Source organism: Psittacula echo (assembly GCF_963264785.1).
Source record: "Psittacula echo genome assembly, chromosome: 3".
In the NCBI taxonomy this organism is placed as follows: Eukaryota; Metazoa; Chordata; class Aves; order Psittaciformes; family Psittacidae; genus Psittacula; species Psittacula echo.
The window spans coordinates 29597909-29663871 of NC_137736.1; the positions used below are offsets into that span (position 1 = coordinate 29597909).

At 40.8% G+C, this 65963-nt stretch overlaps 1 protein-coding gene across 1 annotated transcript; it reads right to left on the reverse strand.

The window, feature by feature from the left end:
* Positions 1 to 1346: 1346 nt before the first annotated feature.
* URB1 (URB1 ribosome biogenesis homolog) lies at positions 1347 to 55157 on the reverse strand (the record flags this gene model as incomplete). Its single annotated transcript, XM_080613084.1, has 39 exons — positions 1347 to 2486; positions 3259 to 3861; positions 5541 to 5782; positions 6786 to 6962; positions 8146 to 8255; positions 9089 to 9232; positions 9766 to 9872; positions 10817 to 10928; positions 11298 to 11458; positions 16340 to 16442; positions 17003 to 17174; positions 19086 to 19149; positions 19240 to 19350; positions 20548 to 20741; positions 21505 to 21563; positions 22739 to 22916; positions 23139 to 23340; positions 24549 to 25404; positions 26433 to 26612; positions 27160 to 27384; positions 27944 to 28140; positions 29399 to 29569; positions 30669 to 30807; positions 31448 to 31564; positions 34519 to 34638; positions 36147 to 36259; positions 38440 to 38562; positions 41067 to 41217; positions 41837 to 42010; positions 42409 to 42546; positions 43831 to 44026; positions 45090 to 45220; positions 46080 to 46205; positions 48139 to 48224; positions 49667 to 49763; positions 52244 to 52376; positions 53184 to 53335; positions 54558 to 54697; positions 55028 to 55157. The coding sequence occupies 39 exons, from the start codon at positions 55155 to 55157 to the stop codon at positions 2281 to 2283; spliced, it is 6840 nt and encodes a 2279-aa protein (XP_080469210.1). The 3' UTR covers positions 1347 to 2280.
* Between the last annotated feature and the right edge of the window lie 10806 nt (positions 55158 to 65963).

A 65963-nucleotide genomic window follows, 5' to 3' on the forward strand; every position in this document is an offset into this window, starting at 1 on the left:
ATGCTCTCCACGATTTATTTTCATCAAGCTTAATTTCTTAAAATAATGACTCTCCATCTATGATTATTTGATAATCATAGATTATGATAATATGATTTATTATTCATAATATCATTATGATAATATGATTTATTCAAATGCATTTTGAATATGTTGGCAGTAATTCAGGCACACGAGTCATTACATGCTAACCATCTATGGCTTTTAAAGATACTCGGCCATTGTTTCTAGGAGGACTTAATAATAAACTTTTAATTGCCACATTGCTGAACTATATTGAAGCTCAGAGGTGCTGAGAGATCAAGCTTTGTTTTTAAAAGTTCCCACATGCACAGCTACATTCTCTTTACGGGCAAGCACATATGAGCTGTATATATTTTACGTGACAGGCTAGTAGCTTTAAACTGTCAGCTCATTTGAATTCATTTTGTGTTTCCAAAACTACCATTTAAAAAGAAAGAAATGTGTATGAACAATCCTCTCCTCCAACCTTGAGTATTTTGGTAACAGCAGTATTAGAAATGTGAACAAAACATTACAAGCTAGGGAGAAAGTACTCACTGATGTGCCTTTCTGGATACTTATGCCATAAGATCATAATTTGTGTTTGAACACTTAGGGTGGATTCATGTGCAGTTGGGCAAGATTAAGATACACTACCCTAAGGAATGCACACCAACATGCAAGATGGGCCCTGGACGTAGTCATGGTCTACCCAAGATTTGGGTAGAGAAAGTACATTTCTGCATTACTGTCCTCTGGTTGAATGGTCTTACCTTGTTTAATTCTCTCAAGCAAATCATGATATAAATCACTGGTACATGTGCTCAGTCCCTCAAGAAAGCTCAAAAACTCCTCCCCTATGTGTTATGAGTATTTTTTTTTTCCAGTTAGGTGAGATGGAAACACATCTTTTGCCAGAGGAACTCCTCTGGTTTCATTCCGATTAGTATTTTTGTTTTAATTAAATAAAATAAGGGGTTTGAGGTTTTTTTCACTGCAAAGAAGATTTCCTGATATCAGAGGCTGAGGAGGATTTTACATGACACAGCATTTATCCTCTAATGGGCTTGCAGCGTTTTCAAGAAACACTTGCTACTTTTACATCAAGTCTTCATACAGATATCGTGGCTTCTTTAGGACAAGAATATTTATGTGCAGAAACAACCCTCATTATTTGAGTCTCACTTTTTTATTAAAAAACCCAAACAACCAAAATTAAATAACCATCACAATAAGTGTGCATTTCTGCTTGTTTCCCTGTACAGAATTTGTACAAAGTATGTAGGCACAACACATTCATGAATCAATTTAATAAATTCTGGTTTTACATTTCAAAGGCTCGAGCTCAGGCTGTGCATGTTTGCATATCTGGAATGGGAAGTTAAACTGCCCTCCAGGCCCCATTAAAGAAACCTCTATCAGACTTCACAGAGAATCAATAAGCAGCAAGTCACCTGGGTTTTAGTTCTATCTCTCTTCTTTTCAGAGTGGAGAGAAGATGGGCTTTTATTGCAAGTCCCATCAGTGCTTGGACTTGATCTTAGAGGTCTTTTCCAACATCGCTGATTCTATGATTCTGTGACTCTATGATCAGGACTTTTTCTTTTCTTTCTTTTTTTCTTTCTTTTTTTAATAAAAAACAAAACACAGGAGAATAAAAACAACCAGCTCCAATATAAATGCTTTCAAAAGCCATTTAACTTAAAAACAAGTAGAATCCCAGACCATCATGATTCCAGGTTTCAGTCTTCTATTCATACTGGCTTAGATAGATATAGATAGATATATGTGTGTGTGTATATATATATATGTATGTATAATGAAAGAAACCAGGTTCTTCAAGAACAGTGAATCATCATGCCTAAGACTCTGACAACCCATTCTTTGCAGTTATACCACATTGTGGTGAAGCTCTGCAGTCTTTTTTCCCCATATTATACTGGAGAAAGGACAGATTTTGACTAAATGGGCACTGAAATACAGTCCAGAGGCAATGCACTTTTTTCGTTCTTCATAAAAGTTAAAAATGCCTGTAATAAAAATGATATAAATAACATTCAGTGTCCCATACTGTTCAAGAAAAGGAAAATTATAGCTGTAATGTTCCACTGACAGATGATGAACACAATTTTCCCCCTCTGAGTTTGTACACAGTAATAAAATATTGATCTTTATGACAAGTTAGATTTGTACAGAGAACAGTTCAGAAGGGTTTCCCGGCTCACAGCAATGATGACAGAGCATATAACATTCAAGATTAAGTGTCAGTTCACTGAATTAATGCCCCAATGTAGCCAAGTAAAGGGTTTTGCAAAGAGCCATAATAGTTTCTTCTCCCTGTTTATGAGTGTCCAAGTCATCATCATTTAATTTATCATCTGTACTACTGCAGATCAATTTGACATGGGTTATTAACATATCTGGCTCCTGTGCTCCAAGCCACACGTCCCCAATGTACACAGAAGTTAGGAACACACAAACAGCTGTGGAAGAAAAATCAGAAAAAAATGAGCACAGATATTCTATTTCCAAGTGCAATACAAACCCAAACCATTTTACCTCCAGACCTATGTTTTAAGACAATTTCCTAACTCTTCTCCCTAGATGTAAAATCTGTGGGGTGTTTGCCCATGCAAAGCCAATGATTCCTCCTCACACTAAGGGAGGAAAACAGGTTTGTTTTTTTTTTTCAGCACAACCTTCTGATCTCTTTAAACAAAACAGTTTGAATACTGACCTGTGGCTTTTGCTGTCAAATGATAATATTGAACAGCATACGGATTAGAGCCCATGCCCCCATGGACTCATTTGTTGCAGACTTTTTTCCCCTTGCAATTACATTTTTTATACCTCACTGAACTCCATTTTAGTCTCAGAAAGGAAAGTTTCTTTGAAGGAGTGTGACTGTAGAAGCCCCTACAGCATGACCCTGTTCTGTGCTATCAATCCCTACGCCCATCCCATCAAAGGCATAGTTTTTCCTTTGTGAAGCTATGAGCACCAATGGACATGGGCAAACTTCAAACTGTTCTGATGAATTTAAAAAAGACATGGAACTACTTACTTGTGGCTGCCCCATCCCTGGCAGTGTTCAAGGCCAGGCTGGATGGGGCTTTGAGCGACCTGGTCTAGTGGAAGGCGTCCCTGCCCATGGCAGAGGGATGGAACTAGATGAGTTTTAAGGTCCCTTCCAACCCAACCCCTTATATAATTCTATGATTACTGCCTTGTTACATGAGTGAAAAGACGAGTTACCTTTCTTGTTCATGTCCTCTTCCGTCTCTGCTGACAAGCACAACATTTTCACAAGTTCATGATAGCTGTTGTTGGTCAGGCCCTGAGCATCCATTAGGTGAAGCATGATTGAACTGAACAAATAGAGCTCTTTAAAGTGTCCAGCTGTCCCACTGCTGGCCTCACAGACCTGGGTGTAAAACCTGAAGATGTTGTTTCTCAGCATCTCATCCCTGAGCATCTCCTGCACTGCCACTGGATGTGGCAAGATGCAATTCTGTAGCCAACGCAGAATTAATGACACATTTTGCATATTGAGGCTGTGCTCAACCATGGACTTCACCAGCCATTTAGTTACTACATAAGTGGATGCACACGTAAGATCGACTGCTTCATCTGCAAGCTCAGCAGATTTGAGAGGCTCCCCTTGATGTTTCATAGGTGGCACTGGGAAAACAGGCTCCCAATGGGCAAGTATGGAATTCAGATGATCTCTGCATTTCTCCAGCTCAGAAGCTTTCAGGTCTGCAGCAGTGTCGTCTTCTCTTTCTATGTCATTCTTTTTCTGAATGTGATGATATGCACGAGATGAGGCTTGAGATTTGTTCTTTTCTTTAATATTTTCTGTAAGAAGAAAACCATCACCAAAACAAACATCAGATACTCCACAGGATTTTCTTGGTACAAAATTATACAAGACAGACAGTATTATGTGTTGATTCAGTTGCTAAAAGGATAAGCACTAGCCTCATTTAGCAGCCTAATTGAGCCTGTGCAATTCAGAGCAAATTGGCTACAGGCAGCTCCCAGTGACTCATAGGCTGAAACAGTTGTCTGAACTGGATTGCCTAACTTTAAGGTGAGCGATAATGCCACCCAGGCCCTGGCCCACAGCCTAGCAAAACCAAGGCAGTATTTGAGGTCCACAAGACACACTTTTGCCAGAAAGGCTACATGATCTTAAAGGTTTTTTCCAACCTAACTGATTCTATGATTCACAACACCTCATGGGAAATGCTCAAGCTGCTATCCTGTGGGCTGGCAAAGGTATAGCACATGCCTGCCTATGGAAGGTATCAACACAGCCACGCTGCTGCTGTGGAGTGGCACAGGCTAAAGCAGCAAAGCCTGCCTTCCTCCAGCACACCTGTGTCCTGGATGAGTGTCTGTCTGGTGATGTGCTGTCAGCCAAGGCAGGTGAATTTTTCACTCTAAGGAAAGAGACAGGCAGCCAAACTTTGTGGTGCGGGGATGTCCTCTGTTAGACGCTGCCCGTGCCATGGGGAGCAGCAAAGCTTTCAAACAGTAACAGCCCTTTGCCACCACCGTACCACACAGAGTGTTTTATGGCTATCTGCTTTCTAGAGTCAGTGAGAAAATCATCAGAAATGCCAACTACGTGCATTTCAGCATTCTTCCTGGAGGCTGTGGGGAATGGGGACGACTCTTGAAATGTTACCTCAGAAACATAATTTCAGATAAGAGTCCACTTTTTGTAAGTGCTTTATAAGCTCTTGAGGCTTGGAGCAACAGATTTAAAATAAATAAATAAATCCGTGAGTTACAGATGTCACTGTAATAATTCTCTGAAAAATCCTCAGAAAGACACTGAAGTTTAGTTTAGAAAAACTAAAACTTTGGTAGCATCCCTTAAATACAGTGACACCTTAATAATTAGTTCAACTGATACAGAACAGTAAAAAAAGACTGAGAAGTTCTAATGTGCACCATGAGCAGTTGTTGTATCTGCAGGAAACCAGTGTTGTTTAACACCTCCCACTACAAAGATCCTTGTACATTTTATTAACAGAGATAATAAGAGAAGTCATACAATTCCAATTGTGGTTTTGCTTTCTTCCAACTCTGACGGCAATAAGAAAACTTAACATTTGCTTGCTTTACTGGTAGTTTTTACCCATATTTCAACTTTCAGGTCCCTCATCCACACTTAGAATGATTCAAATCTTCGAGCACAAAGCCTCTGGGTACTGGAGGGTTTTTAAGATTTCATTTAAGAATACAATTTTTCAAAGCCTGACGCTATATTTGCAACTAAGCTTTGTTTTAAAACTCCCTCCTTTTTTAAAACTGTGTTTCTCCAAAGTTTCCAGAATTGAGTTCAAGTTAGAAATCACTACAACAAAGACCTGAAAAATTGACTTTCCATTTCTGTTCCTCCTCCCCCAACCTGTATCAGACTGCCCAACAAAAGAAATTAACTCCCCACAAAGTTTCCCTCGCTTGCCTGGTTCGCTCATAACAGCCTCAACAATCTTTATTTCCTGAAATATTTTAGTACTTACTAAGCAACTCTTTGATTTGGTATTTCTGAGCAAGAGTCTGCACATCCTCTTGCAATTGCAGGTCTTTTTTGATGACACTCCACTTATGCAGCAGCAGCAGGATCTCTTTGTTTGAGAGGACGCTGTCATTCACAGTGAACCTGCTCATTTCTTTGAAGGCCTCAACAACTATAGCACGATACTCCAGCACAGAATTGAGTGTACTGAAAAACTGAGTCAGTCTGGCTACATCCAAATTAGTCCTATGGAAAGAAAACAAAAGTGCCATGTATTTTTCTGCATTCTAATCCATAAAACAAAACATGATGTACACAAAATACACAAAACAAAATTCAGGGGTTTTCTCCTTACAGTTTCTTCCTACAGTTTTCTCCTGCAGTTCTCTGCACATACACCTGTTTCTCAGGATGCCAGTAGTAATTAAGTTTCATTCCCACTGAATCCCTAGTGCTTTGCTCCATTAGCATTTGGCAGAACAGACCATAAAACACAGTCTTTGCCCTCCTGCATGTAAATAACAAAGGCAGATGGCACACAAGGAAAAGGCAGAGGTCTGGAGCTTTACCTGCACTTCTTTATTTTGCGTGAGTTTTCAAAAATTTGGAGAAATAAAGATAGTTTCTGCAGGCTGTGGCAATACTTTGCATGAAGAGCTGCAGGTGCTGTTATGAACCCAAACATAACTGGTTACCCATCTACTCTCTGCTATTCCTGCTGCAACAGCTGTGCTTAGACAGGTTACGTACTCTAGATCTGGAGAGAGGAGACTGACCCTTTCTCAACACTCTGGTGTTGAGAAAAGCTTCTCCTTCTACAATTTGCACATGTGGTGCAGACACAGAAAGTCTGAAACTTTCAGAGTATGAAAGATCCTTGTAGCAAATAGCATTGCTAACCGCGGGCTCTAATCCAGCAGGAAAAATGTGAAACACAGCAGCTTAAAAAATGGCCAGTAACTAAGGATGTAGAACTTGACAGTAACTGCATCAGCTGTTATCTTATTCCCCACATATTTAAACAGCTAAACCTTCCTGTCAAAGAAATCCCATCAAAATTCACTCAAGATTCAAACTGAAGGGGAATAAAAAGCATTACACTACCAGTGACCAAGAAATTCCTCTGGCCTTAGTAAATTTCACACTGGGTAGAGGATGAGATGCAAATTGTTCAATAATAAAAAACCAAAACAAATAAATAATAAAAAAACCCAACAAAACAAAAACCCTCAAACCCAAAAGATCTTACCGAATGTGTTTGATTAATGTGATCAAAACATACAGAAATTCATTTACAAGCTGAATGGGAAGAAACTTCCTATTCTCCTGGGGTTGATTCTTCATTTCTCTCTTGTCTCCTAAATTTGTTAGCCATAGAGTGTGGAGTAAGGAAATAATTTTATTTAGTATCTTGTTCTCCAGAAACCTGAAAAACAAGAAAAAGGAAGCAATCATCCATTTGCAAGGCCGATGCTAACCAGGAACCAGTCCATCACCTAGAGGGGATCATATTCCAGTGGACTTTTCAAGCCATGAATGGCAATAGGTGCCTGTCAGCTAGGACCCCATCAGGGCATGAGAACATGGCACCCCTTTGAAGCCCAGCCACATGGAGGCCCTGGTTACTGTCCTCTTCTTGCCTTGCTGCAGCTGGGGAAACACAGTAGTATCACAGCCCTGGCATGAGAATGGTGATTCCTGACTTGCATCTTTCATTATACAGCTCTGCCAAGTATTCCACTACATTGCAACCATTGACATAATTTTTCTAGAGCAGTTACTGTTCAAGACAGCACGGGTCCTTATGTTCCTAAGACTTTAAGTAGTAACAGTATTGCTTACAGCACAATATCAGAGTAACAAAGTAAATATGGCTTCTAAGGGGGGAGGGAGAAATCTCATTTCATATGGAAGATGCAATACTACTTCTCAAAAGTACAGTCACAAAATACGTATTGGGTGCCAGAAGCCAAATTCAGGCTTTTTCACTTCCAAATGTGCCAAATTGTACCAAAGAGAGGTAGGTGTACAACAGGGGAGAAACACTGGGAACCTGTCCAGGCAAATCACACTGCAGATGATCCTAAAACCTTGCTTGAACCTGCCAGGGTTCAACGTACACAAAAGAGATTTTGCGTGTGGGCGCACATGTATGTGTCTGTGCCCACATGTCTGCATGTATGTGAGGGAGAGGCAAGGGGAAGATGAAGGAGTGGGAGGAGAAATGTTATAGACAGCTCAAATTCATTACTGTGCTAGTTACTGTGTAAGAGGTCCTATGAAAGGATGTGAATTGTGGGTATCTGAAATTAAAGAGTCACATACGCTAAAACAAGGTGCCATTTTGTTTTCTAGATTTTTCAAGGAAGCACTATCAAAAACATGAAATCCTCCTACTACAATGTGAAAGCATCTTGATTTTCTTTTTAGAAATACAGGGGAACACTTCAGAGTTCGGCAAGTTCTGCCGGTATGGTCCTAGGTGCCGAACGTCACAACCGGTGACAGGCCATGTCTGTATCTGTCACCCTTGTTTTCATACTCAGCTGCATTATTATTCTTACTGGATAGTAAAATTATGCCCATTTCACTACTATTTCCCTAATTACCTTTTTTCTAAGATGTGCACTATCCAGGTTAGGAGGCTGTGATCTTGTATGAGCTCATAGGCAGCTCTTGTGACATAGGCCGCATTTTGTAGTATCTCCAGAATACGACTCTGAAACAGAAAACATGATCTGTTCTTTTACAGGATTAGAATACAGTCAAGATATAACTATTATCAGTCTTTCAGAAGGTTATAATTAGCAATCTCTCCTGTATCTGATCAACTTAAAATGTGTTACCAAACATCACATGTTCTTAGCAACCTCAGGGAAGAAAACACATTCTCTGTTCAATGCTGCATGCACACAGATGCTACTCTCAAAAAAGAAGTCTTAAGGTAGCAAGACAATTTACTTTTTTTGTCCAAGATTCTGATACCTGAGATAATGTTAACAGACTGGATTTCTTGGGGTGGATGCTTATGAAAATGAGAGCTTCTGGCATATGAGTTTTCTCACACGCTGAGAAAACATTAAAAAAAAAAAAAAAATTTAAAAAAAAAAACATTTACTTGTACATTACTGTACAAGTAAAGTGCTGGTTAGAGAACAAAACCACCTAAAAAAGCCAAGGCCCTGACCATATAAGCAAAACTGAAGTATCTGCAATATTTTCCACAAAGCAGTAGAAATACAACTACAGCCAGTTGAAGAAACTGAGGGAGGTTCCACAACAGCAGGGACATGATCCAATTTCAGGGGACAAGGGTGTGACTCTGTTTTAGAAATAAGCAGTTATTTCCCCTTTCACACATTCACAAAATCAACAAGAAAAATATTTTCAAGAGAGCAAGTGCTGAGTCAGCTTCTCCCTTCTGCTTTGTATTTGTTTAAGACCTGCAAGCCATGCAAACGTTTGTGATTTTACGGGGGCTTATGGCTTGTTTGTGGGGTTTTGTTTGTTTGTTGGTGTTTTGTTGTTTTGGTTTGCTTTTTTAATTCTTACCTGGGAGCCCTCATCACACAAAGGGCTGTTGAAGAAGGAAAGAATGACCTGGAAAATCCTCTGGTAGTCATAAAGCTCATAGCAATGTTTATCACGCAGCCCTTCTTCAAGAAATCTGAGAATCCACTCACGTTCTGTTTTGTACTAGAATCCATGAGGAAAATAGCATCAGACATTTCAAAATAATGCCTGCTCATAGACGCACAAAACCCCTGGCTCCCTAGGAGTGCCACCACAGTGCGCAACAGCTACTTCTGGACTGCTCAGTTTTCATCTCTATCAAATTTAATCAATAATATCCATCAGGAACAGTTACTCTTGCAGCCAAAATATGCACTGATAATGGAACTTTAAAAGCTGCTGTTTCTAGAACACCTCAGTTGAACTCAACATCAATATTCTAAACTCAAATACAAATGTAAGCTAGCTAGGGCACAACATTCTGTTAGTTGGGCTTACAGAGCACACACAGCACAACTCATGAGTTCATTATGTGCTACTATTAAGAAAACAACAAAGAAACCCAGAAATAATACTTCTCATTCCAATATAAAACAAAACAAAGACACCTCTAGTTAATTACCTATGGAAGAATAAGATTTCATTGAATTTTTATGGCTTTTTTCTATTATTTTCTGAAGAACGAGTGGATACCCAAGATGAGACTCTTACATTACCTCGAAATCAAAACTGTAGAAAAGCTGGAAAAACCCTGGTACTTTCCTCAGGTCCAAATACTGGTGTGACAGAAGGAATCTGTTTATCTTTATATACATGTGCTCCTCTGTGAAGAGAAACAATGGTTATTGTGGAGGAGGACCATGTTCACAAAACACAACCACGCAATATAAATGGAACACAAGCTTTCCAGCATTTCAGGCAGTTGTCAGAACAGTACGCTAATTATAGTGAGGAGGCCTTCTGCTCTAAGGCTAATTATACTGTGGGCCATCCCTCCTCTTCTCCAAAATGAAAAGCTCATTCAGAATGGGCACAAAGCAGGTGAGAAGATAAACGTTCAACATGGCTCTGATTTCAGCAAACACGTTACTTCATTGACAAAACAGAAATCTGCAGCAAAGAGGCAAATCTCTCCACATTTCAAGCCTAACACTTCCTAATTTTTAACCCACAGACCAGATACGTCACCCATGAGCAGTGGAACAAATTGCCCAGTGGGACTATTTCTATGATCAGTGTAGAGGGCTAAAGTTCTAAAGTTTTTATAGGATAAAACCTTGTGCAAAGTGGTCTACCCTCATAGCTGGCCCTGCTTTGGGCAGAGAGCTTAGCTAGAAACCTCGTAAAGTCCCTTCCAAATTGAACTACTCCCCAGCACCATGGTTCGCCTTTGCAACAATGACTTACATTGATTCACCACCTTTGCAACAATGACTTACATTGATTCAGTGTCTAAGGCCTACTGAACTTGGGCCAATCTTTTGAACAGGACTCACACCCCCATCTCATCCTCTGCCCACCTCCACCCCAAAATGATGAGGAGGTAGTGGCACCATCCCTGATAGATCAGACTGATTTTGTACACAAATCAAAATGGCACTTCCCACTTCTCCAGTAAGGCAGACTATACAAGAACTGAAAGCTTTACTTCGGAACACAGGAAAGCATGCTTCAGGGCTCCCATCTATCTCATCTTCCAGTATTGGTTAAGGACATTATTCCAGTGATTCACCCAATGAGTTCAATACACACAGTAGGTTACCATACCTGGCTTTAGAATCTGCTGTGCCACACGAGCAATGTAGAGGGTCAAAGAGAAGGTAAATCTGAGGTTTGGCTGCCTGATTCCATTTTGCACAGCATCCAAGAGATACAGCAACTGCAGCACAAGAGCCCAAGGGAGAAAAGTTTGAACCATAACCCAACAATGGGATAGCGTGAATACATAAATGAGCTTTTAGGATATTTCACAGGCCATAAATCAAATACCAATCCCATCAGGATTTCCATTCCTACAAATAAAATTTCTATGCATTCATAGAACACATTTTTACCCCTTTTTCTGCCCACTGATTGTAAAGGAAGAAACACAAAGCAATAGGTGAGAAACAATGGAATAGAGGATAAAAAGCTTCTTTTAGCTCTCACCACATGCACGTGGGTGGATACGTAAAGCAGCAACCCTCCCATAAATGTCCATGACCAAAAATTTCTAACCTGGCAAACTACCAGTTGAGCTCAGTCTTACCTGACTCTGCTCTCGAAAGCGAGCTCCTTCCAGATGAGAACGAAAGGAAGCCAGGACAAAATATGCAGCTGCTCTCATGTTGGAATCATAGCTGCTAAGGGCAGCTACTGTTAGACCCAGGGCATTGACTTCAACAAACTTGTGACATGCCACTACACACTCTGTGTGGGAAGAGGGGGAAATTAAAGAGAAACACCCAGTGCATTATATTGACATGTCATAGAGTATATAATAACACTGTAATCCTTAAAAAACTTCTATTCATAAACACCAATTTCTAGATCTACCCCTACAAACTATTACTTCACTGCTAGGTGAAGGCTCCTTTAAATAACAAAGGTATTTTGCAAATCACTCTGAACAGGAATTCTTTACCTATGCTGCAATTAATGTGTTTAGTCTCATTTACATGAGACAAGATGATTCTGTCTGCCAGACCATGCAAAGTTAGGAGAAAATTCTGTAAACGAATCACATATCTCACTGTTTCAGGAAAGTTAAGTGCAAAGAAGGTCAAGAGGGAAAATTCTCCACCTCAGAACATTTTATGAGTGCTTGTTAAGTCTGTGCCTGAAAGAAAAATCAGCACAGTCAATGAAAAGCCTATCTGTGCTAAAGAGCTGTAATAGAACAGACAGAAGAATAATACATAAATAAGCTATTAGCCACACCAGTTGTTACTGTGCACACATAAGAGATTCCGCGGGTAAGGCATGTTCCAAGCAAAGTACTAAGCTGTACCCCATGCCCTTCTGGACAAACAAAATACAGCAATGCACAGTATATGGCAAAAAAACCAAAATCATACCCTTGAATCTAACCTTTCTCTTCTACAGCATTTTGCCATCAGGATTTAGACCTCATTTCAGGGCTGTGTGTTTTACCCACTGATGGCTAGAAATGACTTGATGTAAAATGCCCAGAATTACCTCCATCGCTATTTCTATTCCATTCACCAGTAATGGAATACAATGGCATCTCAGTTCTATTTTACCAGCTGAAGTGCAGATGTACGGCAGGTCTGAGCTTGGCAAAAATATTCACATATTTTCTTGTTAATTCCCACTGAAGGTCAAGAGGAAGTTTCTGAGAAACAAATACTTCTATTTAAGAAGGGGTTGTAGTCTTACTGACTAGTACCTATATTTGGTCCACTGATTTCCTCCCCTACCACCACCCTCACACGACTAATATATATATATATAAAAATATATATTTATGTAAAAATCACAGATTATTTATGTCCCTGCAAAAGCAGGTAGGCTGTTTCTCCCATCTTTTCCTCAACTGCCAGAACTCCTACTTCAACTTCATGCCTGGCAGTTTCATACCCAGCACTGCTAATTATGGGCCAGACAACATCAGGGTCTCCACCTCCCAGCACTGCCTCCCAATCAACCCACTGCTGCATGACCAATACAAAGGCATTACTGAATTGCAATGCAGATCTTTGCAGTGAGTGGTTTTACAAGTTATTTCAATACTACCAATTACTATACACTTCCCTACACCACTCCATCAAAACACATCAAGTTTAACTGGCACAATGCAAAACACCTCAGTCATTCCCCTAGTAAGCAAAAAGATCCTAATTTGTTGACATCAATAGATGCTACCAAATGTCCTCCCATATCACCAGAGCTCATGCAGATAGAACTCTACCTCCCTCTACTTCCAGGCACTGGGCAAGGCTACTTACTGTCAAAGTAAAAATGGTGAGAGGAGTAGCAACAAGAGGGCAGCAGAAACAGAGCACAGAGAGACACCTAATCCTTTTGCTACCTTCTGTCTGGCAAAGTAACTCCACACTTCCCAGTCTTCATGCAAGATGAAAGGGTGCAAGGTAAGTACTGGGAAACAGATGCTTTCTGTAGAATCCCAAGTGAACATGCAAAGAAAACTCGTGTGTCTGCATAGGATTCTCCATCACTTATAGACATCTCATGCAGCCCTGGCCTATACAACAACCCCTCTTCAGTAGAGGATCAAATATGTGTTGTATGCTCCTTCACTGAAAGCCACCACTTGGCTCTCCTTCAGACTGCACCTCCTGAGAGTACTAACATACAAAAACTAGACGGACAAAGTGGATAATTTTATGCGGTGGTACCACAGAGTGAAATCCAAGGTCCTCACTTCAGCAGTAAAGTTCACGTTGGTCACAGAAAGATTTATTTGGAAAACTTTCTTTCACTGCAAATATGCAGTGGAAATATTTTCCACTCAGCTGACCTTGCAGCATGTGTTCAACAACAAACATAAAATAAGAAGCTATTAAATAAAAAAAAAAAAAAAAAAAGGCAAATTCTATGTGTCCGACATACAGTTTGTTTAAAGTACCTTGAGAACCATGATGGAAAAGCTTTCCACAAGATGGTTATCAGAGCTAAAGTTAGACAGAACTTGCTATCTGCCTAACTCCAGACTTACTTTTTACTCAGTAAGCATTAAATACTGTGCAATAAGTCTGTGTTTATAAATACAACAGTTATATGACATCTGTGCACAGGGCACTGTGTAGCCAGTACAAAGAGCAAATAAATAAAGAGGAATCGGGAATTCCAAGGGCAGCTGACGTGGTTTAGGAGCACCATGGGACTTGAACTCATGAATCACTTGGGCCCTTTAAAAAATACCCTGCTTAGGACACAGACACTCACTCAGCACAGAGCAGTTAAAGGAACTATTTTTCCCCTCTCCAGGTTTACAGTCAGTCTATGTTGGGACAGCCACTGCCTCCAGAGCTCCGCAAGAACATGATGTGCAAGAGCTCCCACAGAAGCGGCTGTCCTCGCTGGCTGACTGTAGTGCTGCCAAGGACGACCAACAGCTACCAAATCCCTCCCATCAGTTAAGGTGGTGGCCAATGATGATGAGTGCATGACAGTGCTTTTTCCAACTATTACACCCAGGTTCAAAAGACACTGTCTGTCCATGCTCTTCATCAATAACAATCTCCTAGCATGAACTGAATTGTCTACAATCCCTCCTATTGGCAAAATAGTTATGGTACCTTTTTTCCTCAGTAGCCTAAAAGACAGCTCTTTTTACTGCTGTCAAAATTATATAGAGCTGTTTACAACTATAGCTAAGTCTAGGCTAAGATCATACTAAACAAGTATCATATTGTGAAGGCATAAGTGAACAAAGAAGGACTGTAACTACGATTTCACTGAATGACAGTTACCAGCCTGCCAATTGCTTCTGATATTATTGTTGTGGAAAGCCAAATCCAGCTGTAACTACACAATGGTTAACCATAATCAACACAGGGAGAGAACTGCTTAGGGAATTCCTTATGATATTTGTCTCTCACTGATCTTTAAGGGCTCTCTAAATAGACTGTGTCTGTGAAGTACAGCAGCGATATGCATATGCAAAGCAGGGTAATGTCAAACAAGGGAAGTGAGGCTAAGCAACTAGTTTTCAAGCACCATGTAGATCTCATCAAACTTTCCAACAATTCTGAGCACAAGCCTATTCATGACATACAATGGCCCCATGCATCTTTGTCTGATGGAAAATGCGTCGGCTGAAGTTTCCCTGTACTATCACGACAGCTTGTAATAAGCCAGATCTCCAGGCAATTCAGCCACGGTGTCCCCCACAGAAAGCAATACTCCTGCAGAGATTCACTGTGGCTTCTGGTTTATGCCCAGAGAACTCCTCCAACACTGCAGGGCACATTCTCCAACCTGCCCTACCTCTGCCCAGCTCTCACTGAGAGCATAGCTGAAAGCTCCGATTACTGCTCCCAAAAACTCAGTCACAAAGCAGCCCCAGATCAGAGCATTCCCGTCAGCTACACGTGGGGTGCTGCATGGAACGCAGAAGTGTCGTGGTTTAAGCCCAGGCCGTAAATTAAAACCACGCAGTTTCTACTCCCCCCACCCACCTTTCTTCCCTCCGCTCCTGGAGGGACAGGGAGGAGAATCGAAAGAATGCAGCCCCCATGGGTTGAGATAAGAACAGTTTAGTAACTAAGGTATAACACAAATCACTACTGCTACCACCAATAATAATGATAAAGGAAATAACAAGGGAAGAGAATACAACCGCTCACCAACCAGTACCTCGCCCCCACCCCGCAGCGTTCCAGCCCTTCCGGGCACTCTCATTTCTACATCCTGGGCATGACGTGCTGTGGTATGGAATACCTCTTTGGCTAGTTTGGGTCAGGTGTCCTGTCTCTGCTTCCTCCCGGCTTCTCCTCCTCCCTGGCAGAGCATGAGACTCACAAAGTCCTTGGTCAGGATAAACATTCTGACCAGCAACCAAAAGCATCGGCTTTATCAGTATTATTCCCAGGCCGAAAGTCAAAACCACAGAGCTGCACCAGCTACTAAGAAGGAGGAAAAACTGACTGCTGCTGCTGAACCCAGGACAAGAAGGTACCATCCCTCCCACACCTCTTTTGATCACTGTATTGCTGTGACACCATAAAAAAAAACAAACAACCTTCCAATGGAGAATATTCTCTACTGATTGTTCTTATGCTATTTTATAATTACATTGTGCTGGATTTTCATGGTATACAGATTGCTGTTTGATAGAGAACATAAAGCTTTGTCCACTTTTTGTCTCTTTCAAGTTATTTCCAGTTCCAGTTTAAAAACCTCTCCTCATCTTCAGATCAGTTCCTCTACACAGGGTTAACCCACCACATTTAAAAGAACTACAAGGAAGGACCTCTTCATCTGGACATGAGCAGCTCAGCAGGAACGCCTGTCTGCTGCTACGTTGCTCTATTTCTGAGTAGCCAAATCTCATTAGATATATTGCACTATTTTGAAAAGTACTTAAAAAAAAAACCCTAAAACTTTAATGCCAATTATACCTTATCACCCTTTTAAGTCATTCTGAAAATTACAATATAATGTAGTAGATGGGTTAAATGATATTTCTTCTCTCTAAAGCCAGGAACAAATTTCTCTGTAGTATTAGCTCTTACACTGCGACTAACAGAGCTATAGATGGGAGTCCTGCAGCTCTCACAGCAGAGTAAAATGACGCTAAGTACCAAAGAGAAACATTCACTTTACCTGGTCTGGTCAGTTCACTAAACAGCTGAAGTAGAAAACAGGGATCATAGAAGTCACCAAGATTCTTGACACTTTCATCTCTATATAGTGACTCTTGCACCTCCTGAAACCAAATCCAAACCAGTATTTGTAAGGAACACTACCAATGTGCAGCTTGGTTTCAAGCTTCCCCAACCTCACTCCATTATGAAGCAGGAGATATTAAACCTTACAAAGTATAATGCAGCACAGGATAAGATGCGCTTGTGTTTAAATCAGGCTTTCACTATCAGCATTTCAAAACTACTCCCCTTGAGCAGCACAAACAAGTACAGAAGCATCTTAGCAAACTGTACAAAAGACTGAAGAGCCCACTGTCACTGGATCCTCAGACAGTCAAATTTAACAATTATTTAAAAGTCAAATTCTGGTCTCACATATATGGCAATGCTGCACAATCACACCTGCCAACAAGATGTGGTTCATATATTGTCATTCATCTGAAAAGTGCACCTAAATAATTAATTCCAGCCCTCCTATGAATTTAAATTACTCTCCTGATGTAAGCAAATTGCAATGTATTATATGAATGCTAGAAAGAATTTACTAAAGTGAAAGGCTCTTTTTCTACATTTCTTTCTCATTCGAAAGAAGGATAATATTCAGCAGTCTGAACCAAGGCACCTGTGATGACAGAAGGCGGCGATGCTGAGGGAAAGACAGAATTGTCTTCATCATCTTTTCTCGATCTAGCAGACACAGAATCTCCTCCATGCTTGGCTGCTGCCACAGTGACTTTCCTAGACTCTTGCAAGTCTTGTGATGCTCCACAGCAGCTGGACCCCACAGCAGGATTCTTAAACATTGTTAAAAGTAAAGGCATTAGTCAACAGACTGCTAGTACTGAGCAAAAAGCAATTACAGAGGATATAAATTAGTATTTAAATTTTCCCTTCACTTGTACTTACTATCCTGTATGAATTTGAAACTAGGACTTGTTTCCTTGGTAACACCTTTCTCATCCATCCAAAAGCTTTTCAATTTCAATCTGAGGGTGTCTCGTAACTATTTCCTACTCTGTTAATCCAAGTCAGAACTTATCTTCTCAGTAAAAATGTTTTTCTTACTTAAGCTATAAATGCAGGCAAGTATAATAGCAGCTGCATGAAGAGACAGTGATCAAGACCTGATCAGACAAGGTTGTCTCAAATGCAATTGGTGTTTCAAACCAGCATCACATCAGTTGAGTAAAGCATAAATCCTTACTTTTCTCCTCCAAGTTGTTCCTTAGATCCCACTTACTTTGCCATTGTGCTTAAAGTGCTATTGATATTGTTATTATGTGGGTAGTGCCAGCAGCATGCCTCATGGTGTTACACTTCTTATCACCCAGCCCCTGAAGGCTCCCATTCGTAACACAAGTTGGGCTTTTCTGGGTTGCCTGTGGAGTACTCATCTTGAATGTCCTCTATATTCACTCAACACCTCAGTTGACCCCAACTTGATCAACACTTGATCCCATCAAGTCTAACCAAGTGTCTGGCTACCAATTCACTTCAGGGCACAGTATATGATTGTTTCTCCTTTAAAAAGGCTACAAAAGTTTTGGGACATAACTACCCCTGAAATCAGTCTCCTCCTCATGTAACACCCTCCCACTTGCAAACACTTTTGGTGAAGATTTATGCAAGATGTGGTTAGTGCCAGAGCCCTGGCTTCTGGAAGCCACTTCAGTTCCCTGCTAATAAGAACCTTTATATCCTGTCCCCTTTCACAGGCTGCAAGGATATCTATATCCTCAGGAAAAGCTAATGAAGGTTCTTAACTCTATGTCCAGTCCTGCTCCAACTGCCTGAGACAGTGCTCTTACACTGCTGTTAATATTTATGCCCATACCTCAAAACCAGAAAAGTGCATTTGAGCAAGGCAGGCCAGAACCATCATTGTATGTAAGAACTGTTAGCAACAGACTTTACTGTGGACTGCTTGGGCACAGGCCTGAAAAGAAACTGATTATTTTACAAAATACTTAGTTCTCTCTTACGAAGCATGTTGATGTATTGCAAGGTTGCATTATAAGGACAGCTATAGTCAGAATTGGTGAAAGATGAGAAAGGCACTGATCACCATCCCTGGAGTCATTTAAAAGACATACAGATGTAGTGCTTAGGATGCAGTTTAGTAGTGAACTTGGCAGTGTCTGGTTTGTGGTTGGACTCAATGACCTTAAAGGTCTTTTCCAACTTAAGTGATTCTATGACACAATGTTAGTACCCCAAAACTAACAATATATGTGTTAATGCAAGAGAGTATACATCCCTCCTGTGCTGGCATATTCCTCTACTCTCCAGCAAAGCACCAGATCTGAATACCATGCATACAGAGGTAAGATCATTGAAAAGGGCAAGGGCTGTGCTGAATGGTGAATCCTGTATCAACAGAAGAGAGAATGGGAAGGAGTCCTACGCTAGCAACTTGAGCTGTCGCCTTCACCTGTGAAGACATCCCTATAGTGGAGAGTGAGGGACTACTGAAATGAGACAGTCCCTCACCCAACCCAGAGACACCCAAAAGTTTGGGCAACACAAAAGAATTATGTTAAGGATAAGAATTACATAGGGAAAATGTTTCCAAGAGCAACATTCATCTCTAGGTTTGACCTTGCTCACTGTTTATCTCAGTTAAAAATAAGACCTTGGAAAAATGCCAGTTGTGAGACTGCTTATTTGCATGTAGTTAGTCAAACCAAGGAAGGTGGTCAGCTTACCTGGAATTTATGAGACTTTGTTCATTCTTCTCATATAACTGAAGCAGTAGAAGTACCTTCTGATCTGAAACCCAAGATGAAACCCAAGTCAGTCTTCTATGAAGATGAAAATCAGATCTAGTAGGAAGTACCTTTCCTAGGCTAACACACTCACCTACAGTGCTCAGAGAAGCTCCATAGGAACCCAGCAACACTGGAAGGTGACTGCTCTCACAGAGAGACGGGCTGAGTTTCACAACTGTCAGCAGTATATCCACTAAGGCCTCTGAAATAAACACAAAGATATAGCTTTTATGCTGTCTCAGTTAGACAGTGCATTTATAAATACCCCTCACACATATACTCTCTCTAAATAGGTGAGAGACAGATCAAATAAGTGATCAGGTTACTCAAAGGCAAATAGGGCATCTGTGGCAGATTCAAGACCTGAATCCAGATTTCTTTACTGCCAGTATCTGAAAACGTACAGGCTTTCCCCCAGTATCTACAGGAATATAAAATGTATGTCAAAACAAAAAAGATCATAAAGACAACAGCCTGAATGAATGCACTCCTGACCCCAGCTTTCTGAATTACCAAGGTTAGTAGCCTCAAAATATCCATCTTGCTGCTCTACAAGAATACATTTAAAAGGTAGAACACATACAGTAAACAGCAAAATCTATGACTTGTTTTAAATTTCACTGAAATTTGTGACCTTACAAGAGCTTTTTGGTCTTTTCAGGTGATACAAATTTTAAAGTTTGTTTACATGTTGCTCACTAATTTACACAAAATTTGTTATCATCCTCCCCTTTTACTGTATGGCTCCTTCAATCACTGAATCTCAAAACCCTCTACAGTGGGGAGAAGCTGAGGTGTGTTTAAGATTACATGACTGGTTCAAGGTTAGGTTATTTTGCAGTTGGCAGAGACAAAGAAACAAAGCCAATCTTACCCATTAATTAGCATTCAATATATATTACTAATGGAAAGATATTCCTCATGACAGGTTGCAATAGAAAGTACACATCAATTAAATTAACATTTTTGACACAACTTGCAAAATCAACTTAAAATCTTCTGCATCAACCTATTTTAAAACAGGTTTAAGTGTTGCACACATTTCTAATAGAACCTATATGCACTTCAGTGATTGTAGACTAACAGCCTCACAGAAAACAAAAGAATCAATTCAAGATTTCAACACGGTTATAAAAAAAACAAAAGCAACCAACCAAACCAACCCCAAACCCATCTTTCCAGTAGTTTTAGAAATATAAGCATTTAAAACCAGCAGTGATAAAATGAATGCAACATTTGGATCCAAGCAGAGGTAAAACTTAAAACCAAATGCTAATATTCTGGAATTGTTTAATAACTCTGCAAGTGTACGTAGGTGGATAGGTGGATGGATAGAATATAATGTGAGAAAGACAAGATTACTAAATATAGTTAAAGGGAAGAAGAAGACAAAAAATACCTCTTGTCTGGATGTTAGTGCTGTCTTCTTCTCTTGACCTCAGTATGGCTGACAAAAATAGAGAGTGCTGCGTGACCATCATGTGAAGTTTGGAGAGCTTGACTAAGCTCTGACGAAGAGAGGATTCTTTCTTGTATAATAACTGAATAGCAATGTTCAGGACTTTCAAAAATGCTTCATCTCTGTAGCGGTACCTTTAGAAGCAAGGATCATAGAAAAGTCAAAAACCTGCCTGGAAAAAAATCTGTTTAAGAAATGAAAACTTTGCAAAGAAAGCAAACTTAGTAAAACAAAAACAAATTTAAAACAATGAAAACACATGCACCACATCTCGCTGAGCTATTTTAATTCTTTTTAAGCTATACTGGTATCCAATCATAAAAAATAAAGGGAGTTGCTGATATGCTATATAAAGGATTGTGTTGATACAAAGTCACACTTGTAGCTGCACCGATCTTAATAAGGATTAAACTTTGCCTACTAACCCTTCAGACAGCAACTCTTCATATTAATACTCCTACCTCCACAGAAGATCATCCTCTAGTATTTTTTATTTCTTTTATTTAAATGGTTTACATTTAAAGGTGGAACATCTGATTCTGTTTTCATATGAATTGTATTTAATAAGTATATTAACTAAAAAGAAAATAAGTTTCTTCTTCATATGAGCATAAAGCTTCTTTATGCCTCTTGAAAAGAAGCTAGCCCTGCTTTCCAATTAGCTATGCTGGTAAAGTTAATTGGAGCACAAAATTCAAATCTGCCTGCAGTCATGCAGGTTCAGGCTCCAATGTAGCCAGTGGTTCAACACAAACTGCATCCTATGAAACAAAGAACATCTACAAATCTGACTGAATTCAAGGGAGATAAGGTGTTTCCAGTATAACGCAGGACAAGGCCAAGTGAACAGAACTATACCTCCCTACAGCCCTTCTGGTGCATCTCAAAATTACTTACTTGAGTCCTGTCTTCACAAGGTTGTACCAGTCATCTGGGTCCACTTCTTCAACTAAGTGCTGTGCATGTAGGAAGTAAAACCAGGTGTTTACATTTAGCACACAGAGCTTCTACAGGTCATTAAGATCAGCAATTTTTGTTCAACAGACATACTAACAACATGCAAGCCAAACACTCAGGATAACAGGAAAGAAAGCTCTTAGATACAACAATCTTACCCCCAGTTTAAATGAAACTGCAAGTCTTGTTTTGTCAGTCCTGGGAGCAAGGGAGCATACGAATGGTATGCAATTAAAAAGCAAGTTGGTCTGTAGGTACCAAAACCCCAGAATCCTGAAACCCTTCATACTCGTGAAGTGTGAAAGGAATAAGAAAGTCAGCAAGTCACAGCAGGAGACTCAGGTATTAGGTTTTTGTGTTCCTACAACGTGTTTAAGCTAACCAACCTTTGCATGTGGCAAACAAGGGTGGCTGGATGTACATGTTCTTTACAAAAACTGATCATCCCTGAAATGCTATAAACCATTCAATAATAAATTCAATAATAATTTTTACGGCTGACAGCTGCACATGTCAACAGCCCCCGTAACGGTAGGTGCTAACCTCAGCAGACCTGTGAACACTAAAAGGTGGCTCCTCAGGTCCTGTAAGACCTGTCCTGCACAATCAGTCATGTCCTAAAAGGGAGTCTTACCAGAAGTCAGCAAGAGGTCAAAGGCATTTGCTGCCTGCAGAGACCTTCATTTTTATGTCTTACACAGATCTGCCTACCTTACTGAACTACAAAAAACCCAGTAGTACAGAGAGAATGATCAAGTAGTGTTCTTCATGATCAAAGTCCAGATTTCTATCTATGATCAACTGGATCTCTGTCACAGACTTCAGAGGGCATGGGAATTGCATCTTGTCAGAAGTGCCTTTATCACTTTGGGGGGTTTTTGTTTGGTTAAATAAAAACATTCATTGGCAACCTCCAATTTTTAACTCCTGAATACCCCAAACTCTGAATTTCAAAGGGGACTGTTAGTAGAAAGCCATCAAGAACAACTCAAAACTGCTTCTTATCAACGATTAGCAGGGCTAAGTTAACTCTGCAACAGCCATTGAAAGCACATAGAAGCCATAATTTATAAAATAGAAAACAAAGTTCAATCTGTATTTACCCCAGATACAAGAGCACAACAGCACATGTCTGCAGTTACATTCTGCCAATGCAGCTAAAAAGAAGCCTCACCAATAATTCTTCTAGCCTCAGCAGCATGGGCCTCTCAATCTTTTGCTTGCTTTCATCTTTACTGCTGTTGTACATGACAATTAACCCTTTCATGCAGGCTGATAACAGGCATCTCCTCCAGGAATGCAGCTCTTCAGAGTTTTCAAGCACTCTAGATATGGCATCTGCCACTGTCCAACTGCAGAAAGATATTTATTTCTTAAGCTTGTGACATGCTTTTTGTATATTTTTAGAAATATATATATTGTTAAAGATGTATTGTAATTGCTGCCAAAGTGTAAAGTGACAGATTCTCTGAGGAGCGAATGCTATTACTGTTCACAAGTATTTGCCTTCATGCATATCTATCACAACACTTTATGGGACAGAGTCCTGAAACAGGGCAGCTGGATTTGCCTACCTCTCGTTATTTTCTGCTTTCTCAAGAGCAGCAGGAAGCTGGTCAATAAGGCTTCTCAGCCCTTTGCTTCCTGAAGATGGCAACAACTTTGAAAGAACTTGCAGTTTCACGGTAGTCTCATGTGATGTTTCTGTGTCTTGAAGTACAACGCACAGCTCCTTCCACAGAACTTTCCTCAAGACAGGTGTAACAGCTGAGACAACTGTTGAGAGAGAACAGGGGCACAAGCTCCACCATCTAAGTGTGTTCAGCAACAACAGGCTTAAAACTACAAAAATCCTAAATCATGTTTCCAATCAAAGCCCAAATTACTTAGTTCCTCGGAATTGATACTGCAATAGCTCTTGATCTGCTACAGCGAAGTGCACTCCGTACTACTCCATAGCACTACTAGGAAGTATTCAACTTATGTACTAGACAACTGCTTGCTACACAGCTGACATGGGCAACCAGAGCTTTCCTGATAAGAAGCCATGTCCTTGCACGTCAGGAAGGATGAAACTTTGCCAGTTCTCTGACCATAGCCTCAAAGGAAATTTTCTCTCACATCAACAGACAGCTAACAGAGACCTTATAAATCAAGTCAGCCAGACAGCAGTTTGCCCTTCTAGTGTTCGAGCATGAAACCAGTGGTGTGCATTAGGTGCTAGAGAAATGCTTTGTTCTTTAACCATCTTCTACTTCCCTGTGTGCTGACAAGTTCTTTTGCCTACATTAACTTCTCCTAGATAAAGCTAGCCTTCTCCACCAACAGCTACAGTCAGCTTGTTTCTGTTGCTATTTACACTTCTATGCAATGAGAGAAATGAAATCAAAGTGATTCTGTTCTGTTGAGTTGAATCCTAATCCATCATTTCACTGCTAGAAAATTAAACAGTCTTGTTCGTTTAATGCTGCTGATTTGCAAAGTTTCGGACTGCCAGCTTGGGAAGGCACTACTGTAGGAAGCTATATTTGGGGATTTATTTTAGAAGAAAGTTTTGGATTCTTACACTTGTAGAAGTCAAAGCTTACATTCTACAAAACCATATGGCTACAGCATTCCACTCACCAGACAGTGTTCTATCTACGCCTGAGAAAAAAAGTTTCTACCTCCCATCTAAACCAAGATGAGTATGAAGACAGATTTTCACATGCACAAAGTATTAAATAATAATAAGTGCTTCAAAAGAGAAAACTGGACAAAGCAACTGTAAGAGCAGTTTGCATCAGTCTAACAGCCAACCTTCACTACACTGCTTTAGCTTTTATGCTCCAGAGGTACCTGTAAGAGAATCATTAGAAGTTAGACACATGAATTTTATCACTAGTGGTGATATTGTGCAGAGGATCCAAGACTTCAAGGCCAGTAGAGCCTGCACTGGGAATTTGGTCTCCCAAATCACAAACAGGGATCAGCTGTGGCTTTACCTGCAGCAGGTCGAGTTAAATCATACTGGTCTCTGCACTGCAAATACACATCAATGAGTGGAAGAAATCTTTCCATGTTTTTCTTGAGGTACTTTCCAGTGGCATTGCTCAGACACCACATCTCAAACTGCAGCAGGTGAGTCCTACAGTATTTTATCAGCATGCACACAATGGCAAGGGAAGTTTCTGACCTCTGGTTAAGGCAATGAACATGCACCTCTACACTGACTGCGTGTGCAAGGACTGGCTCTCTATGGAGTGCCTGAAGAAAAACTTTCTCCAGATCTTTGCTGGCTGATGCTGACATCAGTATTCCCAAAGCTTTAATGTGCTCTGTGGATAACAGTAGTTCTCCTTGTTGGGGCTGTCTTTGGTAGCTCTCTGTGAGGAGCTGCACCAAAATCTGTCCATAGAAGCTCAATTTTTTCCCTTTTTTAGGGGATTTTTCAGATTCCCAAGTAGTTAAGCTCATCTCAGGAAGTCGCAGCATGGTTAAAGTGATCTCCTTCAGCTGAGCTGCAGCCATGTATATGTGCAATTCCTCCAGAGACTCCAGCTGGTGAGACTTCTTGGCAGACACCTGGCTTCTGTCCTTCCCCTCTACCTGTAGCTCTTTCAGGACACTTTTTGTGATAGCTTCAAAATACTTGGATAACACATGTTTGTGATCCATGCTCTGCAGCATCGGGGCACCTGTTTTCAACAGCTGGAGCACACCAGAATTGAGGTGAGCTGACAGGAGCTTCACAGCAACAGGGTTTAAACCAGACTGAGGAAGAGAACGTTGTTCTAAAGCCAGAAACCAACTCTCCAGCGTAGGATGTCTGAAAATCGACGTGAGTGCATCTTCTAGTGTCTGTAACAAATGGTTGTAACAGTATCACTGAATGGATAATTATAGTTCAGAGGAAAAAATAAATTAAAAAATCATCCATCTGCCTATTTTCCAGAACTTGTTAATTACAGTTGCAGAACATGAAATTGTCTATTAACTGGTTGGAGGATAAAAATATTAACAAATTACAAGCACAGAAATACCATTCTTTCAACATTTATGATGTCATTTATGAGTCATGCCTCCACTGAACATTCTCTGCATATCTAAGCACATTTCCAGTAGAAAACAGAATTGTATTGACAAGCTCCAGAACATACAATTCTAATCCCCACAAATCCACGGAACACATGAAAGGGGGCAAAATTCACTACTCCAAGTACATAATTTTCATAACCAGGCCTTACACAGGGCTTGGGGAATTGAATTCTGCAAAGGTGAGTGATCTCTGTCAGGAGCAATCTTGATTGTATTCCAGGTCAGGGGTGAGTCTATGGATGATGCAGCTTAGTCAAATCTCCAGACACAGTAGTGTTGTAACTGCTGCACCACGTGCTCAAAGTTCTGAAGTCCTCCTCCTAGACCTTAACAGCATCTTTCTGCATCAACCTGTTTCCATTCAATACAACTCTGTGAAATACACAGTGTATGATATTCTGTTCACTCCCTGCCCTTCCAAGGACCTGGCAAAAGCAGCAGTAACGCTTCAATAGAGCAGTAAAATCCAATTCAAGACATTATATAGCAAGCATTTGACAGACACACTTTAACTGAAATCTTAGAAATCCCCATGACTGTTATTAAGTCACAGAACACACAAAGCCTGATCCTTGTTACATCCCCTGTTCTCTATCAAGTTTAGCCAGTTCCATGTTTTGGTGATTGGTGAAAATATAGCAACTTAATTTGTGCTCAAAATTGCTTGTGTTTAAGATCATTTGCTTTAGTTAATGGCTCAGCAAAACTTAGGACTATTTCCGTAAAGAATAAATCAAATCAAAGTTTACTGACAGGTGAGATTCTAGCCTGTGCATCAAGGGATTTGGTACCTTGTCGTTTGAAGACTCCTCTGTAATCAGAGATTCCTCATCCATAAAGAGACCAGATTCAGTCCGTTGCTCTTCTTGTTTCTGCTGATTATTTAACTCTATCTGATTTCCCCGGCATAAGCAGCTGTTCAGCAGGTCCACATAGAGGTCAATAAGGTGAGGACCAAAAGTTTTACTAAGCTGTGAAAATACAGACACCTCAGAAGTCGAGAAAAAAGAAGGATGGGAACAGAAGGATAATTATCCAACATGAACAGAAATCAACTAAGAACTTCCCAGATTACAGCCTTTTTCGGGGGAAGGAAATCACTCCTCCCTGTAAAAACATGATTCTAAGAAAAGTCTCAGGTTGTCAAATAAATATTTAATAGACTTTCATCTATACTTTGACTTCAGCTCTAACACAGACTAGTGAATTTCACCCTCTGGAAAGGCTTCTAATGGAGCTCCAGGACCTGAATTAAATCTGGAGTATACATGTACTTTGCACAGATCAGTAAGGTAACCCATGCAAAGCAAATCCAAAACTCCTCAACAATTAGAAGGACAGATATTTGTTTACAAATTACATACAAGTTTGTCTGGTGCTGTACAGCCTCAGTGAGGGCTGAATACACAAAAAAGCTGTAGAACTGAGTCCTTAAGTTTTAATAGCCAAGTAAAATTTGTACTTTCTGCATTAATGTAAAACAAATTAACCCAAATATCATCACAATACTGCTCTTACATTGCCAAAGTTCTCCACTGTGGATTTCAGGTATAGCAACACATGCTTTACTCCTAACAAAAGCTGTTCAGGCGGGAGCTGGGAAGCCAAGTCTCTCAATTTTGTTTGGATATCATCTTCCAGTAAGGTATTGCTTCCTCTCTCATAGGCTTCTCTTAGCAAAGTTGTAAATACAGAATCCAGGGCCACAGCGGGTTCTTTGCATACCCCTTTGGGTTTTTTAAACTATTTGAAATTGAAAAAAATTAAGAGAAAAACAAAAATGAAAATTAATCAAAAGTTTCTCCAGTTCCCTTGGTTTTGAAATGAGCTCTGTGCTGAAACTGGGACTGAAGATTCAGAAGCACATGTGTACAGTCCTGCTATCACAGAGCTATTCAAAAGTGTTCCATAGGGAATCTGCACATTGTTACTGCTGGGTTAACATAAATACAGCACCTAGCACAGCTGGTCCATACATTCCCAACCCACACCTAGGTGAACTCCAGCCACCATAAACTGGCTTCTTGGGCCACATCACACATTATGCTACACTGTGCCTGATGAGGAGCTGTAGTCTGGGTGACTGGGTACATTCTTTTAAGCCCTGGCTTCACTTCCCAACCACAACAAAGACCTTTTGCATTGTTAGAGAAAAGCCCTTGAGCAAATTTGTGTCTCAGTGTGATTAAGAAGCAATACAGAATTTGCTTAATGTAAATGCACTTTCTGATAGAAATGTAGCCTTTATACACTGTGAGGTAATACTGGCTCAAGCATTCAAATGACTTCAGGTATTCCGTACCACAGGTTCCTGAGATTGCTGGGGTATCCAGAGTTTATAATATTGGTTAAATCGGTAGAGCTGAGGATACTTAGAAACTTTCAGGGACTGCAGATCTTTATCATAGAGCTGGAACATCAAGCAGAGGGCAAGGGGTTCTCTCTGAGAGTGCAGGAGGTCAGTAAAAACAGCAACAAGATACTCTACGATGTGTGCTCCTAAAAAGCAAAATAAAAAATTAAACTTCTGTTGACAGAGGTAATCTCCATGAGCACAGACACTAGGGCAACCCTCTTTCCTTAAGACCTGGGCAACAGGCTAAATAGCACCATTTAGAAAAGCACTGAATAGGATTAAAAGGTGATTGTGATAAACTAGACAAGTGTTTCTGATCCTGAGGTATCTTGAAAAAATCCCCCATACAGTACTCCTTGTTGAATTAAATAATAACTCACTTCAAGATAACTGCTCAGGTTGGCCTGTTTCCTTCCAGACAAGCATAAAACTAACTCCGTCTTCACTGTGTTGTGCTAAACTTGTCTGTATTTTGATGGATAAGGATCCCAGCCAAGCACCACCTAAGAGAATTGATTTGTAGGGGGGTGGGGTGAGGGGGTGGGGGTGGGAAACAGCCAGGTTTAGCACACACTGGTTAAATATGGAGGATATTCTTCCAGAACTGTGACTTTCAGTTTCATCCCATGTGCTACACAACAGCCAAGTATACACAGGACTTAGGGAGGCGCTGTGGGGTTGACAAATCCTGCTGAGGTCAATTGGTGCCCCTGTGACTCCTCACTCCATCAATCCTTTTGTCGAGGAGGTGGTAGAACTCTTCAACATTCACCCCTGGAGCTCCGTCTCCGAAGAAATTTTCTTTGGAAAAAAGCATCCTTTCATTCAACAGTCCAGTCCCCTCTCCCCTGCTGACTGATCTCAGTGGAAGAGCTGCCTACAGCCATTGAAACTACCTTCCTCTTGTGATCTGCATACTCTGTGCTTAAAATACTCTGTTATTAAAGCACAGCTGTTTCCAGGCCAAGACTGTCAATGCAGGAACAGTGCCGGCATTGCTCCTCAGTCCCCTCTATACTACACTCAGAGCTGGGGCTCATTTCCCTCCTCCACTTCCCTGCATCTCACAAGAGAAACGTGGTCTCTCTTTTTCTAACCTGGGCAAGTTTGTTTTCCCACAGTAGGGGCTCCCTAGAGTCAAACAACAGTTTATGGAATGCCTGCATTTCCAGTGATTTTCCCTACTCAAGAAGCCAAAAGCAAGCTTCTTTAGGGTCAGGGAAAAAAGGCTAGAAGCATCTCATAAGCTTTAATGCTTTTCTTGAGCAGGGAACACCATCTATCTGCACCTCCTTCTGCTTGCAATGAAGGTAAAATGTCCTGAGGAGATCATTGGGTAAAAATGATCCCAATTCCATTCCACCATCATAGACAATACATAGGGAAAAAAAAAGTCTGTACCTGTTCCATTTTCAGTCTGAAGCAACAACATATTCCTGGCTTCTAATGCTGCAGGGACAACAGCACTGAATGGAAATGTTTGGATAATCATATCTTCATTTAAAGTGAACCCAATTTCTTCATCTAAGTCATCATTGCCCTCAACAAGGACATCCACCATATCCAGAACATCTATTAAGTGAAGAAAAAAAAATGTAAGCAGAAGATTCAGACTAAATAGGAAACAACAGAGGCAGAATAAAGCACTAAAGAAATAAAAGGCAGCTTCTGAATTCCCAAAGCAGAAAAAAGGGTAAGAGACACATTTGTCTAGCAATGCCATGGTAAATGCAATTGTAAAAATCACTGTCTCTTATTATGTGCTTAACTTTACTTTTTGCCTTTCAACACTGCTGTCCAGCTGACAGAAGTAAGGGAAGGGAAGAAGTGCATCACCTACTGCTATCATGACTGTATTAGGTAAGGACTATCAGAGCATAACAGCAACAGGAAATGTGTATGGGGGGGGAATGTATGAAGGAAGCAGCCACTTCCCTATTAAAAGAACATCCTGAGCAGTCCTTGAAGAGTTTCTCAGCTCTACATGGCCAGGGAACCAAATCTTGGTCATGAAAGAGTCAGACATCTTTAACATATGAAGAAGATGAAATTTATTCTGTGGCTGGCATTATATCTCTGCAATACAGTCAACTCAAGGGAACTGATCCACCTGGTACTTAAACTGCCCAATTATCTTACATTTATGTACTGTAAAATCCTACATATTGACTGTTTAGCAGAAGAGCTATGGTAAGTTAGCGCATAGTAAGTTGTCCAAGTGTCCACACCTGCATAATTTTTGAATTTGTCTGCAGTAATGCTGTGACTCCAGAAAGCAGGAGCAGCAAAAATCTAGCTGGGTGCCTGGCAGTAAAACAGTTCTCTGGGCACCCCACCCCTTTCCTCCTGGATGAACAGATATGAGCAGTCCCAGAGAAAAGAATTATAATTGTTTTCATTTTAGTTAGAAAATGCTGCTGCAGGAGCCTGAAGAGGTTTAAAATACCATTCAAACAGTGTAACTGCATCAGCAATTACTTCTGGAGGTAAAACAGTAACTTTGCAATTCAGACTTCTGCTTCCAATACTAAATACAACTGGAGGGATCAATCCTGTAGGTCCTTACTTAAGCAGGATTTCTACAGTTATCAGTCTTCAGTTTGCAGATCAGGGCTAGAAAATTTAGCACAAAATCTTGGAATTCTCTGCTGTTAAGAAAACTGACACATACCATCAATGTGAGAGATGGGGATGCTGACGTTATCAGAATCTTGTTTGAGCATATTAACTTGGAGCATACTTGCTTCCTGAACAAGGTCTGCTGCTTTATCTGTATACGGGTAGGGGTTGGTCACCAGTTTCAATAGGATCTGTTAAAAAAGGTTGCAAAAGAAACGTAAGTACACAGGCTATTATGCCTACAGGAACCACATCTTGTTAAGAAAGACCATGTGCTAAAAGCGGTTGGAAGCTGGGAAAGTTTTAGGACAATTTCTATATAGTTCTGCGAGAATCTGCCTATGGTTACTGCTGCTGTATATGGGACACTGGGTCAAATGAATTGAGAAATGTCCACTACAATTTCGTACCCAAAGTGCTACCACATACTGAGTCCCTGAGGAAACTGCAATGAAAAGGAAGCACTGGGCATTCAACATCCTTAAGAGTAAACAGGAAATGTCAAGTTTTCTTGTAAAAGATTATCATTTACTTAGGTCTGATAATTTTGGCAGGTCTGATGATTATTGCCAGGCACCTACTCCACCCTTTTATCAACAATGCTGTAGTAACAAATTGTATTTCTGGATTTAATTTTCCTACAAATCATTTACTGTCCTCCCACCCAAAACAAGAAAGATGCCAGCTCGGTATAAAGAATTACAAACATTGCTTTTCTCAGAATTCGTCTACCGATATTTGACAGGTTTCTCAACAATAGCAACAAAATCATTAGTTTCCATTACTTCTATTCTTGGCATTGTTTATCCAGCTAATTTGAACAGTTGTTACCCTTTCCAAAAACTGAATCACTGCCTCCTTTTTGTCTTCTTTTGTATTATCCAAGTGTTCCAGCCAAACTGAAAGTTCCTTCCACGTGTACTCAAACACTCCGCTGTCACGTAAAACCTGTCCAGAAAGCCAAAGGCGGGATAAAAAACCCAAAACGACTAATACAAAACCCCAAAAAAGCACAGACCTTTTAGTATAGCAATTTCATGTTTTCTTCTTGGAAAGAAAAGAATAGGTTGATGAAAAATATTTGTCATTTTCTTCTCACTCCTCAGTTCAAGAGGCCTTATTCCCACTCACTAGGACCACTCAAACTGCATAACAAAGGGTAAAAACAAATGCATTTTTCAAAACAAAATCTCCCATGACTGTATAAACTGGCCTCACTGTGACAAGGACCAAGGCCTTGTATCTTCATTATGGCTGTTTTCTTACTGTGCTCTCAGCAAAATCAACAGTTGAGGCACGACTCTGTCACAGCTGACAAATGAAACCCAGAGCTCTGCCAGACATGCACAAGCACTGTAGGAATAGGGCAAGAAGCAGTCCTGGGGCAGATAAAGGAGGGCATTACAAATGACCACAGCAAGAGGCAAAACATAGCTTACTCTCTCACAACTGGGAAAATCAGATGAGAGCAACTTCTGCTCCTGTCTTCTCAGAGCCTCTCTTCCTCTCACCCGCTGTCTGCTGCACAAATTCAGTACACCTCCACTTGGTTCTTGCCCTCACACTGACCGTGTGTATGGGATGGATCCCATGTGTACTCCATTCAAGTATGCTGCAAACACCTATTCATCGGACCGGGCAGAGCACAAGGCCATCTCACATGAACATGCATTCCATGCATTTGGAATACAAGACTTCTATAAGCACTTGAGACATAGGAATCAAGCACATGCTGGGGCCATATGCACCAGACCTAGAAGCCAGAGTGCTACCTGTAATGCTGCCCACTGCAGCAGCCCCTCTGCTGCTTCACCGCTCAAGGCCTGTGGTGCAGTGATACAAAAGAGGGGAAGCAACAGCACAGAGCCACAGCCAGGGCCAGTCCATCTTAGAATCATAGACCATGCTGTCCAGAGAAGCTATGGCTGCCCCATCCCTGGCAATGCTCAAGGCCAGGTTGGACGGGGCTTGAAGCAACCTGGTCTAGTGGAAGGTGTCCCTGCCCATGGCAGGGGGATTGGAATTAGGTGAGCTTTAAGATCCCTTCCAATCCAAACCCTTCTGTGATCCTATGAAGTCCTTGTGTTGTCAGTCAGCAAAAACTCTACTGAGGTCAAAGTTGCCCGGACACAAAGCATCCATTCCCTTCACCTTAGTAAATCTTACAATATCAGGGGAGCAAGCTATAATGCTTTAAGAGGGTTGTACATCTTTATACCATTACAGCAACTAAAAAAAAGGCAACATACCCTTAAGAGGAGACTGTAGGGAGGCTTCTGAAAACTTCTGATGTAATATAAAGGAAAACCATTGCTAAATTAAATCTAAACCAGGCTACTTGCCCTTAGAAGAGTTGAGCAGATGGGTAAACAGTCAAATAAATGAACAGTGAGTCATGACAACAGCAAAGTCCAGAGAAAAGTGTAGGCATACTCATAGATGCTGTGGGTGGTGAGGTAGACACAATTTTACCACATTCAAGTATCAGTCCTTAACATATTTAGAAATTTTTGCCCACTTTCATGCTCTCTAAATTCAGCTCCTTATCTCAGGTGCCAGAATTAGGAACTTGGTGACCCTATGTTCTGTCTGTAAAATTAAAAAGGAGGAGGAGGGAGAAGAAGGAGGAGAAGCTGTCTGAAGGACAATCCAGATGACAGGCGATTTGAACTGCACAATGGTAGAACTGTCTGCCCCTCCCTCTCAACAAGAGCAGAAACCTTCACCAGCTTCCTAACTCTGGCACCTACACTAAATGACTGTAGTTACGTGGGATGAATCTGTGCTTTTGTTTCTACACATACACACACAAAAAAAGGAAGCTATCACAGCTCTTTTGCTCTACATTTACTCTGTGTACACCACCAGCAGCTACGAAAAGAACACTGCTGCTTACAATAATTTGACAAGACAATTCATTTAAAGAAAGGGGAAACAAAAAAAAAAGAAAAAAGATTAATTTTTAAATAATTAACTATTTTTGGCAGTCTCGAAGTAAAAATACACTTGCAGCTCTCATGAAAACAGGCAGGAACAGAATGTGAAATCCAAAAACATGCCTTCCAATTATATGGCACTGTGTTGAAAAATAAGCAAAACACACTCATTAACATCTATTCTTAGCAGCCTTTCTGCTGACACGACTGCCCTAACTCCACTGCTCCTGTGTTCTCTTCAGAGAAAATGAAATGCACTGAATCTAAAAGAGGAAACAAGAATGAGTCAGGCAGCCCACATCTCCACTCAGCAAAAGAATCTAAATACACTAGGAAAACTGTACTGGGTAGCTTTTGATTGAGGTATTAGTTACTGTGAGACAAAGTTAGCCTGACTTTAACCCCTTGCAGGGATCAAGGCCAACTAACACCTAATTCAATTACGCTAACTTTAGTTTAGTGCCTTGAACATTACAATTGCACCCTGTGATTGAAGCTAAACACAGAAGTTAAGTGCATAAAGCTGTATACAAACTTATATGCCACTATTACCATGGAACACTGCTCAAGAAGCCCTGTTCAGGGCTTAGAAGATAAAAATAAAAATAAAATAAATCACCTCTTCTTGATCCACATCAAGACCTTTGCAGGCACAAAACTATGGTGATTTATTACAGTACCACAATTAATTCAGCCTAGCGGGTGGGCAAACATTAAAGACATCTTCCTTACTATTCTGTCAACTGTTGCAGCAAATTAAGTCGACCGCATTTACTTCCATACAATAATTATTTAACAGGTAGTTATTTGACAACAAATTCCAAGGACAGTCATCCAAATATGACGCTATTGGCTACACAACTATACACAGTAAGGGTATATGCTTTAAGAAAAAAATGCACAATTCTGAAATTTCAGACCAATGGGATATAGTGAATATCCTGGTACTGCAGATCAAACACTTACCTTGACAATCAGTTTTTTGGTTGAAATTTTCAGATGAGACTGGTTACTTGTAACAAACATTTTCATCAGCAAATAGAATACTGATTTTTCACCAGATACATTCTCTGTCTCAGAGACATCCTAAAAGAAAAATACATTAAAATTTCCCTGGCACAGCAACACTGTACAGGATTACGTTGCACTGAAGCAGGTACATAATACATTATTTTATAGTCTTGCCCAAATATACTAAGGCCAGAAATGAATGGGATCATTTATACTACTTTGCATTCAGTGAGTCACAAAAATCAGCACAATTGGTTTTTGGGAAGTGGAAGAAGAGACGAGTAACAGAAACACCAACTAATACAAGGGCCCAAAATACAAGAGCCCAAGATAAAGCCACCTTCCTCCCTCTGTTATTTCCAGGAATTCAGATTTCCTACAAGTACTGTCTGAACAAGAAATGTAGTAATTTAAAAGACTGACCCCTAAAGAAAAGGAAAACAATACAAGTCACAGGGATGCTGAACACTACCAGAACATCAAGTGACAATCCTTCTGCCATCTCTCCTGCTTTTCTCACTGGCTCGTATTTGATGTCTAACAACCATTACCCTCTGTGATATTGTCAGATTTGGTTTTTCTCTTTTCAGTTAAAACCTCTCTCTACTCAAAGGGCAAAACAACAAGAAAATACTGTAGCTTCTTTGCCCATTTCCAGGTTTTTCTTTGCTTGCTCTTACCTCTCCTCATTTTTTCATTATCGCGAACTGGAGGGGACAGAAAATATCCTAAAAGGCAGGGTCACAGTCACAATACCCATGGGGGTTTCTTGCTTCCCCCCAGAGCTAGGCCCACTTCTTTCTCTAGACATAAAAATCAGGCCCTCTACAGCATTCTTTTTTTACAAGGCTGCAGTAAAGAGGAGAGCAGGGGCCCTGAAGGCTTCCAGTAATTACGGAGAGGAGGGACAGTCTTAACAAATGTCAAAACCCAGCCATCCCAGGGTGGGATGGCTCCTCTCAGCAGCTCATTTCCTCGGAGTGAAATCTCGGGCTTCCCACACGACTGGAAACCAGCAAATTCTCACTCATGCCCCTATCCAGACAAGAAGAGCTGAAGGAACCTTGTCCAGCCCTCATCAGGGAGGCAAAAATTTCTGTCCTTGCAGAAAAACTTTTAATCTCAGGAAGGATTCTTCACTAGTACTAAGACTATAACTCCTGCTGGTTTTACAAAAGGGTCATACTGCCGCAGAAGCCGGGCTTTGTCAGGCAGCAAGTTCATCACATTCAGGACCACTGCGAAGCGCTCCTCCAGCTCACCGGGCTCGGGCATGGGCAGCTTGAGAGGTACGCTATGCGCCCTGAACTCCGTCTGCTGCGAGCCCATGCTCCCATGCGTTGCCCATGGCGGCGGCAGCCCCTCCGCTCTACCTCCGTGCTCCGCGCCGCGGAGCCAGGTGGGCTCCGCGCCCCGCGGTCGCCCTCTAGCACCGACGGCAGAACGCCGCGCCGCCGCCCGTCATGGCTCGCCAACCTCCTAAAGCAACTGGACTAGGACCAGTTTACACCTAGGCAGTGCCAGATGTAAAGATTTGAGGACAGTATGCCAAAGAAACATAAACCTGCTGTGACGTCTCTTACCTGTACTCTGAACCACGCAAATTTATTTGCAGGAAGTTCCAAAGCCACTTTCAGTATATGGTGCTGCAGCACAGGAGGAACCTCCTCTCGGAGGCCCTTTTCAGTGACGATACCTAAGGTTTGAAAGCAATACAATGAACTTTATTTTGGTATATCTTCCTGAGATCTTAGGAACATTAATCATTTAGGGCTTCAAACCACCACTATGAGGTAAGCTGGCAATCCACAAATTTTCACACCACGAGATCCTCAAACACACTATGACTGTTCGGCCAAACTAAGCCTGGAATCCAGCCCTCAGAGTGGTAACACCTGCCCCTTGCACAAGCCATCACTAGTGCAATGGAATACAAAATCTATTCTATCAGCTGTGTCCCACAGGATGTAAAGAGGATGGATAAACTGGAAACCAAAATACAGAATTTATGTCAGTAACAAATCTTAATGCTTATACTATTAGAATATTTGCTACAGGCAGTCGAACTTTACCTTGTGTCTCTCCCTTCATCACTTCTATCATTTGCTCACAAAAACTGCTATGGCGTACCCTCAGAATTATTCTCCTTAGAGGTCACAAGGCTGTGCTGTGCTCCAGTGTGCTCCAAAAACTGACTTGCCCAGACTTTAGCTGCAGTTCAGTTACATACAGAGATCAGCTATATAAAGCTTTGGTGTCAGTGTGCTTTCCATAGTCTGTGTACTATCTTGGGGTCCACATTACCACATTAGAGAGAACAGTAAATTTTTCAAAGTCACTACAAAGTCTAGCCAACAGTAAAACCGAACAATAAAACTGTACCAGCTGTTTAAACAACATATTGTTACAAGGTGGAAAAACATTCTGCCTTTGGAGTGCACGTTTTAATCAAGGTGAGGGGAAGGAACAACAGAACTCTCAAACTAGCATCTGAGAGAACAAGGTTGCATGATTAATTCATACCATCATTTTCTACCATATGTTCTTTCATGAAAATTAATATCCAGGCTCACTTTATTACATTTGTTTGAGAATGACACTTTATTTTCCAGCCTGTTCAACTTGATTATTTAATACTGTAACAAAACATAACCTCCAGGAGATTTGTGCTTCATAAAAAGGTGTCCTGCTTTTTGTCCATTTTGAAAAAAGCAGAACAATGCAAGAAATAATGGGATAAACAGGGTATATGATTTGATAAGTCACCAAGTATACAAACCAATTAAATATGCTTTGACAGAGGGAGGAAAAACCATACACATACGTCAGATGATTTAGAGGGAGGGGAGTTGTTTAAAGACCCTTTTTCCCTGACGGACTTTAATCAAGGCATTCACATAACTGCTATCCTTACACATCCCAGATGTGCCTAAACTACAGATAGTTGCTTTAGCTGGGTGGCCTACAAGCTCTGGTGGCACTCAGACAGCAGTGATGCCCAAACAACATTTTGCTGTCTTCTCCAGTCTCAATTTTAAACAGCTGTATTTATTGTACTATAAGCAGTATTGTAGGATCTTGCCCACAGCCCACAGTTTATGGCTCATCATCTTTGCTGCATTAAGGTACAGGTACAGAACATCTCTATTTATTTCTGCTGCATGAAGAGAAATACTCTCTGTGAACATTACATCAGAAATAAAAATAAAACAATTTTGCTAAAGTGCTTCCTCACATAGATTTTCCATGGGAGATAACACCATATACAATAACGTTCTTCTTCTCACAAACTACCAAACCATGATAAAATAATTTAAAACACAGCAAATGGAAAAAAAACTTGAATGTTAAAAGACTTTCAGAGGAGACTGGTGAATTGGCACATGCTTCTCCCCCACCTCAAACTTTCTGTGACCTATTCTGTTAAAAAAAAACCAACCAAACATCTGTATCATTGTGGCAAATAAGAGTCTGGAAATAGCTTTCTTATGTTAGGATTGTTGGCATCGGTCTAGGAGAATTACACACCTATATCTCATTAAGAGTTGGACATACATCTTTCTCAGAAACATTAGAATCAAAACCACATAAAGACCAAATATTTGCAAGAATACAACATACAAAGAGGAAAACGGTAGCACAACCTCCACTTACAACGAGTGTATCAGAGCAGCTATGGAATTTAGGAGAGCATAGTGCCAGAGAACTGCAGAAATAGCAACAATAAATGTCAACACAATGAGGAAACTATAATTGGTTACTTCTAGAAACCACTTTTTTCTCTATGTACACAGAAAAGCAAACATTCTTTTCTCCTGTGGACTTTGTAAATAGCCAGAGAAAATAATGAAGGTAACAGAAATACCCATCACATACCTTTTAGCAGCTTGCTAAAATCAAAGTTGCTCCGTGCTACCAAGTGGGGCACAACCTTCTGATAAAGGCATATGACCTGAAGCAACGCAGCTTTCAGAAACAGTGTCTCGGCATCATCTGAACCTAAACGAAGTGTTTACCTAATTAGTTTATCCTTCCTTCATACCAAAAAAGCAGTGTAGCACCTACATTACCCAATAGGAAAATTACTCATGTATTTCCAGCTGACTTCTTATGAAATTATGAGTTATCTTCCTCACTAACAAGAAGAAATGGAAAAAACCCCAACCAAACAGAGAATCCCCAGTTTCCCTCCCCAGCATTTCTGCATGAATACTTTTAAAACTAAATCAGCTTATTCAGTGCTTAAGTTGGCAACTGTCATTTCTAATTTGATTTTAAAGACAATCTCAATATTTTAACACTCACTGTAAGAATCCAATCAGTCTCACTGCTCTTTAAGGCTGGACAAGAGGGGAAAAAAGGGGAGGGAAGGATATGTTTACATTGCTGGCTGCCAGGGACACTATTTTTACCTAATGCCAGGTAGGTTTGACTGGAGAAGTGCAGGAGCCAATACGCTAATTTGTTAGTAATTTATTACTTCAGTTAAAGGTTATTTTCTTTCCCTTCCCTCTTTCAAAATAATACTTTCTCAATGTGACCTTTTGGCAAGAGGATGACAAGTATGAGAGAAACATCAACCCCAGTTAAGGCAGCTGTTTACTTCTTAGGAAAAGCTATCTCAGCAGTTAAATATTCTTTGAGTTTATAATGTGAGGATGCATAAAAGCTCCTTGTTATCCAGTCACTAATGAAAGGAAGCAAAATAAATGAAGGGCAGCCAAAACTTTTTTAACACCTACTTTTTTCCTGTTAACTGGATCTCCTTCAGGGAGCTATGAAGAACTGGATGGATGACATGCATAAACTTTGCCTTTGTTTGCTGAGTCTGAGCTCCATTTAAAAAAAAGAATTACCTAGTGGCCTCAGTGCAAATAAAGCTGTAAAACTGAGCTGAGAGTAATAGTACAGTATTATCACCCTAGTATACAAAGAAACTACAGCTACAGTACTTTAGAGATTAGCTGCTCCACTGGTTTCACCAGGCAGTCCCCCAGTGAAGAGCCCTGGAGTGTCAGTGTTGACAACTCTTTTGCTGCCCAAAGCTACACATAGGAGGACATACACTGAAAAACTCTCTGCTCCAGGAAGTCTCACTGTGGAACATGCCCTGTGAAGGAAATGAAACTGGCTGTAGATTTCTCTTCAGTCTATAAGCAAAACATTGCAGGCTGCTAGCCAAGCTACAGAGAGTACCAAAACTTCCAGCTCCCTGCAATGGGACTATGAAAACAAGTCCTTCAGGAGGGACACTGGTTTTGAAAGGAAAACTGAAGCACTCACTCCAGCCCTCCCTCTCTCTCCTCCAACACTCGCATGTTTCTACTCCTGTGCTACACCAACACAAACCTTAGTGCAGCCACAGGAACTACTTGAAAAAAACAAAAAAAAAATTAAAATCCCTAAAAAAACTATTTTTCAGGCATATCAGCTTCCCTGCCTGTTGAATTGTGTGGCTGCAAAGTACTCCTACTAGGATAGGAAGGTCTGAGACAGCAGTTAAAATCAACATGGGGAATTACACAGCCCTGCATCTGAGAAGGAACAACCCCACTTGCCAGTTACATGCTGGGGGCCATCCAGTTGGAAAGCAGCTTGACAGGAAAGGACCTGGGGGTCCTGGTGGACACCAGATTGAACATGAGCCAGCAATGCACCCTTGTAGCAACGAGGGTGAACTGTACTCTGGGCTGCATTATGCAAACCATTGCCAGTAGGTGGAGGGAGGTGATCCACTGCTCAGTGCCGATGAGGCCACGCATAGAGTGCTGTGTCCAGTTCTGGGCTCCCCAGTACAAGACAGACATGGATATGCTGGAGAGAGCCCAGTGAAGGGCCACAAGAAATTATGAAGGCACTCATCTTTCCTAAAAGGAAGGGCTTGGAGAGATGGGATTGTTCCACCTGGAGAAGAAAAGTCTCAGGGGGATCTTATCAATGTACGTAAACGCCTGAAGGGAAGGTGCAATGAGGACACAGCCAGGATCTCTTCAGTGGTGCCCAGTGGCAGGACCAGAGGCAATGGGCACAAACTGAAACATGGGAGGTTCATTCTGAACATCAGGTAACACTTTTTTGCTGCAAGGGCAACCAAGCACTGGCACAGGTTGCACAGAGAGGTTGTGGAATCTCTGTCCTTGAAGATACTCAAAAGCTGTCTGGACACAGTGCTGGGCAACCAGGTTTAAGCAGGAGGGTTGGACAAAGTGCTCTTCAGAGGTTCCTTCCACCATCAACCCTTCTGTGATTCTGTGACAGCAGAAAGTAAAACTGCTTTAACCTCTTATTAGCAATGGCAGCCTATTTGTCAAACTGTGTTCTTAGGCAATTCTGACATTGGTCAGAATTAAACTGTCCAAAGAACCAAAAAATGCAAAGATGAATATTAAATGTACAAGTGACATATGCATTCTGCTGCAGATAACAACCTTACATAGAATAAGAATTTCACAACTGTCACTCACATACATGTAAGAAGGGGTAACTCCACCTGCTTTGCCTACCATGCTGTTCAGCAACTTCTGCTGTCTCAGTCACTGCCTTCACAGTGGGGGCATCACCTTCCCTTTTCTCCTCTTGGCCACTGTGGTGCTCTCTCCCTTGCTTCAGAAAGGACTGCCAGACAGCCACTAGATTATTCATGTCTGGTAAAACCTAAAAGCAAAAAGAGTAAATTGTGACAGCTCCTCTGTGTGAGACAAAGCTACTGTGATTAAAAATATACACAACCAGTCAACATGAGGATTTGCTGCTCTTCACCAAGACCTTGTATGCAATCAGAAAAAGACATGAAATCAAGTAATGTACTTTCACTTCTGCAGAACATAAGTACGAGAAAGACTATTTTATTGAAGAAGTTTCCTGTGAAAAATTTATGTTTGGTTCTTCATCCTCATGGTGTACTTTCAATTCAAATGCTATCTTGTTTAGTAACTTCTAAGTGAGCTCTGCTGGCTACAATTTACTTCAGCCAGGAGATTTTGCTGTCAGCCTGCTTTGGAATTTGTTTGCAGTACAATAGCTGTCAATGTTACAAATCTGTCTTACAACAGACTTCTACTTGCATTTCCATCAGCCAGCTGTGTTAGGAAATGCTGACTACTACCACATCAGTTATTAACACCTTTAACCCGTAGCCTTCCCCTCCCCTGCCCAAAGAAACTATCTCCTGGCTGTCAGACCACAACCATTTGGGCAGAAAGTGCAGAGGAGTAGTTAGTTATCTGCTGCAAAGCAACTCATGTTAGACCCCAGTTTTCTTTTTACTTTGTACCTTGCTGACGGCTTCTCTGTACAGCTGTACAAATTCCTGCATCACTGATAGTGTGTAGATTTCTGACTTTTGCCAAGTTTCCTCATTCAAACAGTACTCAATATTCTTCAAGGCTCTTCTCAGAATCATTGATACAAGTGACAGTATGCTGTGCTTCACTACTGTGCTGGATAACTAAAATAAAGAAGTTGAATTAATAACCCTTCAGTGCTTCCTCTTATGCTTTGCACATAATCTGTACTCTACATATATATGTTAAAATTTGTTAACAAATTAATTATATCCTAAACCTTAACTTGCAGAAAAGAATCTGTAGTTTTTAAGATTCCAAGCTAAAACCACTAGTGAGCATTGGCAGAATTGGTACTTGTGAATGGCTCCCAGAAGCAGTATCAATGGGCTTTAGTTCATTTTCCAGTGCTTTCCCAAGCCAGATTTATGCTGGGACAGACAACATAAAAAATATGTAATTAACCAACTTAAGAAACTTCTTGGATGATTACACACAAATCAAACAGTATTAAATGGGACAGAAAAATATTATAGACCGAATTATTATAGACTGCTCTTACATTTAGTCCTTGGGTGAACATTATTTTATTGCACACTGCAGGGACTGTTGTTACCATCACCATAGAAAGCAACCTGGGAAGAGGAATAAACTCTGAAGTCTTAAAAGAACTGGAGATCTCTGGTTGAGCCTCATAGATCTGAAATAAAAACAATTTAATCAACATCCACATAGCCCTGGAGACAACAGCTTCTTCTGGGGAGCATTTTATAGAAGGGTTTTGACTTGTCAAAAGTAATGACAGCACTAAATGCCAATTCCTACGCAGAATTGCTACAGAGCGCCCCCCAGACACCTGTTCATAAATGGAACAGCAGTATGTGACCTGCACCCCTGCTAAAGGCCACCCCTTTTCAACAGACTACACATCCTAGTTGCCTATTTTAAGCTAAACAAAGAGGAAGAGAAACACTCAGAAAGGATAAAAGTTGTTCCAAGCTGAGCTTGTGTTGCTACATTTCAAAAAATATATCATTGTGATGTTTTTCACTGCTTCCTATGCCAATTCCTTCTTTCCCAGTTTAGTTAAATTTTTATAGAGCCCCCTGGCTTGTGCACAGCTTTTTACTAAATGACCTCCTAACTTACTTTATGTCTACACCTGTTAAAGCAGCTGTGGCTCTGAGCCATGGTTCATTTTCTTCAGCACCCACAGAAAACAGGATGCCATTTCCTCCACTCCATTTACCATCTTTGACATTTAACAGCATCCTGCTGCTTCTTTCCTAACATATGTACAGTAATTGACAGTGTTACATCAGAACTATTAAGTCCTTCCTGTTTAGCTCACTTAAACCTCAGCCACCTAACTTTCCCACTGCTGGACTGTTTTGTTTTTAAAATCACTGTTTATGAAATCTTGTGCCTGTCTGCTTTCTAGTGATTTTAATAAACTCTGCAGCACTGTGCCTTTACATTCAATGAACCCAAGACATGTTCAGACATGCGAGTTTCCTCTGATATAGAACAGCTGCTTCTGAACATAACCAAAAAAAAATCGACTTCCTGATCCTCAGATTAATTCCCCTGAAATCAATGAAATCTTGTTCTTTGTCAGTAGGAAGACCTTGGCTAAATTTACAATTCAGAGTTAGTTTATACCTAAAATGGCCACATCACAGGCTGGCCAGGCTCTGTAGTACTAAATTGTATCAAATTTTACATACGAATGGCATTATAATATCTGCAATAAAAGCTATCAAAGGCAAGCTTACTAATCTACTACCAAGTTCCTTGGCTTGGTAACTTTTCTGTAGGTCAGGACTGTTTGACTTTATCCACCTTTCCTGTTACAATTTTGTGTAATTCTGCACTACTGTTTAATAAAAAATACTTCAGGTTTTGGAAGGATAAGAAAAAACTAAAACAGTATTGGAACTGGGTATTTCTGTAGAGAGGTGGTATGCATCATTCATACTCATACCTTTCTGAGTAACTTCATATTGTCCATCCAAGTAGACTTCAGTCTAGGAACAAAGGAATACCGGGTCTCCTTAAAGTATCTATTCAATAAATCCGGGCATACTTTAAGAATATTCACCATGAGATCCGCAACCAGTTCATCTTCTGTTGCAGTTTTTAAACCAAGCAGGAAGTGCAGAAGCACCACATTTCCTCCCCTGTTGAAGACAAAAAAGTACTTTAGAAAACAAATCCTTACGTTTTACATGTGATAACCCTGCAACTCCGCCAACTGTAGCTGGGGTAAATTCAAGGCAAGACCTCTCACACTGCTGGCAAAATTTCTACATTTATACTCAGAAAATAAGAGCTGAATTTACCACCAGGTTTCCTGCATGACAAATAGTAATTACTTTGAATTAAAACCACAGAAATATTCTAAACAAACGTCACAAAGCTAAAAATGTAGAATTAAAATTCAATATTTAACTTGGAAGGTTTTTTCTGTGGTTTTTCAGTTCTTTTTTTCCCTTTTTTTTAAGCTTTCTCCTATATGTCCCTAAACAAAGTGAGAATTTCATAAATACCTGATAAATACCAATTAAAATTTTGCTCAAAGCAAGAAGCAACCTGCTGTCACACAACTCAGTATCAGTACCTTCTTTGCCCAGCTAACGTGAAGCATAGTCTCAATTATTTCCTCTACCAGTCATAATCTTAATGCACACATATTTCAACTAGTTGTCAAATGGATAAGGTAGGGCAAAGGGGTGCTTCCAGATTAGGTGTTGCAGGCCAAATTCTGGCACTACTGAAATCCATGTCAGCATTTTGCTTAAATCTGGGATAAGACATGTCTGACTCTACAAAATGCAAATTAGACTAGTTTTTTAACCACCATCTGGTGAACACTGCAGCTTTGATGCTTTATTGTCACATCAAAAAAATCTATGGTCCAAAATCACACCTCACAAGAATAGACTTTGTATCTAGTTATACAGGTGGACAGCTCAGAGAAACACAACCATTGGCTAAGCCCCTACAAATAGGGCAGCCCACTCTCCAGTACACTGAGGTACAAGGAGATCCAATAGTTTGATCTTAGGAAGTTAAAAACAAAAAACCTCAATGTATCTCTTTTGTCTGCCATAGAAGAGAGATGGAAGCAGAATTCAATAAAGTTACTTGCAAAGGCCTGGAAAGGCAAACAAGATAATTAGTGAGGTCCGTCTTGTTCCTAGGAAAATGTTCACATACAATCTCAGCTGTCCAGTGACTTACTTGCCAGAAGTTCCAAGACTTGGATCATAGAAAGTTATGCCATGTTTCAGAGAGCAGCAAAGGTCCATCAAAAAATTATGAACAAGCTCCCGTACCATCATCTTTCCCGCCTCTTCAGAACCTTGAGTCACCTAGAAAAATCAGAAAGGAGTAAAAAAGGCATACGATTTTTGATAGCACAGAAAAAAATCTTACAACAATTTCACTCTAAATTTTATGAGGCTCCTTTTAAAGAAATGCTAAAAGAGTTTAGCTTTTGTTCAGATTAACAACAGAAGTTTCAGTTTCTGTATTAAACACAGTCAAATCTGTCTACTGTTTTGCACTGTGCTTCCCCATGCCTTAGATATTCCCCCAGTAAAGGGGAGGAAAGAGATACAGGATTAAGAAAAATAAAAAAGCAAAACTGTAAACTATTTATAAGAAGATGACAAAACATCTGCACTATTAACACATCCCCACCAGCAGCAACCTTGATTCTTGCCTCATCTATGACTTTAGGAGTGTGATTTCACAGACTAGCAGAATCAGGAAGAGCTCAACCCTCAGAAACCCTGACAACCTCTCAAACAGTGTAAGCTGAAAAGTCTGGCAACCATCTTGGGAATTTAGCTCTCATAGCAGATCACTGTGCAGGATGGAAATAAGATATGTGATAAGAACATTGCTCCTGATATATTCTCCTATAGAGATACAAATGTGTCCAGGAAATGGAATACAGTACTCACACCTAAGACCCCTTGGTCCCTGGTTAACAGATTTGCACCGCAGTTCCGGCATCAGGGAGGGGAAACAAACTCTCCTCCTCAAGCGGTGAGAAGCAGCAGAAAGTGAGCAGCTCTTTTTAAGTAGCCTCACCAGATCCCTCTTCTTGAGCTCATCAAGGTTAGAATAACTGGTAACTATTACTAACTGTGGGCTGCAAGAAGGGGGAAAATCAAAAAAAGGCAGGACAATGACCAGAAATTACAAAGAATTAAGTTACCAGACCTTTAAATCGCCAGGGCTGACATCAGTAATCCCATTCCACCGGTAAAGTGAAGCAATGTGAATCAACACTTCTGCAGTAAAAAAGCGCACCTTCTGTGTTTTGGTGATAGTTTTATTTTGAACCACCTGAAAACAATGGGGAAAAACAAAAAAAAACCAAACAATTCTATTTATTTCAAGTTATCACAAAATATTGGCAAACTAGCAATACACTTCATTCTTCTACTATATACATAGCTCACTCTCCTCATTACAGCAGACAAATGTTCTGCCTGTCCTGCTAACACTTCTCCCATATGTTCCTACTCCCATCTTGATATGGTTGAAGCCATAGGACTTTACACCAACTTCTGCAAATACTGTACATGCTGGACAGGTCAGACTAAAGAACACAGAATGCATTTAGAGTAGCACAGCCACAGGCTAGGAGCATGGAAAGCTGCTGGGAGAAATAGTAGAACCTGCTATAAATGAAGTTTAAATGAAAGGGAAAACACAGTGGAAGAAGTTCTCAAAAGTTATTCTACTGTGTTTTCCTGTCTGCATTTTTAGTAATTCTCATTTTCCTTGCTAAACTGAAGAAGTCATACCCTATGTTAGGTTTCATCAATAACGTAACAGTACATGATGTATAATTCCCATGTGGGAAAAGCTTCATGTAGAAAAGGTAATTTCAAAGAGGTTTATCTTACATTTAAATGCTAGCTTTTTTTTTCTTCTTCTTCCAAGGTTATTGCAACAGAGAAAAGAAAGAATATTTCTGGCTTTAAATTGTCAGTTGTGAAAACCCTGAGTATGAGACAGGCTCTTATGGTTACCTTCTAAATTTGCAACTTTTTTTATTTCATTCTCTCAATTGGTCACAAAACAGTTAGTGCAGCATTGCTACAGTTATTCAAAACAGATCCAACAATCATAGATACAGGAAATAAAAACATTTTTAAAAATACTTTTATAGAAATAAATCTCTGGTGTGGTTGCTGTACCCACAGCAGCAACAAGCTAGTGAATCACAGTGAAAGAGGCATAGCCATGCTTAGAAGCTAAGGAACAACAGAGCACAGGAAAAGCAATTGAGATCAAACCAACTCTCACACCCTTCAGCAATTCCTGCTTCCAAGTCTAATGTTTCAACCCTACTATATCACAAGGTTATGTCTGTCTGCTGTGAGAGAATTAGCAAAGACAACTTCAAAAGCAAGCAGCCTTACCTCTTCAACAGCACATTCTGGTAGCAGGTGGAATGTACCCTTGCTTTTTCACAAAAACTTCTCTGATCTTGGGAAGACAATTTTATTATAAATCTTCCCTCTTCCACTACCCCTTCAAGAAATACCTTTGACCAAATTTATCTCATGCAGCAGAAAGCTTGCCATCCTATCAGTAAACAAGACCAGCTAACCAGGGCCACAGGATGTGGTTTCAACAGAGCTCTGCCAAGACTGGCCGTGGAATGGCAGCATACACTCTTCAACTCCAACCAGACAACTCCTAGAAACCTTCTTCATGTCACAGTTCCCATATTAAAACCACACAATATCCTTTTTCTCCTGGAAAGAAGACTGTTATATCATTTCTTAGCTCTGAGCTAACAAACCTATTCATATCTAGCTGATCTCCCTTTTTTGGCCTGAGACACATTAATTGAAGGACAAAACCTTAATTCTACTGGAAGGGCCAAAAAGACTCCAGATCTTCTGACCTTCAGGCTTGGCACTGATGCAATTGCGACCCATGAAACAATCAGAATCTGCTGGACACCACACACTAAAGATGAGCTGAAATTAGCATCCAAGTACAAGCTATTGCAATTACTTCCTTTAAAAGATGGCAGCAGAAAAGCATAATAGGCTTCAGTCCTGAAACAGTAATACAGCCATAACATCAACCTCCAACAAACATTATCAGTAATGGACACACTGACAAACTTGAAGCAGCAGCAGCACAGTGCCAGCATCTTAAAGAGCTGTGCAATTTATGAGAAATTACTGCAAAACTGTTTCCAGCAGCTAAGAAAATGGAAAACAAGAGACAACACAATTTCAAGGGCATATCATACCTTAGTTCTTAGTGTAGAAAGTAGAAGATTGACAGTAGAAACTTTGTCCTCCTTTATTTCAGAGCGAAGAATATCTGGTATGAAATCTAAGAAGACATTTCAAATGTTAAACTGAAGAAGTGAAAGTTATTTTCATCCTAAAACACTTCAGGGAATTCATATCCATTTCTCTTCAATGTCATATTATTTACCTTGCTGTTATATTTAAGGATGAACCAAAAGGCTGCAGTCAGAGTTAAGAAGGATGATGTGTCTGCAACTACAGTGATGAACAAGTAATGCTGCCAAACCTATTCTCATAATAACTAGCTAATTTGCCAACTTGGTTATTAACACTTATTGCAACAACATCTGTCAACTTCAAATGTACTTTGGGCACCAATGTACTATGGAGTAGTTAAATCTGAGTAAATGCCTATCCATTCCATTGAAGGACTCACAACTGTTTCACCAAGTGATTCTCTAATGTTTAGAGGTTACACCTCCAACCACATACATCATCTTTTGGTTCACCTGTGCATCCCAAAGTTAGAGAACTTCAGTTTATAAAGACCTGCAGTATCTTAGAGGGGAATAAAAGCCAGCTGTGCTAACTGCGTCTAGGTGTGCACTGCCACCTTCCGTTCTTTAAAGAGCTGAACAACTGTGAGCAATCAAATGAAATCAGCAGCCCCCAGGGTAGGGCAAATGGCAGAAGTAACTATGGTCTGTTCTCATTCCCTCACTTTAGAAGAAACAAACTGCTGACAGCTAATTACTTTTTCTTTTAAGAGTATTTCTAGATCCCCCCTGAATTCTTTCACAACCTTACCAAGGGTCACAATTCACAACTTGAGAACCATCAGCGGTAGATTTCAAATTACTAAAGTCAATAGAAGTTTTACGTTATCTTCAGCTCATAAGGGATTGAGTATTAACCAAGCGTATGTAAGATTCAGCTTTCTGCATCCTCTTCTTTCTCAGTTCAGTTTGAGCATATTCTCTATGAAATATGGCTCTAACATACTCTTGTAATGCCTCAATAAAGGATGCAAAGGACATTACATTGGTCTTTCAATTCATTGATAAAAAAGTGGTCTAATGGAGTACGTAAGAGTTGTCCTGCATGAGGACAGAAAGGAAACTGAAGTACACACAGACTTTAACACTTTAAAAAAAAAACCCTTTTAACGTATCCACTGTTACTATGCTATGAGCAAGGCTGGAGGCCATGAAGGGAGTTTTTTCTGCTTACTGACTCTATGGCCTCCAAGTTACATTACATTTACCCTTTTACATCTCTGTCACCAAAGGCTTTTTATTTTTACAAAGTTTTTTCAGACAGCAAACATTATTCTCAAGCAGAAGAGGAACTCACTAAAATACTGAAGAAGTTTAAAGTTTTTCAAGTAGTAAGATTAAAAATACGTATTTTGTATCTTACCAATGCTGTTTAGCTTGTTCACATTTTGAATTAGTTTATATTTATTATCACCTGTAAAAAGTTCTGCCTTAAAAAAAAATAAATATACAAGGAATTGTGAAGTACCTTTTAATTCTAGCACCTGTGTCAAGATCGCATTGTCACCAGCAATTAAAAAGGAAAGAGCAAACTGAATATAGGCCATACGAACATCAGTTCTCCCCTAGAAAAGATAAAGGCACCGCTAGTAATCAGATTGTACACAACGGCAAAATTAAAACTGCAAAAATTTATCATCCTTATAAGTACTATGAAGAGGTAAATGGAACAACTTCTACAAACATGCTGCACATAGAAATACACATACATTTATATGCAATACACTCACAGTATATGCATCTGAAACATTTCCTGTGTGAAGCGGATCACAGTCTGTTGAAGTTCACATCAAAAAGGAAGGTGTCCTAGTTCACATACTTTTAGAATTCTCAATAGAGGAGACAGGCCATAAATTAAAAAAAAAAAAAACAAAAAAACAACAAACCCAAACAAACAGCAGTAGTTTCATGCCAAACTCTGTGCAAACATCACTGAACATCCTCACTTCTGCACCACTTGGTACACTGGTCAATTCACAAAAACACACAGTAAAAGTAATGGCAGTAATACTGAGGCACCTTCTTACTATACAGGCTTCCAGGGGCACTGCCAGTCTTGAGGACTTTTACTGTTCATTGCCATCCTTGAGCTACAGTGCCTTACACACGTATCAGCTATCACAGCTGCCTATAGAGCTACCTGGGTCTTGCAACTTAGACCAGCTAAAAAAATCTAAATCTCTTATAAAACTACAAATTCAGGCACAATGGAAGAAGTAGTGAAAGCTTTGCCTGGAAAGGGATCATAGGATATGAACATAGACTCATAATATTTCAGTTTAATTATTCTGGGACCTCATATAGTGACAGGACAAGGCAGAATGGCTTTAAGCTCACAGAGGGGAGATTTAGATTAGACATTAGGAAAAAATTCTTTACTATGAGGGTGGTGAGACACTGGAATAGGTTGCCCAGAGAAGCTGTGGATGCCCCATCCCTGGCAGTGTTTAAGGCCAGGTTGGATGGGGCTTTGAGCAACCTGGTCTAGTGGAAGGTGTCCCAGCCCATGGCAGGGAGGTTGGAGCTAGATGATCCTTAAGGTCCCTTCCAACCCAAACCATTCTATGAGTCTATCACCACATTCCCTCCTAAAGAGTCCCTTCATGATTTATAAATTTTTAAAACTTACTCTGCAAAATTAAGTTGCGTGTAAGAATGGCTGAAAGAAGTTACTGACTAGGCTAAACATAAGGCAGAAGCAATTCATAAAAAGGTTGAAAGAAAAAGTTATTTTGCTGTAAGCTTTGGGTCAGATATTTTTGTATTAAAAATTCACCTCTGATAGGCAGTTGTAACATAATGATTTCACTGAAAGCTGATCAAGAGCAAGATATTTTTAATCCATTTTTGGAAACTTTTCTTTGTACATTACTTGCATATCTAATAAGCTTGTGCTCAAAAGACTATATCCAAGCATTTGAATTTGGAGCGGATGTACTCCTAATGACAACTTCAGCAGTAAGGTCAAGGCCCATGGAATCTGACATTCCTGAAACTGTAAAACATGGTTTCAAGGAAAAAGGTGTGCATTTAGGTTTTTGCATTCTACTTGATTGCTCTACATATAAACAGTTTCATCTGTCACCACAGATGGCACAAACCCAACACAAATGCACACATTCATCTGCAAGTCATCTTTAGAAACAACGTATCAGCAGTGAAATAATATTGGATTTGTTGTACATTTGTATTTGAAATGAAATGTAAATATTGTTGTTCTGAAACACTGGTTCAAGCCAACCCTGATTATTTTTAACAAATTGAGAGGAAACAAGAATTACAGTTCATTTTGGAAAAAGAGGAGTGACTTTTTCTGCTCACTTGCACATTCTCCTTAAGGATTTCCACCAAGAGACTGTTTAAAACTCATGGTTATATTTTCAAATGCAATTACTCTGATTGTACTAGTCCTAGCCAAAATCCTCCTTCCACTAAAACAACTGCAGAACCTCCAGCATCCATTTATTTCAGTAGAACCAAACTGCAATCTTTGCATTGGAAAAAAAATATGAGCTCTTCCCAAACACATCACTGAATAGTTTTCAGAAGTTCACCATTACTTTCACTCCATTTTAGACTACTACTCCATTAAAAGGGTAGCCCATAGAAACTATACATTTATATTTTATCACATCTTATTAGAAGCAAACAAGGCACTTCAATGTTTTGCAGTAAATTCTACAAAGCAGTATGCAAACAAGGTTATCCTGCCAAGATGAGAAAGACCAGCACAGGATGGAAAACGAAGCCTGCTATACTCAAGGATATGGCCCAGCTCTCACACTATTGCAGATACTCAGAAACATTCCCTGGGGATTTCCTATATAAGTAGATGGGAAGCTCTTGCCCCACAGATCACTTCTGCTGCCAATCAGAAACAATTAAGGAGCATTTCAGCCTGACACAGAATACGAAAGAAGAGGTAGAGTCTTGCAGACAAAAATACAGCAAAGAGAATTTGGCAAAAACTGAGTTTTAAATACTCAGCAGAAAACAACAAACTGACGTGGTGCAGCATTTCATGGCACACAGCAGCTTAATTTACCTTCTTACATCTTTTTTTCAATAATCCAGGCAGAAACTTATTATTGAAATCAAAATGGCTACACACATCCCTTGCTGAATCTGGCCCCTGAGCAACCATTGCTGACAACAGGGTAAGGCACACTCGGCTCATCCTAAAACAAAAGGCAGAGGAAAACCTGAAGGTTATTTCCAGGATGACACTTACAAAAACAATCAAATCAAGACATTTAAATTAAAAGAAAAGAGCTTTTTCCTGTAAAAGAAAGTATCCCACTCCACCTCCAACATCCACCCAAGCCTTCAGGAGTTTCAGGCATAAAGCAGTGTTGAGCTAATCCCAACACAAGCAACCAAGATAACCTTTTGGAAGTATTCCTCGTCACAGAAAGCTCTTGCTGCAGTTGATGGGGAGCTATAGTGAAATATGTATCCCACCATTTTAATAACAACCATGGTACAAATTTAAGCCAAACCCAAGTATTACTCCACTATTCACAAAGAACTTCAGTCCTCTTTGTGAATAGTCTATTTCTACAAACACATTTCTTGGACTGAGCCCCCATCCTGCAAACACATACACTCTACTGCCACAAGAAGGTCCTTCTGAGCTACAGCTGATGCTAAAGTTAAGGATACGTTCAGTGGAGGCCGAAGTAAGGCTGCATTTTTTTTGTGTTATAGTTGACTGACGGATTTTCTTCAGTTTACATATGCAGCATGGGTCTTTGTAATGAACTAAATCCCAAGATATACAGCCTCAGGAAAAGTATCATATAGCATTAGATTGTGTATTGTATCAGAGCTTCTACCTTGCAAAGACTTCCCCATGCAATTATTTATGAAATGTGGAATAGTATAATTAAATAAAGGTGGATTATTAGCAGTAAGTCAACAAGACCCAGACAGCCCCTCATGATCAACTGACAGAGATTCTCTGCAACAATACGGAGAAGACTTACCTGTGATTTTCAGAATACAGAGCAGCATAGACCAATCTCATGTAGGAATGAATTAACTTTTTCACTATGTTCATTCCCACAGCAGAAAAATGGGAAAGGTCACTGGCTGTCCTCAGTAAAATGGCTTCTAGAGCTTGAAAGATTAACAGCATCTGTAAGATACAGAAATATGTTAATGTCTGCCAATATCTGGTACAGTTTGAAATCATTAGCTGAATAAACCATAACAAACACCATTAAAAGAAAAATAATCCCACTGCAAGAGGAAAGCTTCTTCATATGAAGGCAAAGTTAACTTCTGAATTCTCTCCCAAATTAATGCTTTCTCTTCTGAAGGATTAGTTCCAAGAGTACGAATTTTCAAGGAAGCCCCTATACAGATACTCTATGAAAGATCAGAGAACCACAGAAGGTCAGCTGACTCCTCTTTTTCAGCTGAAAAACATCATGAAATGCAGCAATAGAGAGGGATAACCTCCTGACTGAAGGCCTGTACAACTCTGGACAAATAAACTGAATGTAAAAAAGGGTCCCTCCCCACCATGAATCAAGACCTATATGCATGATTTATCTGCATACACACAATGTATCACTTTTGGGGATGCAAACATGGACTGCAGTGTAAATCTTAGCACAGGCTGACGGATCTTGAAGGCTCTTCTCAAGCTACAGGCCAAGGCCTAACGAGCTGACGTTTTAAGAAACAACTGCTAGTAAGTTCACAGTGAAGCAATGAGAAGTGTTGGAGGCATGCAAGATCCTCCAGTCTTGCAATTAACTCCATCTAGGTGAATCCAGAGTGCACTCAGCACTGGCACTGTACTCATTACAACTATTAGCCCCTATTAGTTAAAAGCACCTTGAAGAAAGCATGTCATTGAACATTATATGCTTTCTTCATTACATGAAAGTGATAATCTAAAGCAAAGATCCACAACTGGAGGTCAAAACAGAACACTATCCAATTTTCTGTTGTAAGCAGATTTAAGTTAATAATGCTGCGCCAGTATTCACAGTGAAAAGAGTTTTTTAATTCTCTACTTCCTTCATCATAATCTGATGAGGAAAAATTGTCTCCAGTTCAGATGAGAAAAATTAGGCCAACTCTACCGGTGGCTTTCGAGAAATACTGATATATCAGGGAGATGTCTAGTTACCAAAAAACAATTACTTTCACTGAACTATTTTCTTCTTTTGTTTGCTCAACTGCTTCTGTTGACGCCCTTACTTTTGATATCATTTCAAGAACCTTAGCAGCTTAATTTTGGCAAGACTACCAGGTGTGTGTATCATTAAACCCAGGACATCTTTGCACTGAAAATGACATTTCCCACTTGATCAATGCTTCTGCCACTGTGACCATGGCCAACTTACTTCACTTTCAGGCTTTCTTTCTCCATCCATAAGTTTGAATATTTCAGCACACTCCATGGAAATTTTGATGTATCCCTCCACAACATCATACGTATCAGGCGATGGGAGCGTTTTAGCCACGGAGATGAAGGTCTCCAGACCTGCAATGGGAAAGTTTCATGAAGGGAGCCAGCGTGTGGCACGCTGCACGCCAACCCTCAGGGCCCGGACACCAGGCCCCTGCTGCCCCGGACCAACACGTGCCCAGGGTATAGCAACAGCAGCCGCCATCCCCATTATCACCATCCCCATCATCATCATCCCCATCATCGTGGTCGTCGCCACGACGTCGCCCTGGGGACAGGATAAGTCTCCGGGCTCCCCAGGTAGCCGCTCCAGCCCCTGCTGCGCCGGGGGAGCACGCCTTCACCTCACGATCGCACCGCCCGGCCCGCCGGCCGCCCCCCGCGCTGCCCGGACCAGCCCCTCACCCTTCCCGGCGGTGGCGGGGTCGCGCAGCAGCGCCTTGAAGCGGGTGCCGTTGAACTCTTCCTCCTGACGACAGGCTCGCTTGGCAGCCGGCGGGTCGGCCGTGGGCACGCCACGGCGCTTCACCGCCATAGCACCACCACCCCGCCGCGAGGGCCGCCCCGGAAGCGGCCGCGGCTGCGGAGCCGCGCCCCGACAGGAAGCAGGGGTGGGAGCGGCCGCTTCAGTGCTTCCCCAAGCTGTGGACCTGGCACTGGCCCTGGCAGGCGGCTCGGAGCAGGAGAGCTACGCTTCTCCCGCGGTCAGGAGCCGAGGTCGGGCTGCAGCGTGCAAGGGCGGCCTTCCCAACCCCTTCGGGCTCCGGGCCCATCTGTCGCTTATTTATCGTATTATATATCGCTCTCTTATCGTGAGATTTACCGCCTCAGCCCCAGCGGCCTTGCGGCTCTTAGGCCGGCAGCTGCCCAGCAGCGCTGCTGTCTAGGCTCCCCTGCGGAATTCGTCTCCACTGGCACGGGAGTAGGTTTGTGAGGCAGCCGTGGGCACTTGGCCTCTGTGTCTGCCGATGGACCCGTCCCTGTCGTACATGGCATTTGGCCCTCCGGTGGCTTCTCTATGAGGCGTTAAGTCTCCTGGGGTGAAAAGCAAAGGCGCATAGTACATGTGCGTGCATAAAAGCATGTTCGGGGATGCATTTGGTTGTCAGAGCAACCAGTGCCCAAGGTGACAATAAAAAGAGTCAAAAATAGTTACACCGTTCTTTCTTCCCACTTCTCTATCAGGACGCTTTAGTCACCTCATACGAAGTGCAGCCACACGGTCCCTACTGGTACTGCTGAGGGGTTAAAGGTAGGTAGAGTGCAGAGACTTGAAAGGCGAACCTCCAGCACCCTGCAGTAGTCTCCTATCCATGACTGCTCACAAGGCCAAGCAGTTTTTTGTGTCCCTTGGCATCACAGTTTCACAGGACTGCAGATGTATGCAGTGCTGAAGCAAGGAGACCCAAACTTTAGTGTGGAAAGGGAAAACAGCGTGCCAAGAAGCACAGAGAGACCTTCTTCACATACTAGGGAAAGGGAAATGACTGTCATTTGCAAAAGCAGTAGTCACAAATTGCTTTCCAATTAACAAGCCGTGTTTCCATTACATTTTAAAATCTGTCTGGTTAAAATGTCTTAAATAAACACTAGCAATTACAAACAAATAATGAAACATTATACAAGGGTACTGGTTGTCTGTCAGCCTGTGAAACACATTGCTCAAGGTGGACAAGCATACTGTTCGCTAGACTTAAATTGAAACCAGAAGTTTTGCTTTCAGCAAAAGTTATTCCAGGAGAAGCATAGTGATAAGAAGGAATGGAAAAAGTCTTGTTCCAATAAACTGTTAGATATGAAACGCCAACATTTGAAACAGTAGTAGAAGATAAAGGAGATTGTTATATTAAGTCAGTTAAGATAAAATCAAAATCAAGTTAGAGGTCTACCCAAAATGGATTCTTTTTCCTATTTACAAATAAAAAAAGCAACGTTGATACTTTTTTTTTTTTTTTTTTTTTTTTTTTTTTTTTTTTTTTTTTTTTAACAAAATACTCTCTAAAAAAGTGATCCAGAAGAGGGCAACATTAACAGTCATTCTAAGATTTAGGGTAGCTACATGCTTTAATGTTAATGGAAGATGCTGTGATATTGTGAGAACAGATGGTGGAGTAAAACGAAAGAAGGTAAAGTTAGAAGGCACAAAGGGTAAAATAAAAGGAGTAGTTGAGACTGGGGAAAAAGGGAAACATGAAAATATAAATTGTTAGATACTAGGTACGAGGGCTTTTTTAAAGTAACTTACAAGAACAAGGCTAAAAAGCATCTCAATGCTGCTAGTTACACCATGTTTAAACCTGTGCTAACCATTCATGATATTTCCAGAAATACTTAAATTTTAACTCAGTAGATTTCAATTATTTTTCTGCTTGTTTTGATGGCAGCTTCATTTTTTAATTCACCGTATTATAGTAAATTCTACGCAAAGGCATGGACTGTGCATTTCTTCCATACGACATTATTGATGGCTTGTTCTGGATGACAGGAATCCTTTGTTTCAATCTTACAGTTTTCTTGAAAATTAATTGAAGGTAGCAGATATACCAATACATTTGCAATTCCAGAAATTGGAGGGCATATAATATGGAAAGTAAGTAACGTTCTCAAAACGAAGTTATTTTGGTTTTGAGGGAATGAAAATCAAAAGCAAAAAAAAGATTTAACACAGATTTTAAAAGGCTTAAAGCACCCATACTGATATCTTCCACATAAAAGTCATAGTTGTCAGTATTACAGAATTACAGAATGGTTGAGGTTGGAAGGGACCACCAGAGGTCATCTAGTCCAACCTCCCTGTTCAAGCAGGGCCACCTTAGGGTCTCAAGCCTGATAACTATCATCACACCATATTTTATAGAATATCTGGTATAAAAATATTACTGTAAAATTCTGGTGAAAATTATTTTCATTTCAACTTTAAATTCAATTATTCTCTCCTCTTGCTGTCTGAGTAGCTGTCTGTCATAGGCTTTAATGAGGATGGTGAGGAAGACCATCCCACTTCAAGTTAGATTACTTCCATGTTCTTGCCATAATTTACTTTGATGCCTATGTTCTTTCCTTTCTTTATGATATCTATGAAAATTTTCCTCCCTCAAGTCTGTTTTTTGGCAAGCTCTATTCATGAAGAATCAAATTTATTATCAAAGAAAGAGACATCAAGCTCAGACAAAGTCTATCTGCTCTGTTGTGCCTACATGTTTGACAGATGTAAGCAGTGAATGAGTCAAGTATTAATTTCTTAAGCTGCCCAGTTTTCAGTAAATTGAAATATACGTCTGTGATTCTTGCCAGGTGAACATATAATCATATCCAAGATACACAATGCCCTTTGGCATTTGCAGGTCTGAAAAACAATTCCCAGTCCTCTGCATGAGCCTTAGCTCTTGCCTTATTCAATGAACAATTCCAGATATAAAACTAATTGAGCTAAGTGACCCTTTCCTACATCAGCTATAATCTGACCTCTGAAATCTTTACTGGCTTGAACAGTATCTGAAATAACAATCCCCAGCCCTGCAGTCCTGCCTAATTTGCCTTTACATCCCTGACTTGAACCTCATTCTTCTCTCTCTAGGATCGTCACTCATGCAATCCTGAAGACAAAATCTGTTTTGGCAGATTAGGCCACTTCTTCCCAACAGCTTTATTAAGGTCTGTCTCTTGATTTCAGCCATAAACACTTTTATCCTACTCACCCAGCCCCTATCTCTAGCCTTTGGCTACCTCAGTGATACTTGCTATACCAGCCTTCAAGCTTAAGTCTGTTGATACAACAGAAAAACCTTGTTCCCTAACCATGCTGTGGTGACCCTTTCCAAACAGCCTGATCTCCTGGCCTGCAACCTCACACTATGGATAAGCAACTATCCCTATGGAAGGATAGCTGTATACCTCTGTTCAGGTACAGGTCACAACAGCAGGCCATACTAATCCCAGACCAGACCAGACTAGACTTGACCTTTAAAACCACTGATTGGTTTAGTGGAGCTCCTGCCAGTTACAGTACCATTGTACTACTATTGCTTTCATTTGGTGGTGTCACTTAGTGGCCACACATGACCTGTGACCCCCTACTCCACATTGACTTTGCTCCAGAGCATGCAGGAAATGCAGTTGTTTCTTATCATACTTTTTTTCATTTAATGCTAATTAATTTCATTACAATTATACAAAGTATTCAGAGGGACTGAACTTCATCAAAAAACACGTCTTTAAAACTGCTGTTCTCAGTGTTCTTTCATGGTTTACAGAATTATTTCACAGAAAAGTTTCCTTCAGTTTTTCCCAATATTTCAAGTTCCTGTGTGATATACAGCTGTTTATCAGACCTTTACGGTTTCCAGCTTTTGACATCTGAAGCATGGGATCACAGAGGCAGAGAGGATGGATGCTATGAAGAGACAGGCTAAGTGTCAGGACTGCTTCCTCAACACAGCCTCACAAGTCAGGAATATTGCCACCACAGCCCAACTATCACTTCTTTGCCATCTCATTTCCTGAGACCTCAGATGAAGTCAGGTCAACGGAGCAGTTTGCCTTAGTCGATGAGGAATGGGTTAGAGACCAGTTGAGCAATCTGGACATCCATAAATCCATGGGTCCAGATGGGATGCACCCGCGGGTGCTGAGGGAACTGGCGGAAGTCATTGCTAGACCACTCTCCATCATCTTTACCAAGTCTTGGGAAACGGGAGAGGTGCCTGAGGACTGGAGGAAAGCAAATGTCACTCCAGGCTTCAAAAAGGGCAAGAAGGAGGACCCGGGTAACTATAGACCGGTCAGCCTCACCTCCATCCCTGGGAAAGTGATGGAACACCTTATCCTTGATGCCATCTTAAGGCATGTCAAGGATAAGAGGGTTATGAGGGGCAGTCAACATGGCTTTACCAAGGGGAAGTCATGCTTGACCAACCTCATAGCCTTTTATGAGGAAATAACATTGTGGATGGATGATGGCAGAGCGGTGGATGTGATCTACCTTGACTTCAGCAAAGCATTTGACACAGTCTCCCACAGCATCCTCATAGCTAAATTGAGGAAGTGTGGTCTGTGGAGTCTCCTTCTCTGGAGACATTCAAAACCCGCCTGGACACATTCCTGTGTAACCTTATCTAGGTGTTCCTGCTCCGGCAGGGGGATTGGACTAGATGATCTTTTGAGGTCCCTTCCAATCTCTAACATACTGTGATACTGTGATACATGTCCAGAGATGCCTTGTGCCCCATACTCCCACCATCCTTGCCCTGATCAACCCAATGCCAGTTCACATATTTGGAGATAGAAACATTGCAGAGATTGAACTCCAGAAGTTTAAGAACAAGGCATCTGGGTGATGCGCAAGAATGGTGCATGAACTCAGGAGCTGAGGGTAGGGTAGGCTGTGCTGAGGCAATAACCCTAGTGAAACTGCCCTGCAATGCCAATGCTGGTTTGGCATAAACAGTTACACCAATTTAGTAAAACCACAACTTTTCTTGCTCTTGATGCTGAAAAACAAAACCATCCCTCTTTCTCCTCCTCCACCAGTCCTTTAATTATTTCAGCTGGAGGAGCCCTTCTCAAAGTAGCTAAAGGAGTACATTTTAAAACCTGACTACTGATAGTTTATCTTCCCTACCATTACACTAGAGCCCTATCAATATCAAAGGACCTAACTTGCCTGCAGCATCAGCAGTATGAGCATGCATTAGCACAAGGGTTTTGAGCCAAAGCACAGCATGAGTCAGGAATCAGGCTGCTTGCCCAGATGCTGAAGATGGATGGAAAGATCGTAAAAGAAGGGAAGAGGACAGAAGAGCAGGAAAGTAGTGAGCAGGCTGGGAAGAGCTAGAAGAGATATAAGCTGAAAGTAGCTATGGGTATCTATTTGTGATAAACTGAACAAACCATTTAGTTTGATGTACAGAACAGGACCTTTGGCACTATGGGATAGTTACGTCCAGAGGTGGAAAAAGGGTATCTTCCATGTGTACTGAAATCAGTATCCACCTTCTATGCATGATTGAATCTTCAATCATCATCAAGCCTGAGTTAGTTTAACATAGTCATTGAGCATCTCTTTAGAATTTGCTATGTAACCCTTACAGTCCTGAGAGGAAGAGCAAGCACTTAGAAACAATGCAATATTATTTTCAAATTTTGTAATTTGCTTCAAATTTCCGGGTCCTCAATTTGAATTAGTGTGAGGTCTGGATTTCAAAACTATTAACTGGCACTGACTAGATACTGATACAGGCTTCTCCTACCTGAAACACTACCAGTTTTGCATGCCTTTGCATACCTAACTTGAGAGACCTTGAGGCCTGATTTTCCAAGGCTTTTGGAAAAGCCACCACTTTCTGAGTGCTTTGACATTGATTCTGTGGCTTTAAAAAGCTGCTCTCTTCAATTTCCAGTACACGAAATCATTAGTCATTTTGGAAAATCTTAGCTTAAATACATATTAAAAGAGAAAGTGACAACAATGAGCCGAAAGGCATGCTCATAAACCCATAATAAGGCACTTTCACAAGTAAATAGGCTGATTTCCAAGACTGTGGTCCACCCAGCAGCTCTGTCCTAATGTCCTCCCTAAACTGAGAGGCAAGACACATCATCTTTTCCAGTCTGTCTTTGAAGATTCATGTCAGGAAGTGACCAGGGATGACTTTATGTGCTTCAAGAGGGCACAAATAACAAAGCCAGAACCTTTCCCTTGATGCATTTTTTCTTCCTCTACATTTTTTTCTCGTTTCCAGCAGTAAGCTCTGTAAGATGGGACATGCCTCTCACTTCATGTCTATACAAGTGCCCAAGCGTACTGCTAGAAAAAATAATCTATATACAGAAGAGTTGCCAGTAAGACAGGCAGCATTCAGGAGGATGCGTAGTGCTGACCTTTCTGCTGTATGTGGTGAGGAAGCTGGAATGAGATTTCATTCAGAAGGAAAGAAACGTGAGAAGATTGGTTTTACAAACTTCATGTGTTAGTTACATCTTACTTCTTTTTTGTGGTCAGGGTCTCTATGACATTAGAACTGACTATGCAGGAAACAGCTTATGAACACTAAAATTTTTAGCTAACTTTCTCTCTCTGAAGTGAGTCAAAAAAGGCACAAAATAGCAAATATTAGCCCTCCTTTAATATTAGCCCTACTTCTGGGTGAAGTACTGTACTCTGTATTCATTCAAACTTCTACTTACATGCATGAGAATGTTTCCTAACTACAGCTTGCAGAATTCGTCCTCTCAAGTTCAAATTACTGCACACTTGAAGATCTTGTTAGAACTTAAAATCTGTAGTGCCCCGTGAGAACTTAAAACATCCAAAACACACTTAGAGGTGAAAAAAACACAAGAGAGGCTTCTTTACCTCTATCTTCATTCTTGTATCCATAGAAATAGAGGTTGAGTTGGGAAAAAATGTGCTGTTATTTTAAATAATCACCATATAGTGATTGCTGTAAAGCATGTGCTTTGTTTTAACTGGTCTGACACTCATTTCCATAGAAACAGAGAGAGGATAGCAGCTCACTTGTTTGAACTGTCTTGTGGATTTCATCTATGTCAGAAGACAGGAATATAAAGCATTTTAAAATGTGGGAAAAGCCTGGTGGTTTGTACTTAGATTTTATCCTTTTTTTACTCCCCAAAGCCAAAGAGAACATTAGTGAACTTCTTGCAGACTTTATTGTGGGAGAACAAGCATGACATATATCAGCTTCCAGTGTATTTATTGGGGTGACAAGAGGAGAACAGCAGTAGCAGGTATAGTGGGGAAATGTGTGTGTTTATATATACATGAATAAGTATTTCTGAGTTATATATATTTCTGATATTTTTTGTTACTCTGCTATAGATCTTGTGGGGTTTTTTACTAATAGGAAATTTTAGGCCATCTAATTCAATTGTCTTATTTCACACAGTTTGTTTATTTACTAACTGATAGCATTAATTTCATTTGAATTCCCATACAGTAAGCCATGATATGAGTTTCAAATTGCAGTTTGGCCGAATTTCAGGGAAAAATGAATAATGCAGAGCAAAAAGAAATTAAGAACTCAGATTATGGCTTTGCTCTTGCAAAGCGTCCATGCAACAACACAGTTCCTGCATTTTTGACACTGTGAAATGATTTTTCTCCCCAGGTTCAAGAGAGAATAACTCTCCCCAAGTTCTAAAGAGACATGGTATCTAGCCTGGATTCTAACTTACAGGCTTTCAGTTTTTTCTTTGGGGAAAATAAAATAAATTTCACTCCTGTTGCTTCTAAGGAAAGGCCAAGACTGAGAGATTCTGTAATTCTACATGCTGAACATGTCTGGATTAGTTATATTGTCTTCCAGCTACTGAACATCGCCAACTTACAGAAGCTGCTTTCAAGGCTATGGCAAAGAAAAGCATTCTGCATATCAGGATAAATAGTACTGTCTCCCTTCCTACCTTTGTGTTTTACACCACTGTCCCTAAGTTTACTATTTAAGGACTATCAATAGCAAGGAATAGCAGGGATTGCCAAAATTGTTACAGAGTTTAGGTTAATGTTGAATAGCAAAGTAGTCCCCATTCAGGGGGAAAAAAAAAAAAAAAGAAAAGAAAAAAAAAAGAAAAAAGAGAGAAAGAGAAAAAATGGTCAATGCTATTTTAACAAAAGCATGCCTTCAGTACCTGTTGGCTGCAGTGTCCGTAAGTTGTTCTCCTCCATAGGAAGGTTTCCCTAAAAGGCTACCTACACATAGGAGCACTCAGCTGCCTCTTATGTTGTTATTCAACCTTCACTGCTTCACCTCTCTGGAGGTTACCTACAACATTTTGAACCTCTCCCAGTTCAGTCATTCTACTTGAAAACTGCCTTTGCCTTTGGGTTATACCTGCACAGTGCCAAAAGCATTCCAGGCTCATTCCTGCACCACTGGATGGTCTTTTTCTTGCAGCACCACAGGGCTAGAAAAAGCAATGTTATCTCATTGGAAAGAAAAGATTCACAAGTTCTCACTAGGCAAACAGCCCTGCAGAATCTTCTGATTCAAAGCCTGTCAAGCATGAGAACAGGACATTTCTCAGTGGTTTTGACATTTTATACGTTCTTTTCCATTGACTGTGTCCTTGCCACAGATCCACTATCTACTCATAGTCACATATAGACTGAGTCGTTATCATTGACATCTATCTTCTAGGGATTAATGAGCAGTACAGAGAGGAGGAGGTAGAACACATACTGTTAGAGCTATAGCAGGTAGCCTGGATATATTTCTTCATTGACTGTATAGGGAATGAGGGTCTGGCATTCTGAAGCCATACATCTGACTGCACTCACTTGAATATACGGTATAGAATCACAGAATGGCTTGGGTTGGAAGCAACCCTGAATGTCATCTAGTTCCAGACAGCCTGCCATAGGCAGAGACACCTTCCACTAGAGCAGATTGCTCAAAGCCCCATGCAACCTGGTAGATATGTAGTTATGTACATGGCAGGTGTGAAATTAGGGTAGACAAGTGAGTTCACTGTACTCATCAAAACACCTGTCTAGAAGATATATGCGTGTCTTCCAAATGTTTTCTTTTATGGAGAGGTAAAAATCTGTGCTACTTGTAACATTCCCCTGGCATTCATTTCTGCCTTTAGTGGAACTGACCTATGACAGCAAGTGCAGGAAGTGTCAGATTAAATGACCAGGTATGGCAAGATCAAGGGAAAAAATGAGAGAAGCAGGCAGAAGACTCCTACAAGTCTCCTTCCAGTACTACAGTCAGAAGGCATGGGGTAACTGATTCAGTTCATGGCAAATGCTGTCCTTGTCAGCAGCCAGAAGGAAAAGCTTCACACACCTGGCACAGTTACTGTTTTCTCTACCCATCCGTGTTTGCAGTCGTAGATGCTTGAGCTAATCCATTTTATTGTGTTATTTCGGCATCTTTGATCCCATTTATCTGAGTTCAGGAAAACTTAATGGAATGTCCCTGACCTCAAGCAGGTTCATGTGAAAGCTGGTTTGCTTTTATCTGCCCAAGACTGAGGAAGCATGACTATAATGTTTGTGTTATCGAGTTGTTGTTCTGTGTGTGAGGAGGGAGAGGGAAAAAAAGTGGATTCAGACTCAAACATGAAATTCAAGCTAGTCAAAGTTCAGTGTAACCTCCAGAAAGAGGTGCCAAAGTTTGGAAATTCAAATCTGGATGTGATCCACCTTCAGCTGGAGCAGGAGGAGATTTAACAGAATTAGTTTGGTTCCATCATCTCTCACCTACTTCTGTTTTTTTTTCAGGAGGAAGATCAGTGTGAACATGCATGCCAGGGTGTAAACAGCTAGATGTTCTTGCCTACCCTCTTTATACCCAAGCACAACCCGGGGGCAGAAGATGTTTTCATGCCCCGTTTAGGCTCTGTCCTGATGGCAGCTCTTACAGGAACTAGGAAATGAGTGTTCTGATTTATTCTCTTTAGTCCCTCTAGTACCTTAAAAGGAGCTCCAAACTGCATTCGAAGGTGGCTTAGCAGGTTGTAATGACAATCTGTTTGAACTTCTCACTGGTTTACTTTTCAGTCTTACGAAAGATTTCAGGGAACAACCTGAACTCTTGCAAAGTAATTTCACTATGTTCTTTCACTTTGCAATCAAAGCTTTAAGCAAGCCTACACACTTTAAACTCAGCTATACTGAACTACATGAGTCTCAAAAGCTAAGGGCTGCAATAAGATATTGTCAGGCAACAACATGAGGAGAGGAAGCACAGAAAGGGAAAGTTTCTTTTGCAGCGTGGAAGAGGCAGTGCCATTTCCTACCACAGCTATTTGCCCACTGAAATCCCTCATCCAGATCTCCTGCCAGGCGTGGCTGTAGGCTGGGTTTCCTCCGAAGACCTGTGAGCCAGTGCCTAAGGACAGGAGCCGGGCTGGAGAGGCAGAGCTGGCAGGGTCCGGCCAGTGCGACAAGGAGGGCTGAAGGAGGGAAAGCAGCGAAGGAGTTGCACTGCGGTGACGGGGAGCGATGGGGAGCACCTTGCACCTGGCTTGGGAAAAATACAAGCAGGGAAATGCTGTCACAGGTCGGTGACAGTCCTTCAACCATTGCCAAGCAGGAATAAGGGAGGGGGAAATAAGTTAAAAATAAAGCCCTTCTCACGGCGTGTGAAGACGAAATCGTGCCCCTTCGCCAAGAGGGAGGTGCCGGGACCTCGAACTGCCCGGAGAGGGGTGGAGAGAGCCGGGGGAGGGCGGGCGAGGTGCAGCCGGGTCTGACTCAGCCCGGCCCGCACGATGTGCGCTGAGGGCAGTGCCAGGCACGGCGCCGCCGAGAAGCCTCTTCCCTTTCCCTTCCCCACCGCCCTCGCGGGCTCCCCCGCAGCGGCGACGCGCC